The sequence below is a fragment of the Vicia villosa genome, linkage group LG1 (genome assembly GCF_029867415.1).
Source record: "Vicia villosa cultivar HV-30 ecotype Madison, WI linkage group LG1, Vvil1.0, whole genome shotgun sequence".
Classification (NCBI taxonomy): Eukaryota; Viridiplantae; Streptophyta; class Magnoliopsida; order Fabales; family Fabaceae; genus Vicia; species Vicia villosa.
In genome coordinates, this window is record NC_081180.1 from 33,051,091 (window position 1) to 33,123,179 (window position 72,089).

Here is a 72,089-nt window from a genome sequence, read left to right on the forward strand (position 1 = left end):
CCATTCCTCCTCAAAACTCGCAAATAAGGCCAAAGGAAAAGAAATGTGCGATGACTATTTAGTCAAATTTAAAACAAAGTCTACTAGTGATATGAGATTGTTCTTGATGCTCCAACGAATATACTTATGGCAAAAAATATGGGATTGTTTATTATCGCGATCATTTTTTTTAATTTTTAATATTTTTTCTCGTGTAACCAAAAAATAATTTAAAAAAAAAAGAAAATTTAGATACAATTTCTTAGGTGTGATTTTAACTATTTTTAAATGAAAATATGACAAATATACTTAAATATCTTTTATGGAGTGAAAATAAAAGAAAATTGTATATGTGTATGAGAAAATTATACACTTGTCATATTTTATTTAAAAAATAGTAAAAGTCACACCTAAGAAATTGTATCTAAATTTATCATAAAAAAAGATAAATGAGAACTAACTAAAGAAATATATCAATTTTTTTTTATATTTCTCTAAAATTAAAAAAAGAAAATCCATTTTCATGATATATAACATAATGTTCTACTTAATTTTCATTTAATCTCAATAAAATTAGAAAACTATTATTACTAATGTATTTATCAAAAAATCCATAATTCGATAAAAAAAACCTATATAATTCATTATATTACTATATAATAAATATATTATAAATATTAATATAAAAATACGAAATTAAACACGTAAAAATATAGACTTATTTATCTGAATTTATTAATTTATTTATAAAAAAATGTTCTCACTTCATTTTAAATAGACATGTTTATTAATTATGTAAACAATATTTTTATAATAAAATATATTTAATATAAAAAATATTAGTTATTTAATATACCATCTCAATATTAAAGTATAACCATATTTAAAATTATAAAAATAAAATTACAATGAAATATTTTCCTTATATTTGTTGAATTGCAAGTAAATAAGAAGTTTTCTACAGTTTGTGGGTAGAGAGAAACTCTGCAGAAAGTCATTATCTTTTTTCTTTCATATTTTTTATTGTCATTGTGTGGTAGTAATAATCTTGTTTATCAATATCGATAGAAATTCATCGTAGATATTGGTGGATTTCCAACAATATTCAAAATAGTATAACTTTAATTTACTTTTTTTTATTTGTTACAGCGCAACATATGTAATGTGACAACACTGTTTTATCATTTTTTTAGTTTTTTTTTTAAATTTTATAATCTATTATTAAAATACTTAATTACGAAATATTAAAAATTAAAAGAGATTAAAGATAGTGCATTGACAATCTAAAATAGTTTTACACTGTTATTCAATAAAAATTGATCAATCAGTCATGTAACGTAATCAGCTTAAAAATATAAGGGTGACTTAGCATGATACATGGTTATTATCGGTTGACAGTATAAAATTATTTTATCATGTTAGTATATTCTTTTTTCTTATTAAAAAAAATAACTTTACAATATATTTCATTTATAAATTATTAAAATTAAAGTAATTTTATTAATAATTGATAAAATTATTAAATTATTAATTTATATTTTAATGATTTAAAATAAATAACTTTAATAATAAATTGATAAATATTTTAAATAGCTTAATAATATTAATTTATATAAAATTTGAAAAACAAAAAGAAAAAATGGCGCATCAGTTAAAATGACAGTTTCATTATAGAAACAAAGGGTGTCAATTATATTATATTTTTTTTGGAAAAGATGGGGAAGCACCGTTCACCTAGCTTTCCCCTCTTCATTTGCTCATACCTTTTACGTGACAACATCCATGACTTTCGATTCAATTAGTAAGACCATCTTTAATGGTAGTTTCTTTTATTAAGTTATTCACCTGTACCATTAATTTAATAATTAAATATTAAAAAAATTTGCCATGTCATAATAGAGTTGCATTGCAATGCAACAACTAAAAGATTGTAGTACCCAATCAAATCAAGTTATGAGGTAAAGTTGTAGAACCCATATCAAATTTTTATTAAAGTTAAAATTAAATAAATTCTTTTAATATGATGTGGCTTAGTAGGTCCATAAAAAACTCAAATGTAAGTTGCACCATTAAAGATGCTCTAAATGTATGTTTATTTGGGGAGAAAAAGAGGAGAGAAGTTGAAAAGAAAAGATGGAGAGAAGTGTCTTGTTAATGTTTGATGAGCATAGAAATAGAAAAGAGATATTAAAATTCTTTCTCTCTTCATTCAAGAAGAAATGAGAATGGTTACTTATGAGTGTTTTTTTCAATATTGCATTCACATAAATGAGTAACTTTGTGTTTTTTAATATACAATTTTTATTTTAACATGTAATCACGGCTGAGTTTGTTTTAGAAATTTAATAACATTGATTTAACGATTTTACAAAACTAATATCATAATTTAATCGATTAATTTAATGATAAGTAATAAATTAATTTGACTAAAGTAAAATATTTTAACAATTAATTAAACATTAATTTAGTTTTTATGTACAAATAATTAATTTAATTTATGAATTAACATAATAAAAAAATTAAATTAATTTATATTTGAAATCAAACTATTATAATAATAAAATTGCATGCCAACCATTTTTTCATGTTTTATTATAAAAATATTTTTGTCTTTTTAAAAATTAAACACACGCCTTTCTTTTTTATTTTTTCTATTTCTCTTATCTATAATATAAGAAAGGAATATGTGCTGGTTAAGACACATTAACCCTGACTTAATTATGTGACAAATCTCACTTATGGGGGCAATTTGGGTCCAAAGTAATTATTTGTCAGAACATTATGGTTTTAGTTACATAATTGATAAATGTTACACCATTCATTCGCTGCAAACCATTTTTTCATATTATTATGATACTTTTTAGTTGCATTTGAACCAAAAACTGACAAAAAGGTGTCTCTGCAGAACAGTAGACGGTGCTGAGTGATGGTCTTCCAAATGACCATACTGTTTGCACCGTGTAAACTTCATTTGCTTTTCTCTTTCTTTGCCTTTCGTATCCTATTGTCTCTCCGGAACAAACCTACCATCAACAACATTTTTCTTTTCACTATTTCTTCCTTTTACTTTTTCAATCGTTTTTCTGGTTTTTGAGATCTTAATGGCTAGACCGTTTGAGTTGCTGAAGAATATCAATGATACGAAGGAGCTTTGGAAAGTGGTTGTTCGTATCTATCACAAATGGAGTGTTGTTAATAAGAACAAAGAACATTTTGAGCGATTTCATCTTCATCTCCAAAACCTTTTTTTTGACAAAACAGGTATAATGGGTTTGTCTCCTTCGTCTATTCACGAATTTCTTCTTCTTCTTTAGTTTTCATTTTGTTTCATGCTTCGGTTTTAACATTGACGCAGATTTGAAATTTTCACCTATTATTTGAGGGTTTTTAAGGTTTAAGGGTATTCCTTTTGTTGCAGCAAAATGTTTTAGGGTTTTCAATAATTTAGTATTTTTAAAATTTATATCTTATATATCATTTGGGGTTTTAAAGTAATTAGAACTTTGGGTTTTTGCAGAATTGATCTTCTATGGTGATATGTTGAAGATTCGATCCATGATAATTTCTCGGAGTTGGATGTGTTAAAATACCAATAGTTTCGTTGTGTTATTGTTTTCTTTCGTTCAGTTACAGGGAAAAAAAGTGAACTTTCAATGACTAAAGTTGCTAAAAGGGGTTTCACATGTGTTGTAGGTATAACGGCATCAGAAGTTGTTCTTCTCCTTTGAATATTCTATGAGCAAGGAAATCCAAATGGTGAGGATATTCTTCACTAATATCCTTTGTTTCTGTCAGCTTAGGTATCCTTACTCTTTGCCAACCTTTATAATATTAGCAGTTTCATTGGTAGTAGTTATTGGTAGCCTGTGGATTACTCATTAATTTGAGAAAATCTTAATGTTAAAAGCTCGTGTTAAAAGCTTTCTTACAATTTGTGCAGCTTAATTTGATTGGTCATTAATTGTTACAGCTCTAAAGGTAATTAATAGCTTCTATTCTATTCACTTGATTTATATTCAGGCACATCAACTGTTTATTTCTTTTCATTAAATTTGTAATTTTGTTACTTCCATGTCCATCCATTTGATTATTGTTTTATACTAATGCAGGGAATTCTAAGTAGCTATCGGTTTCAAACTACAAATGGTACTGAATTATATATTTAATTTTTAAATCCACTAGCTTGTCTGTGAATTTATAATCTGTCGATGTGAGATGACATGATTTGGCTTTGCAATTTCGCTTTCGTATATTTTGTAAGCTGTAATATATTACATTTAGTTTGATTCATTACTCTAATTGATGCGTTTACTGCTGCAGCAACGCCAAAGCAAATCAGAGTTAGGATTGAGATTTATGCGTTATCAAGTTAAGATTGGAGATTTGATATATGGTTCGTTATTATTATTGCAGAAATACCGGCTTCATACACGGAGAGATCCAGCTGCAAATGGTAACGAGTCATGGCGTAGTTCTTGGAGGTTTATGGATGTCTCAAGAGGCATATAATGGATCTTCCAAAGGTAGCAGTTCGGCATCCGGTTCTCCACAAAGTACTTTTAATTTCGGTTTTTCGAACTGATACGGATTCAGTTTTTTTACTGGTGCAGGTTCGGTTTGAATGTGGATTTGGACGTGTAAGCTCGGTTTGGACTATCTATGTTTTTTCGGTACAGATTCAATTACAGGCAGCGATGCAGGGCTGAAGTTGGCTTCGAATGGCTTAAGGTAATGTGTATGCCCTATTTTTACTCGACTTGGGTTTGAATAAATTGAACATAATGTGGGTATGGTTGAATTTGCATTGATTTGATTTTGCAGGTTGGAATTTTAGTGTATTTGGTATACACAAAATAATGGCAAATGTATATTTATGGTCTGAATTGAATTATGGCCCATTTTTGGTATGTATGTGCAGGTTTTATATGGTGAACTGGTTTTTTTCTCTTTTCGATATTTCGTGATATACTGGACCGGTATAGACATGGTGCAGCATGTTCTGGTTTTTCTTGCAGAACCGGTTTAGTGAAGGATTGTTGCGGGTTGTAATATGGTTGTATAATATGATTTATGATTTAAATATATGTGTGAAGTTAATTGCAGGTCTGCTAACTGCTGCCTATTATTCTATATGGGTGAGTTTATTATTTGCTATATAAAAATATTGTGCATCTTGATATTGCTGGACTAACTGTTTGTGAGGGATATGAAGATAATTTTCAGAGATTTAAAACCTTCAAATATCCTTCTAGATGAGCAGTGGAATGCAAAGCTGCTAGACTTTGGGACCATCTGATGGGTTAACTCATTTCTCAACAGCGGTATGATCATGTTTTTTTCATCTATGATTTCATATATTAATCCATTACTTGCATATGTGAATATGTGATAAGCAAAGACAAATTTGGTGTGCGAATAGGGACCTAAGTCTAATGGTAATTGGAATAATATATTCGTCAGGTTGTAGGAACAATGGGCTATGTCGCTGTTGAATATATTCTATGTTTCCTTACTGGAGGTACCCTCAAAGACGTCGCATCGTATCGGCTAAAACCTATGTTTCTTTATTGTTGTGTACTGTGGTTCGGGTTACTTGGTTGGTCTTGGAAGCTATGACATTACTGGTCCTGCTGCTGGTGTTAACTTGATGGGGTATGCTAAAATAGAACAAGTTGCATCTGATATCCACTTCAAGCTTCGCGCTCGTGCTTTCATTGTTGCAGTATGGTTAGTTGGTAACTGATTTTTTGATCTGAAATATTCGCGGTGTTGATTTTGTAATTTTGTTTGGTTGATGATGATTGAAGCAGGGAGTTATTTATGATAAATAAGTTATCTTACATAGTCTATTGATTGATGATTGAAGCAGGGAGTTATTTATGAACTACTGATATGCTAATCAGTTCTAATAAATTATATTAACATGATGTTGTTGCTTTATTTGGACCTGTCTGCTATAGTATCCTGAACAATTTTCCAGCATGATATCATGCGCTGTCTAAAAGTATAACATATTTACGGGAAACATTCAGCTTATCATCCTGTTTGATAATGAAATTTTGCACTCAATTTTTTCTTAAGTTCTTCTTTAAAGAGATAAATGGGATAAATATATATGGATAGGATACTTTGGATGAAATTTTGCAAAGTAGTCAGCATGCTATACTGTAAGGTATTTGAAATAATTGCCTTGATGGTATACTTATATATAACAAATAGGTTTTGAGAATTATTATTATATTAATTCACGTCCTATGTGAAACTGCTTCTATTACTACTCTTGCGCAGACAGGAATTTCTTGAAATAAACCACCACGGGGTCTTATACCATGATGTCTCACCAATTAATTTTATAATACATTAAGAGTCAACTAGCCGACCAATTATCCTTTATAGAATCATATCTTTTATGTTTCTTTTCATTTAAAAGTAAAATACTGCTCACAGGAAGAAGGTTGTTTTACATATGCCAACTATAAGTTTGTTTTACATATGCCATACATATCTTATTTGTTAAACAGAAATTTACACATTTCAAAATATATTCTGAAACACACTAAAAAATATAGCCCAAGAAGAATGAATTAGGCTTTAACATTTTTAGTGGTAAGAAGAGTGAATTAGGCTTTAAAATAAATACATATCACTAATAAGTAAATAAATAATATATTATGGAAAGTTAAAATATATGGAAACGCACAAGTTTAATATATGGAAAGTTAAAATATATATTATTGATGTAAAATAATTTTAGTAAAACAATTTTATTTTTGTTTTTAAAATATATAATATTATGTTTCTACTCATTTTCAACTAATTTTAATTTTGGATATTTATTTGTCTCATTTATTAAATCTTATAAATCATGTTATTATTACAACTCTATCAATCTTAAAAAAAACATTTTTTCAATTTTTTTCAATTTTTTTTTTTACAAATTTTGTGCTTAATAGTTTTTCTTAACAATAGAAATTTTAGAAAACTTATACAATTATTTGCAGTCTATTTTTTTCTTTCTTTTTTTCAATAATATTCTGATATTTTCTAATTTTTTTGATTTCTCATGACAAACTGGTGACATATCAGCGGTCCACACCAGAACCCTTGCGGACGCACGCGTTTTTATAAATATATACTATTTTTGAAATTGTTTCCAATTTACTATTTTTGTTTAAACAAATAAAACATTTATATTTCAATTTCATACGAAAACACTTTTCGATTTTTTTACTTTGGACTATATGTATATGATAAACACAGTCAAACCCACACCAGTACCCGTGCGGACGCACGGGTATCCTACTAGTTTTAATCAGTAGGTCAAACATTGTAGATTTTAATACTATTATTGGAGCTCATGAACATCGTGGTGCTTATCCCCTGCTTATCCCCTGCTAGATGGTTAACATCAGTCCGTTACGGATAAGTGAAACTAATCCAGTTTAACCCAATTTTAATCGATACTGTAGATAAAATTGTCAAATCATAATGCTCTTAAAGCTATTGAACAGAGAGAATACAGTACAAGAGTATTTTTTCTGCATTTTTTACTCATATTGTCTTATCATCAAACTATTTTCATAAAGCAATCTAATTAAAGATACAACTGTCTCAATCACTCATCTTCTTTTGCTCTCAACCTCTCATCATCTTCTTTACAATCATTGTCTTCTGGATTTTTCTGCTCTTAGTTCAAATTTAAATCGATTCTAACCCGATTGAAACCACCCAATCAAACCGTAATCCGATTTAACCGTAAATCAGAACGGACGGAAATGGTCTGAGTTTTTTCACCCCCAACAATTTAGGATCCGAAACCGGCCCCAACTAAACTGATTTACTTTTTTCCTTTTTGCTCTTTACTTACTTGTTAAGTATTAAAAGCCTATATAAAGGCCTGTAAGCTTGATATCACTTTTGCTCTTTACTTATACCACTGGTAGCAGCTCTTTTAAAGCGCCCCAGAACTCCTCCTTCCAATAAGCCAGCTATGGACTATCAAACTGCAGATTCAAGCATATCAGATCAAGTACAGTACTTGCATTCTATTTTGATGAGTATTGCTTCATTGTATTGTATATAACTGAGCCCTGTTTATATATTTTCTGTCAGGTCAATAATCTACCACTAAATTTGCTTTCTCTTGCATACTCTGATGACTTGCCCAACACTGCTGTCATGACTCTCAACCAAGGTTCACTTGTAAAAACTCTCGACTTCCATCCACTTAACCAAATTCTACTTCTTGGTAAGCCTATTTCTTTCTCATTTTGAAACTTAATAATTGCTTACATTCTTTATCTTTTGCCCAATTCATTGTATTTACTTGTTGATGGTTAGTTGGAACAAACATGGGGGATGTCATGGTGTGGGATATAGGTAGTGGCCAAAGAATTGCTCATAGAAATTTTAAGGTTTGGGAACTTGGAGTATGTTCAGTGGCTTTACAGGTATGGATCCCAAAATGCTTATTTCCCATTTGTATTTTTAGACACCTTGTCACATTGTGATATCAATTCCATGATTCTTATGTAGGCGTCTCTTTCCAACGAGTACACAGCGTCAGTTAATCGCGTGGTGTGGAGTCCTGATGGAACACTTTGCGGTATGTTCTACTAAGTTTATCTCATGATATTTCTGCGTTTTGCCTTATATACAATTTTTGTAAGGAATTCTAAAACTTGCTTTATTCTGATTGATACTTCAGGTGTTGCATATTCTAAACATATTGTCCACATATATTCCTATCATGGCGGGGATAATCTGATAAACCACTTAGAGGTTTGTTCTGTCTAAAGTTAATAGATGTTCTCCGAGATCATTATTTGTCTATTATTTAAATTATAACTTTCCGTTTATCTTCGTGATATATGGCTTCTTATTTATTCTTTGCAACTCAGATCGAGGCTCATGCTGGGAGTGTCAATGATCTGGCTTTTTCTTATCCAAATAGACGGCTTTGTGTTGTAACATGTGGAGAGGATAGGGTCATCAAGGTTGGTTTACCATATATCTATATTTAATGGATCTATACAAAAACAGTTATTAAAAGTATGAGTTTTTCAGGTATGGGATGCAGTCACTGGTGCAAAGCAATTTACTTTTGAGGGCCATGAAGCACCTGTATATTCTGTATGCCCTCATCACAAAGAAAATATTCAGGTAATAATTTTTTTGGAATTTATATTGGTTTGCATATCATGCCTGTGTTTTTTGTAAAATTTCCAACTATGATCTAATCTGGCTCTGCAGTATATTTTCTCAACTTCAACTGATGGAAAAATTAAGGCATGGCTGTATGATAATATGGGCTCCAGGGTTGACTATGACACACCGGGCCTTTCATCTACCACAATGTCATATAGCGCTGATGGAACAAGGTTCACACAAACTCTTTGTTTCCTTTTATCTCCCTTATTGGTATAATGTGTGAACTTGTGGTTTAAATATTTTTTTTACTATCCATATATGGTTCATAGATTGTTTTCATGCGGAACAAATAAAGAAGGGGAGTCATTTCTAGTTGAATGGAATGAAATTAACGGAACCGTCAAGCATACATACCATGGTCTTGGGAAAAGATCTGTAGGTGTTGTGCAATTTGATACCACTAAGAATAGGTTCTTAGCTGCTGGTGACGAGTTTATGGTCAAATTCTGGGACATGGATAATACTAGCTTGTTGACTAGTGTTGATGCAGACGGTGGATTATCGGTAACTATTGGTTTGTTTTCTGATGATGATGATGATGATAACTTTATTAGAAAGTAATATATATTTTTGAAACCTGCAGGCTTCTCCATGTATTAGGTTTAACAAGGATGGAACACTATTGGCCATCTCCACAAGTGACAATGGAGTTAAAATTTTAGCAAATGCGGAAGGTATTAGACTGCTCCGGACTGTGGAGAATCGTTCAGTTGATGCTTCCAGAGTTGAGTGATTAAATCAAGAGGAAAAATTACATTCTAGAATTGGTTGGAAGAAGATACATTTTTCTTAAACACTAAGATATGACATGTTGTTGTTATTCTTCATGATTAAGAAAGTATATTATATAGCATAACATCGAAGATTATTTACTTACTGGTTAAGTATTAAAAGCCTATATAAAGGCATGTAAGCTTGCTTTGAAAAATATTAGTTTCAGAAATAAAATTAGAGTTGAGAATTATTACTTCCTCTTGCTCTCTCTCTTCCTCATCGCACCTATACCTAATCTATTTCTTCTCCATCGGGTTAGTCGAGTATATTTACTCATTTAGGATTAATTCGGCTGGGGCGTTGCAGAATGGAGGGTCACTGTTGTTATTTTTTATTTAGGTTTTTCCATTTTGATTGGGTCTTATTTTATGTGTAGATGTTTATATCAATAGTGAACAAGAGGGGGTTTGGGATAGCTATATTTGTTATTGATTGAGTTCACCTCAAATGACAATTTTCATTCAAGTATTGGAATGGCAATGTTTGAGGCATTATATGGAATGAGGTTTAGAACTCCTTTATATTGGTATGAATCATGTAAAACTGTTGTGTGTGGACCTGAGATTGTGCAACAAACCTTTGATAAGATCAAGATGAGATAAGAGAAGATGAAAGCTTCACAGAGTTGCTAGAAAAGTTACCATGATAAAAAGAGGAAAGCACTTGAGTTCCAAAAGGGAGACCACGTGCTTTTGCGAGTTACTCTAGTAACTGGTGTTGGTCGAGCTTTGAAGTCTCGAAACCTCACGCCGCGTTTCATTGATCCATATCAAATTATGAAGAGTGTAGGAGTAGGAGAAATGTCCTACAAAGCCGCTTTGGTGCCATTTCTTTCAAATCTTCATGATGTCTTTCTTGTGTCTTAGTTGCGGATATATATTCCTGATCCATCTCATATGATTTAAGTGGACGATGTGCAAGTTAGAGAGAACTTTACCGTTGAGACATTTCCATAGAGGATCACAAAGTGAAGCACTTGAGAGGCAATGAGATTGCATTGGTGAAGGTGGTGTGGGGAGGACCTGTTAATGGAAGCTTGACATGGGAACTAGAGACTCAGACGAGGGAGTCGTATCTGACTCTGCTTTTTAGGGCAAAAATTCTCTAAGTCGGGGAAGTTATAACACCCAGTTTTTCGTAATAATTTTAATCGAGTCTATAAACATTCTATTTAGTTATTTTTTTATTTATTTATCTATATTTGTGATATTATTGAGGTAGATGGCGAGGTGTAGTGAAAGCATTGGCGAATTGGTAGAACTACCAGACGCAAATAGATTATTAGTTAATTTAATAAATTAAAATAAATATAAAAAATTGGTGGCTTTATAATAGAAATTATTTAGTAATTAAAAAAAAATAAAATATGAGTCAGTAGAGAAATAAAGAGCAAAGAGATAATATAGAATTATGGTATAAAAGAAATAGCCTAAATGGGAGAATTAGGTTTTATTATAAATAGAAAAGTGAAAAGAGTTGGGAGAAGTTTTTACAATACATACAAAATAAGAGGTTCAAGAGAAAGATTAAGAAGAACGAGTCTAAGGCTTAAGGAGAGAAGAACCAACTTTGATTAGGAAACTTACTGCTGCAAAATCTAAGGTAAGGAGAAAGATTTCTCTTTTAGGGGTGTTTAGCATGATGGGGGTAGAGAGATGTCATTCCTCTCTAATAGGTTATATTGTTTCATTGTTGTGATCATGATGTTTTAGGTGTTTTGATTATGAAATTGTGCTAAATGTCATTGTTGGTTATTGATTTTCGTTTCTGTCGATGGCTGAAATTTACATGATGATTGTTGGGACCAATGTTGATGTTAATCGGTAATGTGATATATTTTGGTAATTTGATGTTAACGATGAAATCATGATGAATTGATGGGATTAAAATGTGTAATCAATAATTAAATGATGAAAATGAAATAGACATATGATCATGTATATAAGATGTTTATGGTTGAATTGGGGTTTAGAGGCCAAAATCAGAGCTTTTATAGAGCTCTCGTAGTAGAAAACGTAATTTTGCCTTTTGAATTAGGGTGACGGTCGTCACCCGTCTGACGACCAGGTTGTCATGCCGTTAAAGGCGCTGACGCCCGTCAGCTACTTGATGGGGAGACCGTCATGGTCCACAGGCTTGGTTTCTCAAGCCAGTTATCAGGTGGGTGACGTATTGACTGTAAAGTGGGTGACGGGCGTCACCCTGGTGACAACTAGGGCGTCACGAGCCTAGAAAGGGCGTCATCGTGTCATTGGCTTGTTTTGAGTTCATGTTCGACTTTTCAAATCTGATTTCGCATGAAGGCGATGTTGAATTACTGATGTGAAATAATTGGCGAGAAAATATTAACTATTGGTGATGATGAATTAATTATTGCACGATTAAATGATTAATTATGATTGTTGCTAAATTTTGGTGATGTTGGATTGATTAATGTGCATATTAAATTGTTGTGGTGATATTGTTGTTGACATGCACAGTCTAAAGAGGGGCCAATTGTGCATGTGTATAATTGCATGTTGTTGTTGAAATTCATGCATCATGGTGTACAAACTTCGGTTTAGTTTGGTGTGCTACGGTCCATTGGTGTGGATCGGGAGCGAGTAGCTAATTTCATTGAGGGATTGGTGAAGCGTTACTATGAGGTGAATAGTAGCGATTTTGGTGTGCTCTTATTCTAAGATGGAACTAGAAGCAAATATGGGCATGTGTCGTCCATAAATGGTACCAAATGTATTACACTCAGTTATGGAGTACACTTGCATACATGTGTGCATATGTAATCGTTATAACATGATGTTGTTGATTAATTGAGAATACCCAACATGAGATGGTAATTTATCATGAATAGTGTGTGTATAAGATGATTATGTGATTATCCTACCCTTGTTTTGTTTAACACCGCTAACACATTTTAAGTGTATTCTCACGCCTTTTTATTGATTGTGTTGTTTGTGCTCATGTGAAGTACAGGCGAGCAAGTTAACGAGTAACTGCTTAAGGTACATGATGGTTTATATGCTTCCTTAGGTACTTATGTTCGGGTCTTAGAGGAGTTGCTCTGATATGTAACATTGGGGAACAAGTTGTCATTTGTTTCTCATTTCCTGTTTTAATGTTATTTTGAAGTTGTTAAGCCATTTGTGATATTTTTGCAATCGATGAAACTATGATATTAAACATAATTGTTTTCCGTTAGGTATTTTAAAAAGATATTTGGTTTTGTGTTTATTTTGATCGGTGGATCATGAGTAACATTCTAATTATTTGAATTTATTCGTTGTATTATCGTATTTATACCTAGATCAATAAAAATAGACATTTAGTCTCATTGATCTTATAATTTGTTAGTCTATTTAACATTAGTTGAATTACTTATTTACAACTGTTCAAATGAAGTGTGTTTTTAAGTAGGTTAGTAGATCAATCAAGTCTTCGAAAAAGCTAGGTTCAAGCCTAAAAATAAACATATGATATGCTACAGGTCAGACTTATACTTTAAATTTTTAAACAGGTCAGACTTAAGTTTAACAAAACCTAACTTAACCAAACATATTCTCGTCTCTAATAAAGATACATAAAACAAGTCACCAAGAAAAACACAACATTCAATTAAATTATTAAATTGACGAGTGTTCCTGTCCTTTTTTTCTTTATTTTTTTTTTGAAGATTGTATTTATATTTATTAAATTACTTAAATTAGTTATTTTAAATAATTAAATATTTAATAATTCATTTTCTTAGTCACAGTCAATTTTGGTAACAACAATTGAACTTGTATAATTTGTGTCTTCTCTCTTTCTTTAACTATTTATTTTTCACAATTTATTTCTTTTCACAGATTTCAAATTTATTTATTTATATGACATTTTTATATTATTTAATGGGTGTATGATTTAATTTATATAAAATTTTATAGTTATAATTTATCATCAATTACATTAGTGTATTTCTAAAACAAAATCAATTTATTGTTCGGTATGAATACAAAAATACATTCCGTATTATGTCAAGGGACTAGATTTTGAGAAAAAATTTAAGGTGAGACTCAATTTAGAACATATTTTGGTGTGAAAAGAGTGCATTCAAAATGCACTTCCGAAGTCTTAAATTTTCTTGGGGTACTTTTCAAGTGGCATAAGCAATTCCTTTTTTAAAATGCTATTGAACAGTATTAAAAAAGTTAACATACCATTAAGTATGATCTCAGATGATTTTTTTTTTTTTAAAAGGTTCATCTACTTTTCTTATCTACTATATCTTTCTCATATGTACAAAAGAGAATTCCCATTACTTGGCATAGTTTCAATGAGCAACCCCTATCTGGGAATCATAGCCCCAAAGGGAATTCTCATTACTTGGCATAGTTACAATGAGCAACCCCTATCTGGGAACCATTGCCCCAGTGTCCTTCACAAAGCAAGCAAGTTGCATTGGGAGTTGAAATAAAAGACATTTATGTAGGAGCAAAGTCAATTACCATAATAATTTCGAATTGTATCAGTGGTCTTCCATCCCAAAATTTAGACATATCAATAAATTCCAATGAGTTCTAGTTGAGGTTACAACTAATGCCTCCTCCGACCAAGCTTTCTGTTTCTCTTGCTGTTTCCAGGAGAAGGTTCCTCATGAACCACTGGTAAGACTGTTCCCTCCTTTATTCCATTTGAATCTGACATCTTCTCAATTGTTTTTTGTGCTTCTAGAAAAATAGTGATATCTCTTATCTGTTTGTATAGTAACTTAACACCGTCAGAGAACAATTATCCTGGAATGCTTCTATACAAATTATTAATGAAGGGAATTTTAATACCTGTTCCTCCAAATCAAGTATCCTCTCATTCTTCGACTTCATTGATGCAGCTTCTCTAAATGATCATATATAAACATGTAATGAGAACATGGTGCAGCAGTAATCAAAGAAAAAAAACAACTTCACTAACATCTTAATAAGTTATGTAAGCATCTGACTTTATTTCAAACAAATGGTAGCTTAAGTGGTAATATAATTACCGGTCTTCAGCTTCTTTAACCTTCTCTCGCCACGATTCTTGATTTTTAATGAGCTTCCGATTAACCTAAGGGAAGAATGAAGCGTATAAATGGTAGAGGTCGAGCAAACATTTTAAAATGTAGGAGAGAAGTTACCTCAGCAACAGCATTTCTTTCTTCAGTACACTTTTCTAGTTCATTTTGGATATCCAGCATTCCAGACGTTGCGGCTTTCTCCACTGCTTCAGATATGGAACTTTCTGCTTTACTTTTTGCTTCTATTAGTAAGGATTCATAATACTAAAACAAAAATGGTATAAAGATAATCAGATTTCACAAACATGACACCATATTACCACATAGTATCATAGCAACTATCCCAAAGTCTTTCATCATAAGTGAAAGCAACCTGATACTGACAACCAGGCTAGAAATTACATCACTTCCGATTAGGGGTAGAAATAGGCTGGACCGAGATAGGATTTATCAAGCTTAAGTCTAACCTGTCAAAAAAATCAAGACCTAGGTCTGGCTTGTAGTGTGTCAAAAGCTTATTTTAAAGCCCGAGTTTGTCTTTTTGAAAGTCCAGTTGGCCTGTTAGCTAGCTTACTAAAAAGTCTATTTCATTTAAACATATTTAAACTAGTCATTCGATTTATGTTTAAATAGACTAACGAGGTAAAATACCAATGATACCAAGAGTTTGTTTGGATTAACTTATTTGAGTTTACCTAGTGACATGAGTTTTGTGAGACTATTTTTTTTAAAGTTTGGTATCCGGCCTTGCGACCGACTAATCCAAGGGGACCAATCCCACCGTCCACTTGCTGGGGGGCCATTTAAAGCTTTGCTTGCTTTGTATATGAACTTGACTCAATACAGGAATTATTAGCACCTAGCGAGATTCAAACATGAGACCTAAAAAAAATAGTCTCACAAAACTCATGTCACTAGGTAAGCTCAAGTAAGTTAATCCAAACAAACTCTTGGTATCCGGCCTTGCGACCGACTAATCCAAGGGGACCAATCCCACCGTCCACTTGCTGAGGGGGCCATTTAAAGCTTTGCTTGCTTTGTATATGAACTTGGCTCAATACAGGAATTGTTAGCACCTAGCGGGATTCGAACATGAGACCTTGAGAGGAGCACGCTCTCAGGATCCAAGTCTTCATCATCGGGCCAACCCCTGGGGTTTAGTGTGACTATTTGTTTATGATAACTTACGAAAACAACTTATGTCATTGTTCATAAGTTGTTTTCAGCTTATTTTCATAGGATTTTTAAGATAGATAAGCTTATTTTGGTATTTAACTTGACATTTTATAGAATCTGACAATATAAACATCATATTTCGGTTCAAATATGTAACAAAAAATTAAAATAGATTTATAAGTTTAAATTACTAAAAAGAGTAAAAGAAACTGGTAATTTTCAGCATAGTTAACGACATGAATAATCTATAGGTGTATAATCCAAATTCAGAGTTTCATGTTTACAGAATTATTTTAACCCCTCAATGAAAAAGTTTCAAGGATGGTAGAGTTAACTTACTTGTCTTTGAGTTTCCAGTTGAGATGTAAGAAGTCGATTGTATTCATCCATAATCTGGTCATGTCCATCAATTAATCAGTGACAGAGCATGGGAAAGAATAAAGAAAACTTTTGGGAGCACAAGATACATTGAATACCATACAGTGAACAATTAAATGAGTGATATTAGGCCATGAAACGGTGTTGATAATCACACGGGATTACTTATTAGACATTTCATTTCATCCCATTTTATAGAATAAATATATGGATTGATCTCTATGTCTATATGACAGTACAGGTATTGAGTGCCTCGTGCATAAAGCCCGAGATTAGTTTCAAGTAAACAAAACCATACCACATAAAAGTTTGTGTTTCAGACTAATCTGTCCAACTAGTGTCGCCATAAATAAAATTAAGAGTTCAATATGTGAGAGAGATAACCTCTGCTTAAGTGAGCTTGTCACTGAGCAAGTAAAGATGTATCTACCAATGATTTAATATTGAAGTGCATTCTAATGTTAAACTGTTAAGGCTAGCTACACCATAACTTCCCCATTTTAGAGACGCTCATTTCGGAAAAAACTTTTTTCCATGAGAAACATACCACTTCAACTTTGCTGTTAAAGAAGGCCCCATTAACTTCTAAATCTTCATGACATTCACATGAGTCACAATCGCCTTCCTGGGACATACAGCGAAAATGCATCTCCTCTGACTTGCCATCAATTTTAGATTGGTCCTGATTTAGTCGATGGACATAATTGTCCCCCACATAATCCCAAATTTGTTGTGTTTTAGAGTCAAGAGAATAGCAATGCTGAGTATCTTGCCAATGCCGAATAGCATGCCCTTCTTTATATCTAGATTAAAAAAAGAACCATGGTATTAAAGTCTCCCCTGACAAAACAAAAACATATAACCTATTCAGAACAATAAATTGTGATTGTTTTATTTAACATATTAACTTCGGGCTCTGTACACAAGTTATTACCAGTAGGAATTGAAGAACTGACGCTAATAGGTTACCTTCCACATCCGACGAATCCACAAATCATACAAACCCAGACATCATCTAATGTTCCACAAATAAAACAGGCTTGCTTCTCGTCCTGTTGTTGACAGAATTGACAGACCTATAATATAAACATCACGAGTTCTTTACAATAGTATTCTCCATCAATACAATCATATTTCCACATGCATTACCAATAAAGCCATTGCATTAGCTAGCCAAGACGTACATGAATTTCAGTCAACGAATCATTAAAAAATATAACTAATAATAAAATACAGACTAATAAAATGCAGACGAAGAGTTTGCGCTACTATTCAAACAAAACCATTCTATGTGCAATCATTATTGCAGAGATGGCACCCTAATTTCTGTCCTTTCTTGTTCTTTAGAGAAAAAAAAATGATCAACGAATGCTTGCATCCCAACTTCAAATTAACAATTAGGGGGGAAATACACGAAGTGGATTTTAATATCTGGAATGTGCAATGATAAGTTGGCCATGTTTGAAGTTGTTATGTTGACCGTGAGGAGGATGCCAAAGGCTAGTGCTTGGGGGGAACTCGCAGCCAGGTATTTCAATTGGAACGGGTGACTCGAACACCTTTCCAGATGTTCAATCAATTTTGCCTCGTTTGGTTTGACAATATTTCACATCCAACAGGAAGTGAACTATGTCTAAATAAATTTTGTAGAAGATAGCCCCCTTACGTTTCTCGACAATGAAGTAAGACTAAGTTCATATGCTTTTCCTAGGTTGGAGAAAATTGGTAGGAACTATTGTTCCCGTATGTTACACCGTTTATTTTACTAGAGTTTGAGCTTAAGCAAGATCAAATTATTTTTCTATGAATAAAAATTCAGCTACCTTTTAAACCATTCATTTTGGGATTTAAAAAGTGTATTAACATGGCTATAAGATGTCCAAACAAAATTTCCAAGAGAGTGTCATAATTATTAAGTTATAGAATTCAATCCAAATATGTTCTTGAATTATTGTTAACAAAGAGCTTGTGACAAGCTGAGTTCAACTATGATGGATTTCAAGTTTGCAGTAACAGCATCAGGTGAGAAACTTTCAAACTCAAATATATCCAAAAGGAGGCAAATTAATCAATGCTCAAGATATTATCATGGTTAGCCAATATAATTCCTAAAAAATTTGTGCCAGATGAATGACCAGGCTTCTTATGAAGAATCATTATCACCTACCAAATACCCATGATCTAAGGATTTAAGGACAAGTTAATGTGTAAGGACAACAAAATTACCTATTACCAAACAAAACTTTAAAGAGTAATAAAATGTCAAACTAGGATTTCAATTATCATACACTGAAGAACCTACATACCTGGCAAGACAAATATGTCCATTTTGAGACACAAGGGCATCGAAATGAATGATCACAAAGTGTTGTGAGTATTCCACTGGTATCAGGGTCAAGTCTCTCTGGCATTCAAACAGAAAAATAAAAGACACGATCGCCATAAATATCAATCCATACAATCACAATCGCCTCAAACAAATAAAAAAAGAGTCAGCAAGATTCAAGCGAACAGAGGGTCACAACAAAGATGGAACTCACCTAGGCAAACTGGACAAGTTGGTATTTCTATACAACCGGCAGGAGGAATCCCAGCGACTTCTTCACATTCTGAGTACTCCACGGAAAGCAAAAACAAAATATGGCATATCTCTGCCTACATTTTGATCATCATTTGAAAAGTGGAAGAGAAAGAGAGAGAGATAAGTAACAATAAGCAAGACCAATAAATTTGAAAAACGACAAAGGTATCAACTATTGAAGAAATGCACATAAATACAAGGTTTTAAAAAACTGTTTGTTACGGCGACAAAACAGCATCAAAAGGTGTCGATACCAATACCGTTAAAAATGTAAATACAAACTTATAGCAACCCACTATTACTCACCTCACCCGGAGAAAACTTCTTCCCATTGAATTTGCTATGAAATCCATCTGCAGCAAGCTGGTCATCAAATCTAATCAACACACTATATCTATCTTCCATCCCATCGTTCCTGCCCGGTCAAAATGAACGATCAATGATAAGATATATATTAGGGTTTCATTGCTTAAAAATGCAGTGCAGAGTGCAGTGTGCGCCATTACCAAGGTTTTAGTAACAGAGAAATAGAACTTTGCAAAATGAAGTAACAAAAACGGAATTGAAACTACCTGATGAAGAGAAGATGATGAAGATGATCGAGAAGGTGAGGTCCACAGAACCGAATGAAGTCATCGAAGGAGAGGTAATTGGGGACGGCGACGATGAAGAGGAGGAGGGAAAGAGAAGTGGAGTTAGGTAGAGAGGATTCGGAAGCGGTTCGGAAGAGATGGAGAACGCCTCTGCGTTCGCTGAATTTAGGGTTTTGGGATTGGGGAGCTGAGAAGATGGTTTCGGGATCGAGAGTGGTCTCGGCGTCGACTGAGTGGACTCGGAGAAAGAACATCGTGACTCGCTTGATCGGAGAATAGAAATTTGTGTCCGATTTGTGAAAATGAAAATAATGGAAGGGCTTGATGTGTAAAAATTAAAACATAATGTCAGTTTGGGTTTGGCGGGTTCTTTCTAACGATTCAACATCTCTGTATAAGGGAAGACTTTATTTCTACGCACAATTTTGTCTCATTTTTCTCTCTAGTGCATTTGTTAATGTTAATTTAAAAAATACACCTAAATTTTAGTAGGTAAAGCTCACAAATGGACTTTTGAATCCCAAGAGCATCGGCCAAAAGTAGTGCTCGTGTCAAGAAGAATGAAATTGCATTCAAGGATGAAAGAGAATGGATTGTGTGACTTTACTATTTCACGACTTTGATGACTTTAGTTCATTAATTAATCTCTTGTATTTAAAATAAAATAGTTTAACCATTCATTTATTAAAGTAATTAAAGTTACTAAAGTTATAGAATAGCAAAGTTATTAAACCATTGTAATGCTCTTGAGATATTAAAGAAGTTTGAAATGGAGTATTGTGTAATGTTGTCATTATTCCAGCTGAACCAAAGTTACAATTGTCTAAGAATGAAGATGAGCAAGAGGTCAATCCAACTCGGTATTGGAGGCTGATTGAATCCTTGCGTTACTTGTGCAATACGCGATCTAATTTGGCAGTTAGTGTCAGTATTGTGAGTAGATTCAAGGAGAACTGAAGGTGTCTCACTTAGTAGCAACCAAGAGGATTCTTAGACACGTCAAAATTTCTATTGGATGCATAATTCTCTTTCCCGCAGCGGATACTTGCAAAAAATACAATTTACTCGGTTTTATCAATTTCAAGTGTTGCGGAGGTAAAGATGACCGAAAGTCTACAGCTGGATACATCTTTATGTTCGGTAGAATATCAGTCTCATGGTGTTCGAAGAAGGAACTGGTAGTTGCACTCTCGTCTTGTGAAGCCAAATATATATTCTTCTTTGTTGTGTGTGTCAAACCGTGTGGTTGATTAATCTATTGAAGAAGCTAGACAGCTATGAAGGTGATGTCACAAATGGAATTTTTTTTTTTGATAAATCACAAATAGACTTTTGAATCCCAAGAACATCGGCCAAAAGTAGTGCTCATGTCAAGAAGAATGAAATTGCATTCAAGGATGAGAGAGAATGGTTTGAGTGACTTTACCATTTCATGACTTTTATGATTTTAGTTCATTAATCAATCTCTTGTATTTAAAATTAAAATAGTTTTAACCATTCATTTATTAAAGTAATCAAAGTTACTAAAATTATAGAATAGCAAAGTCATTAAACCATGTAATGCTCTTGAGATATCGAAGAAGTTTGAAATTGAGCATTATTGTGTAATGTTGTCATTACTCCAGCTGAATCAAAGTTACAATTGTCTAAGAATGAAGATGAGCAAAAGGTCAATCCAACTCGGTATAGGAGGTTGATTGAATCCTTGTGTTACTTGTGCAATACGCGATCTAATTTGGCAATTAGTGTCAATATCGTGAAGATTCAAGGAGAATTGAAGGTGTCTCACTTTGCAGCAACCAAGAGGATTCTAAGATACGTCAAAGTTTCTATTGGATGCAGAATTGTCTTTCCTTAAACAGATACTTGCAAAAAAATGCAATTAACTCGGTTTTATCAATTTCAATTATTGCGGAGGTAAAGATGATTGAAAGTCTACAGCTGGATAAATCTTTATGTTCGGTGGAATATCAGTCTCATGGTGTTCGAAGAAGGAACTGGTAGTTGCACTCTCGTCTTGTGAGGCCAAATATATATTCTTCTTTGTTGTGTGTGTGTCAAACCGTGTGGCTGATTAATCTATTGAAGAAGCTGGACAGCTATGAAGGTGATGTTATAACGCTCATAGTTGATAATCTTTTCGTTATTGATCTTGCTAAGAACCCAATTGCACATGAGAGAAGCAAACATATTGAGGTGAGATTTCACTACTTGAGATAACTTGTTAGTGAAGGGAAGTTGAGATTGAGACATTGTAGAAGTGAAGACCAAGTGGCTGATTTGTTGACCCAGGGGGTCACAATTGAAGTGTTCAAAAGGTTGAAGATGAACATGGGCATGGAAGACTTTTAACACTTGAATTAAGGTGGCGTGTTAAGTAAAAAGTGATGTGTTGTAGTCGATTACCACAAAAGTTTAACTGGTTACAATTGTGTTGAAAAGTAACCAAAAAGCTGAAAAATTATAAATTCTCGAGGCTGTGACCGGTTACACATTTGCAATAACCGGTTACCACTGTCAAGAAATTTTTTTTGTTTTTAGTTGTAACGGGTTATAAGTAGTTATTTTCTATCTTTAGACTATGTTAATGCATAGAATTTTCACCCGTAACCTTTCTCTCTTATTCTCCTTTATCTTTATCTCTCACTCTCTGTCTACATTCAAACTATATGTTTCCACCAAAAGAGTGATTCTAACTTTTAACAAATCATATATTTCACCATTAAAAGATGTGAGTTTCTTTAATGAATCGCTCGAAGTCATTCTACTTTTTGAGATGATTAGTCTTAAAACAAGATTATGATCGGATGACACTTGTTGATCAAGTGATTTCAAACAAAAGAGTGAGATAAATTATAATATAAATTTAAAAAAAATCTTGATTAAATCAAAATATTTAAAAAAAAGTTAAGAAGAGATTAGATGAAGAAGAAAATAGTATAGAAGAATATAGACAAAAGTATAAATTGAATGGATAAAGAAAGAACACGCCCAAAACTACAATGCCTACATCCAACTCTCAAGTGTGCAATTTTGAAATTTTCACTATGAACTTGAATTTTTATCCGATTCAACCCATAATCTATTACGCCAAGTTTTATATCAGGTTCAGCATGTAATATGTATATAATAAGAGCTCAAGATAACAATAATAATAATAATAATAATAATAATAATAATAATAATAATAATAATAATAATAATAATAATAATAATAATAATAATAATAATAATAATAATAATAACAACTAATCTAAAGTTAAATCAAATTTAAAACTCAAGATATTTAGATAATAAGATAAATAAAATTCTAGTTTAATGTGAATTTTAAATTTTAAATTTAACCTTGATAAATTTATACCGTTATGCACAGATAATATTTATCTAATAAAAAATAATTTAAAATAATTTTGATAAAATAAATCGCTAAAGGATAACTATAAAAATAAAAAGATCAATATAAATATATAACTAGCATATTATCAAAAAGATACCAATAAATAATTGACAAATAAAAAATAGAAAAAAAATCAACATTCTTAAACATAATACGTATTTGAAATCATGAGAAAATTATATCCTCAGATAATAAAAGACATGTTTTACTAATATGTTATTTGTTAAATAAAAAATTAAACAAATTGTCATTTTAGACCATACAAATATAACTTCTATTAATAACCTATGGGCAAAATTGACAAACGAATAACACACTCAAACAAAGACTATTTAAACTAATTTACTAAAGACACAAACAAACAAATTTATCATATTTTTAATTAGTAAATATTCAAAAAAAAATGTTAAATAATAATTACAGATAACTCTCAAATTATAAAAGGAAAACATACAACTAAAATTTTCATTTTCAAATAAAAGGAAAACCTCTAATAGTAAACAATCCAATTTACAATATTTGAATTTTTAGTTGACTAATATTCAAAAATATAAAGTAAAATAAAAAAATCTCCCAAAATAAAATAAAATAAAATAATTCATAATTGTTTTTACAAAAGATAATACATGTATTCTGTACATATTAATGGACGCATTCCATTTCCATACCAAATATCGTTACGCGTTTTGGTAATCACTTTCCTTGTTTTCGTCTTGACTTTCCACGTAATTAATTAATTTTTTATGGAAAAAGCATTAATTAAATATATTATTTAAACACGTTATAACACACGCATGCACGCACTCTCACGCAGTAACGTAACACTTGTTCAGTTCTTCTTCACACTCACATTCAGATCTTCACACTTTCATTGATTTCATCATTTCTCTTCCATCAAAAAACACTCTCAAATCTCAATATTCGATTCATAAAACACTCTTAAAAAATTCTTCAAAATTCAAAATGCCATCATCAACCTCAAGAACAATCCGCAAAGCAATCGGTGCAATGAAGGATCAAACGAGTATCAGCATAGCGAAAGTAGCTGGAAACATAGCTCCTCACATTGAGGTTCTAGTCGTGAAAGCAACGAGCCATGACGAAATTCCTGCGGATGATAAGTACGTAAGAGAAATTTTCAATTTCACTTCTTATTCTAAAAGCTACGTGAATGCTTGTTTGATTTCGATCACGAAAAGGTTATCGAAAACGCGCGATTGGATTGTCGCGGTTAAATCGCTTGTGCTTGTTCATAGGTTTTTGACTGATCGGCATCCTACGTTTGAGGATGAGATTGTTCGTGTTCATGCATCACGTGAGGGGATGAGGATTTTTAATATGAGTGATTTTAGAGATGAGGCGCATTCGAATTCGTTGGATCATGCTAGTTTTGTTAGGGTTTATGCGTTGTATCTTGATGAGAAGGTTGGATTTTTGGCTTATAAGAGGGGGTTGAGAGGTGGTGGTGTTGATGAATCTGGTGATTGTGAATTTGGTTCTGTGAAGAGGAATGGGGATACTACTGTTACGCCGGCCGAGAGGGTTTTGGATAGGTTGAAGCATTTGCTTCGGATTCTTAATTGTGTATTGGATTGTAAACCGAGTGGGGCTGCGAAGAATAATAGGTTGTTGTCGATTGCGCTTCATCATATTGTGAGGGATAGTTTTAAGGTGTATGTGGAAATTTGGGATGTGTTGGGGGTGTTGATGGATAGGTTTATGGAAATGGAGTATGAGCAATGTGTGAAAGCTTTTGAGTTTTATGTTAGAGCTTCCAAGAAGATGGATGAGTTAGCAGGTTTTTATGCTTGGTGTAAGGATTTGGGAATTGCGAGATCCTCTGAGTATCCTGAAGTGCAGAGAATCCCTGAGAGTCTTTTGGGGACACTTAATGGTTTCTTGAAGGAAATGGGTGATAGAACAAAGAGTCCAAAGGTTAAGGTAATAGGTTTGGTTAAAGAACAAGAGTTAGGTTTTAATGAGTTGAAGGCTCTTCCAGCATCCGAGATAAAGAATTCAACACCTCAATCGCAATCGCCTCCTTTGGCTCCCGAGATAAAGAATTCAACACCTCAATCGCAATCGCCTCCTTTGGCTCCTGAGACAAAGAATTCAACACCTCAATCGCAATCGCCTCCTTTGGCTCTCGAGACAAAGAAATCAATACCTCAATCGCAATCGCCTCCTTTGGCTCCCGAGCCTAAAGAAGCACCTCGCATTTTACAAGAAACGGGTGACTTATTGAATCTAAGAGATGATGATAATGTTTTGGCCAATGAGCAAGGTAATAAACTTGAAATGGCATTGTTCTCTGGAGCTTCGATAGTTAAGACAGATGGTTTGTGGGAGGAATTTAGTCCATCTGAAGTGAATACGGTATGGCAGAAACCGGGGGATGAAATAGGGAAAGCGGATTGGGAATTGACATTGGTGGAAACTACCAGTAATCTATTGAAACCGAAGGCTGATCTGGGAGGTGGTTTTGATTCACTTCTACTGAATGGAATGTATGATCAAGGTGCTGTGAGACAGCATGTGAACTCAACTGATATGAGTGGTGGAAGTTATAGTAGTGTGGCATTGCCAGGAGCTGGTAGGAATGCAACACCGATTCTTGCTTTGCCTGCTCCAGATGGAACAATGCAAGCTGTAGGAACACAGGATCCATTTGCAGCATCACTATCTGTGCCGCCGCCTTCGTACGTGCAAATAGCAGAAATGGAGAGGAAACAGCATCTGCTTGTTCAGGAACAGCACCTATGGCAACAATATGGAAGAGATGGAATGCAAGGTCAAGTTGGTTTAACAAGTGTTGGAGGTCATGCTCCTGGTTCACAACCTATGAGTTATGAAATGCCCTCACAAGATATGATGAGTTATGGAATGCCACAAGTTGGTGGGATTGGACAACCTGGAGGCTATTACAATGCACCTTTTTAACACTGTTTGGAATATCAAGTGTCTTTGGGTGTGGTTGTCAAAAAAATGTTGAGGCAAACTGTCCAAGCCAGGATGAGTTTGGTTTAAGATATTTGGTTTCTTTTAAATAAGGCTTGGTTCGTGTATCGAGTATATAAGAAACAGGTTTTGACTTGAGCTTTGCCTCTTTTATACATTTATCTTACTGAGTTTTGATTATTCAAATTCAATGTAACTTCTGCATATCAAGGGTCTATGCAAAAAATAAAAGCAAAAAGCTTTGAGAGTTTCATACTCCACAAATTTACATATGTGATGTCGTTATCTCTTTAGTTCATTCCATATAATTGTTGAGGCAATTCTTTTTACTTCAAATATCAAGTATGATACATTTTTTGAAAAGTAGGAGAAGATTAAGATCTTTTGGCATACATTCTCTCCTAACTCTCATTTGGTTTCACTTTAAAGCATATATATATTTGAGATTTTCAGTCGTTCATCAAGATCAAAGGAGACTTCAACACTTAAAAAGTGCTACGGGAGATAATGATATCCACATCATACATCATAGGCTTAAGAATATGCTCAGGCTAGGAAAATTTTGAAGTTCTTTTCCGTGTTTTATGAACTTCTTAAATTTACAAAGTAGAAAATTTATGTCTTCGTCACTTTATGATTCTTTGACCTCTTTAACTTTTAGTGTGAGTGTTTCCTTTTTCTCATAATATTTGCTTTTAGTAAGACGGTTCGTAGAAAACGATTCTTTAGATTTAGAAACTGTAGTTAAGTGATTTACTATATGAATGAAATATTTTTCAATATTTTGAATATTTTTTTCAGTTTCCATTATAAACAATGCATATTCATGGATTATTATGTTCATCCTATTTTTAATTTGGTTGTAATTTTATGGGTAACTTAAAAGGTATCTCACATTTCTTTTGCAATGTTTCAGTGTGATAAAAAAAAATCATTAATACTTAAAATTATAGTGATGATAGTTTTAACTTTTAAATTGTACAGTGTTATTTCTTTATCCTCTTTAGTCTATAAATTTTTAGGTTTGTTTTCTGTTAAATCATTAATTTGATGTGTTTGAAGAAAATAACTATTTTTAAGAGTGTCCCAAATATTAGAGTCAATGTCGTCATTAAAAAAATTAGTTTTCTCTTTTCAATAAACATGCATATCACCGTTGAAAAATGTGAGTTTGTTTAATGAATCATTTGAAATCATCCTACATTTTAAGACGATTAATTTTTAAACAAAAGTTATGATCTAATGACTCTTGTTGATCAAATGACTACAAACACAAGAGTGAAGTAAATTGTGATACAAAAGTTTTCAAAACTTTTATTTTCTTTTAAGTAGATGAGTCTTTGGTTTCCAACATGTGCATCACTTTCTCTATTTATTTTTATTTATTTATTATTACAGGTTGTTATCATATCCTATGTATTTTTCTAAATTTTATAGGGGTGTTTATTTCAAGTGTAAAAGTTATATATTTTTTTTAGAATAAATGGCAAAAACTTTTAAGAAGGAATTAGATGAAGAAGATAGGATAAAATATAGAGTTAAGGAATAAAGAAAGGACACACTAGATTTATTCTGATTGTGCCAAACAGCAAGACCTACGTCCAGCCCCCAAGGATACAATCTTTAAATTTTAACTATCAACTTGAATTTTTATCTTTGGTTCATCAACAACCTCTTACGCCAAGCTTTTATATTAGGTTCAACTTGCAACCTTTATAATATCAGTTTAAGAGAAAATTTATCTCTTTGTATTATAGTTACATATCAGAAATTACATCAGTGGATAACACAATTATCTATTTAAGAAGTCACTCTCTCAATACTAAAATTATCTGAAATATGTATGAAAATTTACGAGCAAGGTGAGAGTATGGGAGAAATATTTTTTAGAAAATTTATGTGTTTTGAAATGAGCACAATGCCTCCTTTTATAGTAAAAAAATATAGCGATTTTTAAAAATTTGGAAAAGCTCTATCTTATCCATAATCGATTATGCTATGACAATAATCAATTATATACAAGCAAAAAATAAAAGTTTTTGCTAGATTAAATTTCTCTTAATAATTGATAACAAACCCTTCCTAATTGACATGGCTTTGTTTGAAAAAGCTTTTGGCTAGTTGGAAGGTGTTTTTAAGAAGAAATTGAAAAGAGACAAAGACTTGAGAAATATTTAGTGAGTTGTGTATGATTTTAATATTTAGAGAGTAACACATTTATTTTATATAATTGATCTTAGAAAGATATTAAACTTAGTTTCCAATAAGATGGTGTGCATTCAACAGTCAAGTTCGATTCTTGATATTCTTCATTTGGATTTGATCTTTGTTTGATCCAACTATTAGAAATTTTTTATTTTTAATTTAAGATAGTTTTTCTTCATTATTTGACAATATTTATGACAGTTTATATTTTATGATAGCATAGTTTATTCGTTTTTGGCATCATTAAAACATGTTAATTACATAAAATTTGTGGCGTCTGCAGTGAGAACGTGAATTTCAGTTTTTTTTTTTTACTTTTTAGTATGTTGAGGGGGTTTAAAACCCCCCTATTTCAAACTTTTAATAAACAGTAACTTTTAATAAAAAGTGTAATTTTAACAGGGATTTGTTTTATGGGGTTAAAATCCCCGCTATTTTAAAGTTTTTTTTACTGTTTGCCACTGATCATTAAATATTTAGCATGCTTATTTTTTCTGGGGATTCAAAACCCCTCTGAATAATTTGAAACGGAAAAACATGCTTGCTTACGTGAGACTTATTAGTTATTACGTCGTAGCCTGAGCCCATAGAACTATAGTAAAGTCATTTATCATTCATCTAAATTCTCTGTGTTATAAATTGTTGTAACAAGAGTGGCTAATTTTATTAGGTTAGACCCCTTGAAATGAAAATTTCCTAAACTTATTTCATCAAATTGTAATTTTCAGAGCGTTGTTCTATGCAATTGTAATATTTTTTATTATTCAATAAAAATTATGTGTAACATTTTTATTCATTGACGAATGAGTTTATTCATCCCAAATCAGACAAGCGTACTAACTATAATTTGTACTATTGTATCCCATTTTATTGAGATTTTGTCTTGCCACCTTCTAAATTATCCCTGGCACCCTCCAAAATAGTTGAAAAGACCAAAATATCCAACAAAAATTATTTATCAAATTTTTTGAAATCTGCGCCAATAGCTGGAAATTTCAAATCTTTGAGCGATATCGGAAATTTGTGCAGCGTATCGGAAATTTCGCGAAAACAAGTAAGTTTCCGGTATTTTTTACAATTTTCGGTATTTTATACCGGAGATTTTAAAACTTACGGTATTTTGTACCGGAAATTTCAAAATTTCCGGTATCTTTATAAAATTTTGAAATTTACGGTATTTTCTCCAGTACCGTAAATTTTGAAATTTCCGGTATTTCTTTTTTTTTTAAATGCTATATTTCTTATATTTTTAATTTTTTTCAGTGAGGACTAGAGGCAGTGATGGTACTTTTGCGGGTCGGGGCATCGATAGAGCCGATGCTCGTGCTCGGGCTGATGCTGATGAGGCTGGTACGTCAGTCTTACGTGATGGAAGCGTAGCACCCTAAACCCTAATCGGAAAGGAGGGCTGAGCAGGCGGGTAGGGGGTTCCTTACACCTCGGCGTCGGGGTGGTAGAGCTTCCACTACTGTGCATCAGGATGAGGTTGCAGAGGTTGTTGTTCAGGAGTCGGTGGCTATTGCTGGGGAGGGAGTTGCTGATGAGGGGGTACCTAGAGTTGAGGAGCATGTACCTGTTGTTGATGAGGAGGTGGCTAGAGTTGAGGAGCGGGTGACTTTGGCTGATGAGGGGGTTGCTGAGGAGCGGGTGGTGCATGATACGGACACCACTACAGGTGCATCTACAGAGCCATCAGTTCACACTAATAAGGCTTTTTCAGAGGATCTTTTGGCAGGTCCGTTTTGACAGGATATGCTGACCATGTCGCCTTTAGGATATGGCAGGGCGAGGTATGCAACATTGCTTAATTTTTATTATGCAATTTGATTTATTCTATTGTGTTTTAATTGTATTTTTTTTGTTACAGAAGCGCCCAGTGTTGAAGGTCACTTCTCACGGGTCGAAGTTGAAGAACTTCCCCAAGAGACTGATGCCTGAGGAGGTGGCGAGGATCGTTCGAGAGTTCCATTTATTGGACTTTGCTGGATGCTCCCTGATGATGTTGGACTCCCCTCTATTATCAGCTTTTTTAGAGAGATGGCCCTCGGAGACATCATCCTTCCATCTTCCATTCGGGGAGATGACAATGACTCTGGATGATGTGCATTCCCTGTTTCACCTTCTGATAGCTGGTACATTTTTTACACCAATTCATAGGGACCAGTCGAAGGCGGTGCACATGGTGATGGATGCGCTAGAGGTTGATGAGCTGGCTATGCTCAAGGAGTTTGGTGACACTCAGGACTTTCACCTTAGGATGTCTTAGTTGAGGAAGGTTTATCAGCAGCTTGTCGATGCAGAGAGGTACTAGGTTGCCGCTAGGGCGTACATGTTACATCTAGTGGCATGTACTCTCTTTGCGGACAAGACTGCATACTATATAGATGTCTGCTATCTTACTCTCTTCAGCGACCTTGAGATCCCGTGTTGGGCTTGCGAAGTGGCTGCTTTGACGATGCAATACACGGCGCTTGATGCCGCATCTCATCCTGACACCAAACAGCTTGCTGGTTATCTAAGCTTGTTACAGGTATATTATAATTTTTTACATGGTTTTTTGTGTTTAAATATATTTTACATGGGCTTGTTAAAACATTTGGTTCCTCTAAAATAAGGCTTGGTTCATGTATCGAGTATACAAGAAACAGGTTTTGACTTGAGCTTTGCCTCTTTTATACATTTATCTTACTCAGTTTTGATTATTCAAATTCAATGTAACTTCTGCATATCAAGGGTCTATGCAAAAAATAAAAGCAAAAGCATTGGGAGTTTCGTACTCCATAAATTTTACATATATGTTGTTGTTATCTCTTTAGTTCATTCCATATAATTGTTGAGGCAATTCTTTTTACTTCAAATATCAAGTATGATACATTTTTTGAAAAGTAAGAGAAGATTAAGATCCTTTGGTATACATTCTCTCCTTACTCTAGTTTAGTTTCACTTTAAAGCATATATTTATTTGAGATTTTCAGTCGTTCATCAAGATCGAAGGAGACTGCAACACTTAAAAAGTGCTGCCGGAGATAATGATATCCACATCATACATCATAGGCTTAAGAATATGCTCGGGCTAGGAAAATTTTGAAGTTCTTTGTCGTGTTTTATAAACTTTTTAACTTTACCAAGTAGAAAATTTATGTTATCGACACTTTCTGATTCTTTGACCTCTTTAACTTTTAGTGTGAGTGTTTCCTGTTTCTTATAACCTTTGTTTTTGGCAAGACGGTTTTGTTCCATTTCATATTCTGCAATTTATGAAACAAAGCAGAAAAATTCGTAGAAGATGACTCTTTAGATTTAGAAAATGTAGTTAAGTGATCTCCTATTTGAATGAAATTTTTTTTAATATTTTGAATATTTTTTTTCAGTTTCCATTATAAACAATGCATATTCATGGATTATTATGTTCATCCTAACTCTTTTTAATTCGAAATCGGTTGTATTTTTATGGGTAACTTAAAAGGTATCTCACATTTCTTTTGCAATATTAGAGTGTGATACACAAACAAATTCATTAATACATAAAGTATTTTTTTTCTTTATTCTCTTTGCTCTATAAATTTTTAGGTTTGTTTTCTGCCACATTATTAACTTGATGTGTGGGAACAAAAGAATTATTTGTAAGAGTGTCTCAAATATTAGAGTCAATCTCTTCAATAAAAAATATTAGTTTTCTCTTTCGAGTAAACATACATATCACCGTTGAAAAATGTGAGTTTGTTTAATGAATTGTTTAAATTCATCCTACGTTTTAAGACGATTAATTTTTAAACAAAACTTATGATTTAATGCAACTTGTTGATCAAATTACTTCCAACACAAGAGTGAAAGTAAATTGTGATACAAAAAGTTTTCAAAACTTAATTAAGTAACACGATTTTTCCAAAGACTTTTAAGAAGAGATTAGATGGAGAAGAAGATAGTAGAAAAGACGATACACGAAAATATAGAGTTAAGGAATAAAGAAATGACACACTAGATTTATTCTGATTGTGCCAAACCAGAAGATCTACGTCCAGTCCCCAAGGATATAATCTTTAAATTTCAACTATCAACACAACCTCTTACGCCAAGCTTTTATATTAGGTTCAGCTTGCAACCTTTGTAAAATTAGTTCAAGAGAAAATTGCTCTCTTTGTATTATAGTTACATATTATAAATTACATCAGCGAATAACACGATTATCTATTTAAGAAGTCATTCTCTCAATACTAAAATTATATGAAATATGTATGAAAATTTTTCGAGCAAGGTGAGAGTAGGGGAGAAATACTTTTCATAAAACTTGTGTGTTTTAAAATGAGCACAAGAACTCCTTTTATAGTAAAAAAAGATAGGAAAATGAAATTTTGGAAAAGCTCTATCAAATCCATAACCGATTATGCTACGACAATAACCAATTATGCACAAGCAAAATATGAAAGTTTTGCTAGATATGAACCATAATATATTATTAGATATCCATAATCGATTACATTACTACTATAATCTTCGGTAGATCAAATTTCTCTTCATAATCGATAAGAAACACTTCCTAATTGATGTGACTTTGTTTGAAAAAGCTTTTGGCTAGTTTGAAGGTGTTTTAAAGAAGAAATTGAAAAAAGATAAAGACTTGAGAAATATTGAGTTAGTGTGTATGATTTTAAGATTTAGAGTGTAACACACTTATTTTATATAATTGACCTTAGAAAGATATAATACTTGAGTTTTGAATGATGTTGTGCCACTACTATAAGTAACGTTTTTTAAGACAAATTTTACAATTCGAACAATAGAAAAACAAGAGTATAGGTCCTCAGAGCGCTAAATAACGCTTCGACACCTAGTTACTACATTATATATTTTTTCAATTGTTTAATCATAATTTCTTACTTGGTGTTTTTCCTAATTCCATTTTTATCTTTGTTAATTTTTTTATTGGTATTTACCTCGGCTTTATGTACCACCTCGGCTTTATGTTCCAACTGAGAGGTAATATATTTTGCATTAACAATTTTGAAATACTATTTTCAAAATCTTATTTTAATTCTTTATTTGATATATTCAAACACCTTGGTTTTCTTTAAAAACCTATGTGATATATCTTTTAAATGAATTCTCAAGACGCTATTGTGTTTTTTATATTTTATATTTTAAAATAATAATGTCACGTCAATTTTTTTATGAAATTGACGTTTATTTTGCATGAAATACTTCATAGAACTAGCTGGTTTCTAGCTTTTCAGTTACCTATCAACGCTCTAACGTCATTTTGGTATTCTCTTCACAAAAACCCTTGGCGATTTTCATCGTCACTCTCGCCAAAACTCTTCCTACAGATATTCATCAAAACTCTCTATTCAAACTAAAAATCATGTGTGGTACGTTTGTTCTTCTTTATAACATTTGAGGTTTATATCACAGAAAAGATTTATAGCACTTGTATGTCTGTTCTTTGTTATCACGTTTGAGGTTTCTGAGATATATCTCTGAAATTCAAAATTACAGACACAAATTTTACACAATAGGAATGTTTGACTTACAACATCTTTACTAGTATGATTATAGACGCGTCCGAAGATGCATTCAAAAACATAAAGGGTGTTTTTAAATTTTTAAGGATGTGAGACACACTATTAAGGGTGGAAAGAGTATTCCCTTTATATTTTATATCTTATCATTAGAGATTATTTATGCGACTAAAAAATATTTTTTATTTAAAAAAATATTAATCTTGAAAAAGAAAATTAAATCGAAAATGGTCTTATTACCATTGATTTTCACCAATCTGTAATCTGTTTGACCGGCTATCGACAATTCTAAGATTAATATTTAGCAGAAAAAGAACCAAACATCTCATCAGTTCCTAATTCAATCAATTAGCTGGTTACATAATCCAAGGGGCAGGAAATTACTATGTTTCTCAAATATAAAAATAAACTATACAAGTTCGTAAGCTTATACAACACCGATTTAACACGCGCAAACATAGATTGATGCAACCATAACAATTGCGGAGTCCCATCATACAAATACAAATTCAATGATTTGTTGCCTACAAAATTTTATATACGATCTACAGTGGGACAATTACCTATGCGATTGCAATGTCCTCATCAGAAAGTTCATGTAACCATATCCCCTGCAATCAAGAGGACTGTTTGACAGAACATTCTGGCTTCTTTCCAATGCTATTTATACTCTTGCGACAACAATGAAGTATCTGATCCTTTGACATTAAAGAATGCAGCCAGTCTTCAAGAATAATCACCCTACAACTTTCTTTTCAACTAGAATTATCAATTATCTGAATATGAATGAATATTTGAATATATTTCAACAAGCCCTGTACTTATTCAGAAGATGGATGTGAATCCATGCATAGATGCACCAATTTTCTTTGGTATTGACCAAAATATTCATCAACTGCAATCACATCTTCATTCACGGGATCTAAAGCCTGCAAGTTTAGTATCTTTTCATTAACCGATGAACTTGATTCATCATCATCCGTAATACTTAAGTCAGAAACAATCTCTGCACGGATTTCACGACATGCAAGGATAAACATTGCAGCTGTATCAGGTAGCTGAGCCTCACGAAGAGCTGCCAATGCCTCTTGTAGTGCACCAGCGGCAACATACAAAATCAGAGCCCTGCATTGGATCATTTGAGTTAAAATGGAGTAAATAGTGCTAGAGTTGTTTTTTTATAAAAAAACTAGTAGTACCTCCAGATATTATGTTCACTGTGAAGGACATGTCCAGCCCATCTTTGCAACACTCTGCAAGCATACAAAATGTAGGAAGATCTCTTGGTCAAGATTGTATACAATTTAAATAACCTTTTCATTCATACAAATGCAGAGACAATAGTCCTTCTAGAAAGTAACTTCAAAATTATGTAGAATACAAAATGGTTCAAGAAAATTGGTTACTTGCATTATGTCGTAAACCAAAAGGAAAAACTCGGATTCTTCATAAAAGTAGACAACAGTATAGTATGTTAGAGATAGATGATATCTGAAATACTAGCTAGTAGGATTTATTTTTGTACATTCAGACAGAGACCAAATGTCATTTTTAAAATGGCAGATGGGGTTATGACATGAAATGAAATGTTACGTTCATTCCCAATCATAGATTTAAAAAATTCTAGTTAATATGAACAAAATATCTGTTATCGAGAAAGAGTGAACCTTGCATAATCTGCTCCCTTTAAGTGAGTGGCAGCTAAGGTAGCGGCATCATTCCAGCATCCAGCATCTTGTAGCTGCGTAAGATATGACAGTACACTTCTCAGAAAATCAATCATATTATATTGACGACATTTTTGTCACTTTTTTAAAATTTGGAAAATAAATGAAGTGTTCAGAATGTTTTCAAAAAACATCCGGAAAGTTTCTTAATTGAACGTGCCCTAAAAAAGCATTTCTAAGCTACAAATAAGGAAGGTCATTTTACGCCCAGCATGTTGACATACATCAATCTGAAGTACAAGGAATCACTTGTACCTAGTCAAAGAGACTTATTCTAATTGTCCCCTGGAATACCTTAGTTGTTGGGCTCTAGTACTCTAAATTGGAAGTTTCAATAGTTAAATGTTGGTAGGGTAAAATTTGTGACAAAAAATGGATGGCCTCCAGTTGTGTGGCCCAATTTCTGATGAAACGTAATAAAAAACTTCCAATTGTTTTTTAATCATTAATATGTGTAATCACTCCTAGTAGCTTTTGCCACTAAGATCAAATTAAGGCTGGAATCTGCAGATCTCAGTTGTCTATTTCGGAATGCTCCGGTTGAAGATTTTTAAACACTGCCTTTGGAATTGATTCTCGAGAGACTATCAGTCCAAAAATAGTAGAGAATATAGAGCAAGCAAGACTTCTAAGTTTGAATATTAACTATTTAACAAACAAAAAACCCTTTATTAATTGACAACAAATTCAAAGTGATGCAGTAGTCAGAAAAGGGACTGCTTAAAAAAATAGAAATTTCACTTCCATAACATGAAACATTTTTTCCTTCTTATTTAATGTTTAGTAAATATGCTTAATTGTGGACCTAGTTCTCACCTAAATGGAGAAAACAAAATGTCCTTGACATAATTTAAACCTCAAAATTACCAAGAAACCAGTCAAGGGAACTTTAAAGTTGTTTACGTCTGGTTGGATATGTTCATAAATGCAGCCTAACCTGAGAACACGCTTCCTGATATCTTCCAACTGCACACAGAAGATGAGTGCCAGAGAGTGACCTGTCAGCTCTCACCATGTTGGCTGCAACAACCTAATAAATACATCTCATTAATACATGAAATATATTTTTGTACACTAACTATAATTTGTATTTTGATGACCAACACACACATGTGCTTCCAAGTTAAACTCACCTTCACTGCAAGCTCATGAAGAGATCTAGAAACAGCAGAAGAGAGAGCTACTGCGCGAAGCGCATTGACATAGAAGTAAGAACTCTCTGGAGGTGTAGAAAGCAATAAACTGACAGCAGCTTCTAGATTTCCAACTGATACAAGTCTGATAGCAGCAAATTCAAAAGGAATTGCAAGTGAGTATAAAACTAGAAAAGTAATAATTCCTCCCAAAGTATTAAAAGAAAAAAAATTCATAATAGTTTCTGCCACAGAAGTGTGAGACCTAATACAATTACTAGCACATTATAATTTCAAATAGTACAACACTTAAAAGATTGATGGTTTTGTATTATTACTACTGAGGTTCACAAAGGGTTTGAGCTGCATATTTTCTGAGCTAAAGAAGTCAAGCAAAGCCATATAATATCAACAAAATGATAGAAGAAATGATACATTTACTTACTCATGTACACGTTTCTGAATAGCCTCTTCACCTTCTAATTTTTCATGCCAAGAAATTCGCTCACTGGCACTCTTCCACAACTCTTCTTGGTCAAAAGCCATCAACCTTTGTTGACCTTGACTCTGCTAACCCAAAAGAAAAAATTCACTGAGAAGAATTTGAAACTCTACATTAACAGCAATTCTTTAGACAACAATTGGAATGTGCGACATGAAAAATAAATCTTACTGATGCATCACTCCCTATTTCTTCTGTTGGTTTTCCCTTTGATGATATCCTAGACAGTAAAGATGTTTCATCAACCACAGAAACAGATCCTGTCGTGGGCCCTTTTGATGGTGGCTTTGTTGATAGCTTATTAATCAAATGTTTAAGCGCTTGAGGTAGCTGTAGCCAAAACAGAGCTTCTGATGATTCACCAAATACTGTAGCTGCAAAAGCAAACCTTGCAGCACAACCTTTATCGACAATACTAGCATACAACTTGGCTCTCTCATCGTCAAGCATGCAACCTTAAAAATGGAAATATTGGTAGTGTTGTTAGCACCACAAGTATAAATCTCAAGTGGAAAAATTCTTATAATCAAAACCCTGCATAAGAAAACAAAAAACCTTCTTTTCGATATGGTTCCAATACTTTTAAAAGCATCTCTGGCACCACAGAGTCTCCAAGAAGTGGTATGCTGATCATGTATGTCCGAAGATCCCCCGTCGGTGAAGGAGCTCCTGGAATTAAGTGAGGCCTTTTTTTTATGGTTGTACTACAAGTATTAAACCAAGAAGGTTTAACACCCAATTGCAAAATCATTTGCAGTGCCTGCAGATATTTAATGAAACTTTAAAAATAAATAAAGAGCTGAATAAAAAAATTATTAGCAATTACTCCCTTCATCTAATTATAAGTGTCAAGTTAAGAATATTTCTGCGTCTACAACACTTACAATGGCATAGAGGGAATAGTAAAATTTGTAAAAGTGTTTCAAAAAAGGGAAAACAAAAGTGGATTGTGCTCAAGATACACTAAAGAGTGAAACCTAAACCTGACTTGTATTTCATCACAATGGAAAAAGAAAAAATCAATGTTTTCCCAGTAAAAAGTTTGTTTTAAGATTAAACAGAAACAGATAACAAATTCAAATAACTCAGGCTCTACAAAATCATTCTATTTCATTTATTTTAAATATTCATGTTACTTATATTGGTTACCAGTCAAAATCTATGGTTAATGATTGCAGACATTCACTGTGACAGTTGATAGTATATACTTTCCAGTTGTATCAAATTGAGGCCATGGCACAACAGGTTTTTGACAAACCTCGATACAGAGGTTGTGGCATTATATGGAAGACCATGACAGCAGGGTTGGTTGGTTGAACACCATGAAAAGGGTGCCATGACCCAACCTAAAACCAATGTGACCCGTAAAAAAAAAAAAAAAAGACATACACTGGCAACAAGCAGTAGCCTCATGAAAGCCTCAAACTTCTATCTCCTTTAAACTAACCTCTCTCCTTCTTTTTATTTTCTTAAAGAAATCACTTTTCTGTTATTTCTTTATTTGTTATTCTCTTCTCTTTTTTCTGTTATCTTGAATCTTTTTTTATAGTTCACTTTTTATTTGAGCATTTTGTTCTCATGGTTCTGTTTTTGTTCAACTAGTCCACTTTTTTATTTGAGTATATCAAACTCCTAACCTTGCATTTCTCCACTTCTGTTAATTTTTTTCTTTTTTAATTATACTCTGCGGATTTTTTTATATATTTGTGTCTGTTTTTATAATGAGCGCCATGCTTATGCCATAGATTGCAGCACCATCCACCATATTTTTATGGCAGAACTTTGGCTTTCCACCATGAATTGACATCCGCCAGTGATAGTTGGTAGTAGACAAAGAGAAAATATAATATCACGCTAATTTAGTTAAATCAGTAAATCTAATGTTGGCACATTACCAACGCATGTGGTGAAGGGAGAAGTATGGGACAACATATAGGCATTGCCCGGAATCTCTCCTTTGTTTTTCTGATCTGGGGTGCAGAACCAAATCGTTTGTCATTTCTGCATGAAAAGAAAAGTATGTCATTCATAAAGTCAGTCCATTATAGAAATTCCCAAAATTTGAACAACTTATATAGAACAAGACTTGGATTTTGATTCACATTAAATATCATAAAACTCATAACTCTAAAATGTTAGAAACAATAACGAATTAAATATCCATCGATGTTGCACTTTGTTGAGTTGAAAAACTAACTCCACTTCAAAAGGAATATTTAAAAAACGTGCATAATTATTCAAAGTCCTTCCTACCTACCTCTCCCTTCCTCTTTGGTATGTAAGTTATGTATGCATCAAGTGAGACTTTGAGAGGATCTTTCTTAAGTGAGAGTGAGAGGAGCAAATCTTAATCATTTATATATGGTGAAAATTTGCTCCTCTCACTTGATACATCCTCTTGATACGCGCACTTAAAAAATTCTCTATAAATTAATAATGTTGGGACCATGGAATTTTATTAATTTAGGAGGCTATTCATTAATTGATAAACTTATAATATATTAATTCAGTGCCTTCTAGATTCAATAAATACAAATTTAATTACATACAAAATCATTGTGTATAAAAACACTCAGTCGAGTGAATTTCTTCTAAAAAATTTATTGTAAATGAATATTTATGAAAACAAATAAACGATATTCGAGGTATGATGGTAAAAGAAACTATTATATAAACAATATGGAAACAAATTCTTAAAATCATACTCAACAAAGTCAATCATGACAAATCAAATACATAAAGCATTATGGGAGTAGAAGAGAGGTCACCCACCCGCATAGCACATGCATTCAAAAATATTAACGGCAGTAAATTGATGAAAAATATCATCTAAAAGTTGGCGAAGGTACAAGATCAGACATTCTAGTGAAAAATAGACCAAATCCTTATGAAAGGTGTTTTTAATATGGACAAAACTGGTTTTTTACAGTCTACAAGCTAAACATTCTCTTGCAACAAAGCAACTTGAAGGAACAAAATATGACAGAGAAAAGCTTACAATCATTAACTAGGATGGCTAAGAAATACTCCTTTAATGGTATTGGAAAGAATGTAAAATCATATTGCTTCAAAAAGGTAACCCATTAACAGTTCAAATTGTCAAAACCCGTGCTTATTGACAAATACGTTTGTTCACTTGACCCAAAAAAAGCATGATACAAGAATTTTGTTGGTCGTAGATAATTGTGCCTCCTATCCAAAAAATATTGAAGGGCTACAAAATGTTGAGAACACCTACAGAGGCATTGGTAAGGGATGGAAAGGATGGAGGATAGTCCTATAGCTAGAGGTAAAGCATGACCAAAGAAAACTAAAGGTCAAACTATCGAGATTTAGAAGTAATATCTTCAGATTCAGACCTAACGTAATACATCTGATCCCACATAGTAGAAAAAGGCTTAGTTGTTGTCAAAAGGATCTAAAGGAAGCAGCAACTGAATGAAATGACGTTATTTATGCTAAGGCTATTTTTTGTATGAACATTTTAATATCAAAATGAATGTTTTCATAATTGCCAAAACCATTTCCCACTATCTAGACCAATCACATCTTAATAATAACACAAGGAAGGGAGGAGCTGATCACTCTTAACTTCTTAGAGTAACTTACACATTAATATCAACAAGGCGGAAACTACCATCTGCTCCAGCAATGCAGAGTACCAGTGGATCATTCTTATCAGTTCGCAAGGGCAACCAATCAAGTTCCAACACAAGAGTTCCAGGAAATTGAGGTTGCAAAAGTGAATTCGCCAAGGGGTCAGGGGAGTCCTGCAAAAAAATGTTCGGAATTATGATCAAATAAAAAAAAAAAAGCGAAAAAACTTGCAAAAGTAGTTGCTTGCATAATACTATTCAGTTTCATAGAGTTCAATCCCCAGTAAAAACCAAATTAATCAAAGCTCTGAACATGCTTATCTTAAGACGTTCCAATATGTACAAAAAAACATGAAATTAAACAACTAAACAGCCCTACAATGCAGAAAAAGTAAAACCCTATCTTACCAAATCAAAAACAGAAAAGGTATTATCATAAAACAGAACAGCAACGCGCCCCCGGCTATGATCCCCTGGTACAAAAGGTGAGAATTTGATTCGACGAATTCCCTCTCTATGAGTATTGAAAGAGGAAGAATGTCCAGTTGTCACATCCCACCATCTTATGTTCCCCATTCTGTCTCCCATGACCTGAAAAACTGATTTAGTCAAAACCACCATCCGATTTAGAACAAATTTGGTTTATCTCTGAGAGATATTGAACCAGTTCTAAAGTAATAATGTATACCACATGGGGCAAGCGGTAGGCCATTGCAGTTACTAATCCATCTGATGATACAAAGGAAGAAGAAGGCCACTTTGGTCTGCGGACAATGGTATCTTTATCAGATAAAAGAAAACAAACAAAGAACTGCATGAATGTATTGTATATTAAGGTAATATGTACATCTTAAGTAAAACATTGATCATAGTGATTATCATACCATAATAAAATCAAGGGTAAATATGTTTTTGATTTGTTCCATATAAAATTGGCAAAATTTTGATTTTAGTCCCTCTATTCTTTTATTTAGCCTCTAGAGTTGACAAAAATTGTATGATTTAGCCCCTGACAGACTAATAGAGAATACAATTTTATTAGGGACTAAAATCAAATATTATGATAACCAAAAATGTGTGTTTAAAATAACTTATTTGGCCTAAAATGCTCTTATTGTAGTAGTTAAATAGAAACAATTGCTTAATTAATGTATTGGTGGTTGTTATACCAATGAATAATGGGATTGTTGAGAGAAAAAAACTCATGTTTTCTTAATATTATAAAACGACAAAATCATTTGAGACAATGGGCAGGGTCTGGGGAGGGTACTATAGTACCCGTCCCCATACCCGCAGTTTAAAAAAATCCCATGCCCATACCCGTACCCTGTGGGTACCTCAATGCCCATACCCGTACCCTGTGGGTACCTCAATGCCCATACCCGTACCCGTTTACCAGCATTTATAGTAAAATTAAATCGTTTAATTACAAAATATCATATAATTTAAGTCTTTTTAACAATATTAAAAAAATTATGTATGTTATTGTTGAGTTAAGAAACAAATAAACTCTTTTATTAAAATGTGTAATGATTTAATAGCGATATATTTTTAAAAAAATTTAGAATCATGCATTTTTATAAAATAATATAAATGACATTATAGAAATATGTAGTGCGGGTATGGGACGGGTTGGGTAGTAAGGTACCCGTGCCCGCACCCATACCCGCATATTTTAATGGGTAATTACCCGTGCCCGTTCCCATACCCATTTTATGGGTATTTACTAAATACCTATTTACCCTACCCGATATGGGGTTTTTTGTGGGTACCCACTGGGGATGGGTCAAATTGCCATCCCTAAGACAAATCAATATTCTAAAAGAAACAGATATAATAAGATGGAGGGAGTAAATCAGAGATTAACCTTAATAACTGTAGAAGCAATGATGATAAGGATTCAATAACGATTAATACAAATTTAAATGTCAATAATATTGAGTCAATGTACCATGAAAAACAACACCATTGCAGTAATGCACGTTTTTCTCAATGGAAAAGAGTTAACACCTGAAATCTCGAATTCTCCGACCATGTACTTCAAAAACTCCAAGGGCTCCATTCACCAGAGCAAATGCAAAACTTTCAGAAGTATCATCTTGTGATCCCTCTGCGCTTGAACCGTCTTCTAATAAAATAAAATTAGTAATTAGAAATTAGCTTATTTATAATCTTAATAAAATGGTAAGGAACCAATAGTTCTAGACTAGCAACTATCCTAATAATATTTAAGCACTTCAAACAAATAACCCACTTGAATCTGGTGAGGAAATCTTTGATGGGTTAGATGCTTCATCTGAAGCTGCAGATATTTGTTCCTTAGGAGGACGTGGAACTGTTGGAAGAGTCCATTCCAATACCGTAAATGGAAGAGCTAATGATCTAAGCTACACAGAGATAGCAAGCATTATAAACATTCAGATAAAATAACAGTGTCAACCAAAATATATAACACCTATACTACAGATATCTGAATCAACCTTTCTAATAATAAAAAAGAAAGAACTTTATAAATGTCAGACGTCAAAATTTTTAAAAAATAAAAATAAAAGTTAAAGTCCAGGCACCAATCAGGAATAAATAGTAGCTTGTATGAACCATGTCTAACTTGCAATCAAGATAGCATTAGAGAAACACTAGATATGGGTCCAAGTAATGGATCCCATAATCAAGGAGATGGGAACACTCGACTACAATGCCGACTTAGAGGGTAATATTTTAGAGTATCTTAGATAATATTATTTAAGCCAGTTATGGCACTACATTATTACATACCAGAAAATATTATTTAAAAGTGAAAAACTTCAATAGCTGAGAGTTTCAAGTGCATCTACCATGATAGGATTCTTAGTCATTGCCCAAACCTCCACAGGTGCATCACGAAACAAAATTAGAAGATACCTGAAATATTATGGATATCAAACTACAGAAAGTCATGATGTAATCACAGTAATCTATTAAATACAGGTGAAAGAAAAGGAAAAAGCCCTGATAAACAGGATTGGATACTTAAGATATGGTGAATTCTGCCATAGAACCACCCCCTTCAGAAAAGAAAAACTGTTGTTTCCTTTGCTATCAACAATTAAGTTTTAGAAAATTAGGAGGAGAGCATATCTTCACAACAAAAATTACTTAACAATCAGAGTGGTGGATGTAAAAAAGAGAAAAGATAGGTTAGGTTTTGAGTTCCAACACACCCATCATCTGCAACTCAGATGACCAAATTCTACAAGACACCCCAGAAACATATCAACTTTCTTAAGATCCCTCAGGTAGCATACACAGTACATAAATATAACTTTGAGACTCACCTTCCAGATGAAGATGTTCTCAATGCTCTTATTGGAGCACGTTCTGGCTTTTGCAAAACTCGGAACATCTTGTTAAGGCCACTTCGAAGGCAGGTCACAACTAGCTTGTTAATATATCCTCCTGATTTTTCATTAACCTGGGTCCAAAAGCATATAATGAAGTAGGAACAAGAAGCATAAATGCTTTCCAGAAGTATGAACTATATTGAGGTAGGCAATAACTGATATGCACAAATCATAAATTACACAGCAGCGAGCCCAACAGAAAGAAACAAACTGTGCATGGACTAGCAAAATAAAATAAAATAATAATCCATAAACAAAATTATCAAATTAAATTATATACCTGAGTATAAGAAAATGAAACCAGTCTGGAATTTCCTAGCCATCGTAGTCCCCTAACAACACCATTATGTACAGATAAACTTGATGTAACAGCATTGGCAGAAACATCAACAACATCTACTGTACCACTCTGAGTTCCCAATGCAACCAGGGGAACAGCTGCTGCAGGATAATTTCCTCCACCTTCAAATGACATAAGCTCATTAACCAACACAGAAAACAAGTATGCAATATTACAATTTCCACCACTAATAGTGTAGTATTATATTTGAACAAATATGTGAGTTGACAGGAAATGAACTAACGGGCCAGGGTAGCAGTCAGAGAAGGGGTCGGTATTGCCAGCATAGTCACTGTTGAAGAGAGAAGCTGAAGCTGCCCGACTAAGCTAATCTGAATCAAAAGGGAAAAGCCAAGAATGTAAACATCAAAGTTTTGAAACCAACATATGAAATGTTAATATGCTACCTAGTACTTAGATGCAGTTTTCCCACGAATATAAACCAGAACCCAGATTAGCGCAAAGAATACGAGTCAAATAATAATAATAACTCTGGCTCCAAGTTCAGAATGTATTATCCTATTATCTATCTGTATGAAAAAGAAAACCATAGGAATATTCACTATAGTGCAGGACAAAAGATAACAAGAGCGTGAAGGTTGTTTTGTTACAGTTTGAAAAATATTAAACTTTTGCATCTCTCTTCATATTGTTTATCATCTGGGAAGGCGGGGCGGATAGGCAAGGAATGACTACTCAGGACATGTTGTACAGATAGATAAATAAACAAATAAATAAATAAATAGCAATGCAGGATGCATTACAATCCTTGCATGCAGGAGTGCAGATAAGTTTTATATATGTGTACGCAGAGGGGCAAAGATTTATACTTAAACATGTCCCAATGAAAATTCACAAGTTGACTGCTCATTAATAAGTCAACAAACTGAAGGTGCTGCACCATAGTTTACTGATTTAATTGTAATTGTGTTAGGAACTAAGAATTGGAAACAGTAATACCAGAAGACAGATCAATTGAAGAGAAGTATTTGAGTATTATTGATATAAGTTGAAGGGGGCGAAATTACAGAGGAATGGGTTTCCAACTGCCACAAGGTCCAGCCCCTGCAGAGAGCACTTGCTCTCCATTCTAACAAACTATTGGAATATTCCCAGATAGCTCTCACGAGAGACCCCCTACTCTGTCTATTGCAAATGCACTGATAACAGAAAAGATACCCCTCTTAATCCTTGCTTCCTTTTAATCCTTGCTTCCTTTTGTGTGTGTATACTTTCCACACCTTTGGGCCTGGAGCGGTTTGGTATATTATCATAGTATTAGGCCCAGTATCATCATGGGGCCTAACAAATTGCCTATATCATGTGTTTCGAGTTTCGACATGTTTAATATGAAATCCTGCAATTTATGTGTGCTGTTGTCCTCCCATCAGTCCAAACCTGGTGCAAAACCGAAGAGGCTAGGTAGCACTATAACATATGGCATAATTTCCAGTTGGTAGAAATCTGGAGTTAACAGAAATATATGGATATCCTTGGAATGGGATTCATAACTGAAATAAAAATTTACTTTTATTCATAGAGATTTTTCGTAGGCATAATAAACCTGATTTATCCATGCACTATCCTAATATCCTATAAGTCACCTTGAAATAACCTAAAATACGCTCAAAAAAATTGAACATTTATCACTAAACTACGTTTTCCCTGCATTAGTTTCATCTTTCAGACCACTTCTTAAAATCTAGATTGGGGTCACCTTCCAGCATCTAAAAATATGGATTGCCACATATTCTCATTCCTTTAAAGGATGCATTGAAGACAGGAACTTTTTATCATAAACCATAACCCGTCCAATTCTGCTCTATGCCTTGCCATGGCAAGGACTGGGTATTGTTCTCAGCTTCTCACAGATAACTTTTTTTTTGGTCAAGGAAAGTTTAGGTGAGTTGGGGTCCGGGGGCTCACCAAGGTCAGGGCAGGCCTCAATGCTTAGAGAGTGTTTATAGAAGTACTTACAGATCACCCACCAAAGAGGTCCTCACATCCGCAGCGGGAGTTGAACCCACGACCTCTCGGTGTGTGAGCCAACTCCGTACCAACTGAGTCAATCTACCTTGGGAGCATCTCACAGATAACTTAGAACATAGAAAACTCCAAAAACTACCAGGAAATAAGGTTAATGAGAAACAGTAAAGGAAAAGTGCAAGCAGGAATCAGATTAAGACATCCTTGTCAGGGTAAGGATGTTCCTCAACCCCTCTCTCTGGCCAATATGAAGGTTCCCTTGAACAAGCCATCATCCGAGCAACAAAAGGAAGCCATGATGAGTTTACTATTACATACCAGTGTTAAAGACAAGGAAGCACCCTGGAAAGTGCATGCATTTTGCTTTATTTTAATACAATTTTTCAATCATAATCGAGTTCGACATGGCTTGTATTTAGTCATGGGCAGGCAGACACAAATCCAATCCGAAAAGAAAATATGACAGATATTCAGTGGTTACTGAATCTATCTCTTTTCCTTATTCTCTAATGTGCATCTAGTTATAACAAATTTGATTACAATTATTTCTCATTTTTCATATAGCAATCCCTTTTAAAGGCATATTTTTTCTTAACTGATACTTGCAAAATTTAATGATATCCCTGCCATAACTTCTCCAACTGATATAGATTCTAAACAATACTATAGCAGTACTATCATTAAATTGTGTTCTAAGTTAGCCATATAAACTCCCTGCAAATTAACAAATATAAAAATCGCATTAAACTATCAAGAATACCCCTAATATACTGGCCGACCCCCTTTTGTCTTGAATCAAAATCACATTTAATCTATTGTTTTGAAGCTTCCTAGCATTTATATCAACCATGCTAAAATCAAAGAGATCGAAAATTAAGATTTACTAGTTGTCATATCCAGTATGTTTAATTAGTATTAATTGTAATTGATTTCTATTTCTATTAAAGAAACATGGTCTTTGATAGAACATTATGATGTAATTTGATCCATGTAGCTGACCCCACTAAGTGGAATAAAGCTTGATTGGGGTTGTTGATTTCTTTTTCTATTATAAATACAAACAAGTTTGTGTTGAGGTTAGAGACACAACATTTTATCCATTCATAGTCAATGTGGGACTTAACCACTCACACTTGAACCCAATAATCTTTCTCACAAGTTTGAGTCTCTCGCATCCTATAACAGGATCCAACACCATGAACAACTTTCGAAAAACCACATAGATTAAAGATAAAGCTTGAAAAGAGTTTATAGTGTGTGACACCACAACCTTGCAAGTCGGTTTTGTAAGGTTGTGCAAAACTCAACCACAATTTTAAGATGGCATCGAAGTCTAACGAAGATCAGATAGGTCACCTATCAGGTTTGCGCTATCGAGTCGATCATCATTCATATCCACGCACCAAGCTCAATAGTGTTGGGTGTGAGGGGGGGTGTTAAAAGTCTCACGTCGAGTGAGATATGGTCTAAACATATGTATATGTTTATAAGTGGGATCAAATGTCAATCCTCACCTTACAAGTCGGTTTGATAAGGGTGAGTTAGACCCGATATAAAAATCTAAGAAACCCCAAAAGAACCAAAAAGGAAACAAAATATGGGTAACTTCAAAAACTGGTTTTTAACTATAATGGCTGCCTTTCCCAATTATTGAATATTAGAAGCAGAAGTAATAAAAATTAGGCAAGTGAAAACATCCTGAAACTGCATTTGATAGGAAATGGGGAACTTCAAAATTTAGTTCAAACTATCTGTTCTTCTTTACAAATTGGTGAATATAAGAAGCAGTAGGATTGAAATATTAATCGAATACTAAGATCATATTAATCAAGTACTAACTTGCTATTAGTAAGTTATATAATTAGGGCTTTTACAGATGCTCCCTAATTATTGAGAGATATTCTTGTGATTATAAATACACTCTTTCTGTAATCATATGACACACAACATTCCCATGGTTGTCAAGATCTCGATCTAGATCTTAAAATCTTACGATCTCACTTACCCCCAACGATCCGGATCTTAAGTAGAATCGCGTGTTGTAGCCAAATTGTGAAAAAGTCCCGTAAAATCATAGATTTGGGCAATCTTTGCCAGCTTCGGCCATGATTGACCGTTTTCTGACCACCACCATGAAAAGGTTAGAAGGATGACAAAATGCGAAGGCACAACAATTACAGTTCGGCGGGGATGAATTTGTGCTACTTGACTTGGGGTTTGGTTTAACTACTTGACTTATGATAATCCAAGGAATTCACCATATATGTCCCTAATGTCTAAACATTAACAAATGTTTAATAAAACCTCAATCATAAATGTCTAAAGAATATGAAAAAGAGTCATTTTCTCACGAATACACTTGCCTACTAACATATATCATGTAAAAATACTTTAAATATATAGTATAATTTTTTCATTTTAGTAGGATCTTACGATTTTTGTTGCGATCTTATGTTTTACAAACTTGTTACCCCCTCTTGATCTTACAAAAATAATTGAGTAGGATCCTTCGATCTTAACTACGATTTGATATTTTACGATCTAGCTATTCTCTCCCGATCTTAGGTAAGATCTCGATCTTGACAACGTTACATTCCAATATAATATTTTATTTATACATGGTATTTTATTTCTTTTATATAATGGGGAAAAAAAAAAAGCCTGCAATAGCACTGTCTATCTGCTTGCAAGGGCTTAAAATAACACAAAAACATTTAGGAAAAAATTGAGGTGCTTGATTTTTTTTATTATTAAAAAATATAATTGGCCATTAAATTTCTATTCTCTATTTTGTGTTTTCCATATGAGCCATTGATGTAGGGTTATAAGCCCCCAAATTTTTTAACTATTATTTAAGATAACTGTAGACAAATTATGAAATACATTTAAGTTCTCCTTCATTTTAAAATTTTCTAATATACCATTCATTCCATCAATTTGTTATTCCGTCACAATATTTCTCTTATTAATTGATATAGAGAAGACAATAAAAGAATAGGAACAAAAAAATTCTTCTAAACTGGCAATTAGAAGCTAACGGAGGGGGTATAAATCAAAGGAAGTTTGTAAGTACAGGCTTACCTTCATTGAAATTTCTTCATGGTTGAAGGTTGAGCTTGGCGGGCGGCTTCTATTTTCATTGAGATGCTCTAGTGGCCTGCCTACATTTAGTTCCCGTCCACCAGCAAAAAATGCCATAGAGTCATCATTGACCATACCCAACTTTTTATCATCCTTTTGAGTGTCTGCATTCCCTTCAACAGTCAATAGCCAGTCCCATAATTTTCCATCGTCGGATATGGAGATCAAATGTATCTTAGAAATAATCTGGGACCCGTCACAAAAGTCAAAAGGATTGTCAAAATCCTCGTGAAGGTAAGGAGAACTAGGCATGTCAGAATAATTCTTGCCAATGTTCTGGAGAGTGGTATCTGATTGGCATAAAACGACGGAAAGTACCGAAGGAGAAGGGACAGAGGTACCAACAGATGGCATTAACTCTTCCATCGAATACATGATGTGTACCTGTTCCCCACTGTGATCACATGCAGGTATGTATAACTTAGTTACAGAAACACAATTGCAAGTGAATCAGCTAGACAATGATTTCAGGGAATAGAGAGGCTAGAGAGGGAAAAGAGTGTGAGAGCAGAAATGCATGTGGTCTCTACTGAGATTGATGCAGAGATATTTTGGCATTATATACTTTATGTACTCTCATGGCCTAACATTGCTTTGAAAGGTCAAATGACGATTAAAATTAAAAATAATTAACAAAATATAAAACAGAGCAATGCAAACCCAATATGGTTCCTGAAATAGCTCAAAAAAGCAAAATTGGAAAATAAACATTTAATCACAGTTATAAACAATCAAATGCTGCTGCTCTGTATCAGGACTAGAATTGCATGCGTAAATGACTAATAATACCCTTAGAAAACTTATGCAGAGCAAATGACAAGTATAAAACAATTGGAATATAGAATAATTTTTCTCATTTATCCCCTATAATTGCATATACCTTTTCCTCCCCCTAAAAATTTGCTCATTTGTCCAGCTCGCTTAAAGTTTCAGTTCATGGGAGCAGGAGAAGATAATTTATTTCACTTCACGTAAGGACAATCTCACACCAATTTCAAATTCCAGCATTATCACACAAGCTTCTCAAACACGCAGAATTCAAGTGTGTTTGCAACAACCAGAATTTGACAAATAAAAATAGCAATCACAGACACAATATATAAAAGAAAGATTCTAGTTCCAATCAAGGGATAATGCAAGTATATATGAATTATTAAAGCATCATTATGTTACTCTCTCGCACTAGTCACAGCCCCGAAAATATGTGAAAATACCAATCACTGTAGTGTATTTGATAATGTGTATGCACTTGAGTATACTAATATTGATAAGAAAAGCATCCGAATACAAAAAATTCTAAGACAAGAAAACGCTTACGGTTTCCTCCTCCAGGTGCTGAGCTTGCCATCAACATGAGCACAGTATATCCATTCATTACTCGGATCAGGTAACACGTCTAGAAACTTGCCAATGCCACGAGGTAAAGTGGAAGCAAAGATCACACACTCGTACTGCAGATCAAACACAATCAACTCCCTCGGAAACGTAATGTACAAAATGTGCCGCCAATGCTGAGAGAATATAAACCTTGCAACGTAAAGAGGAAAAGCCGCAGAAGCAGGTGGAGCAGTAGCAGAGGAAGAGCCACTGCCAGAATCTCTCTCAAGCTTAAGCAATTCGCTAGAATCAGTACGAATCTGAAGCTCCTTAATAACCACACCTTCCTCAGAATCACCAAGATGAAGCAACGACAACAGAAAACCCTTGAGACCAATCGCGCAAATGCGGCGCGAATCAAAAGGATCACGACGAATACAAGAGAAATACTCCGGCGACGCATCGTACTTCCAAACGCATCGTCCAGTGGTAGCGTTGAACAGAGAAAGTGTAGAAGGTCCAGTAATCGCAGCGAGGATGAAGAGGTCAGGCCGTGCCTGAATCCAACAAAGATCCTGAATACCTTGCTTAGAGTCAGTCTCAAACCAAAGAATCGCGGCCTTTAAACGGAAATCAAGAAGCGCAATGCGACCTTGCCGATCGCCGGCGGCGAGGAGGAGATGCGAGGAAGACGGTTCAGAAGAAAGAAGATGACGATTGAGCGGGAGAGGGATCCAACGGATGGAAGTTACAAAAGGTGCGGCGGCGGAAGGCGGAGGAGGTATAGGAAACGATGAAACTAACTGCATAGAACGCGTGTCGACGATGGAGATTGAACTGCCGGACGGGAATGCGAGGAGGCCGTGGGAACTCAGATCTGAGGATCCAAAGTTGTTGCGAGTTGATGGACCTGGGAGCATTGATTCCCATGACTCGTGTGATGATGAAGAGGATGAAGATGATAATGCTCTAGGAGAAGAACTTCCTAACAACATCTTTGATTATTCGAATTCAGAGTGATTTGATTCGGTTCAATCGGGTTTCAATCTTGCGTTGCCGTTTACCAGTTTCTTCTACTCTATAGTTTTCAGACAAGCACGAACAGAGCGCGGAACGTTCCTTTTCATTTTTTTTTTTTTTTGGTATACTGATTTTCGTTTCTTTACCGCAAATGGAAATCAAACTCTTTGCTTAGGTCTATAATTTATTATTAAAAAATTCTAACAAATCCATTATTAAGATTTTTTTTTAATAAAGCTAACTAAAGAAAAGAAAAAAAAAATAAACTTTGAGATTGAAGTTCCTATGTTGTGTGAGGAACAGGCTATGATTCAGAGAAGAAAAGTTGTAAATTTGAATATCCTTATTAGAAAATACAAAGTTTCACCATGATATTAATACATTGATTATCTTTCTTGAGGATATGGTTGATTTTGAGGTGATTGTTATTCTGCAATTTATCTTTAATATCTTGAATTAAAATAGCATATTTATGGTACTTATTGATGGGTTTTTCGATGAGATGGACACCAAAAAAACAAGTGTTGCAAATTGAGTTGGTGATGTCTTTATTTATAGAAATTGAGACGTTTGTGTGGACGGCTCAACTTCTGCTTAAGAATCTCTAAACGTCTCACTAAGTATCTAGAGAATCCCATATGTGAAGCATCAAAGGGGTTGTAGATGATTCCTTCATAGCCTGCTCTTGTAGGGCTTATGAGGCAACTAACATCACCATTAATGAGAGTGAAATAAAAATTGAGGTTGCTCCATTTGATGTGCTTCTCGTTAGTGTGCTCGTGTTTATGATTATTGAATTAGGTGTGTGTTGTAAAATTTAATAATATAAAGCACGCGAAGATCTTTTGATGTGTGGGAAAAAAACAAATTTGATGGTGTTTCCAATATTACCTATAACCATCATTCTCTGCTTAGGTAGTCTCACAACTATGGTTCTTCATCAGTAAATGCATTTCATCATTCACAACATTCAACCAATTTTGAATCATTTTTCTTTTGAATGTTTTCTTGCATGTCTTTGGTTCAAATTCTTTCACTTATTCAGCTGCATTTAAAGCATGACAAATAAGGTCAACAATTGTAACTTAGACATTGTATAATTTCTCTCCTTACTTTATCACAAGCAAAATGATAATTAGGAACCATTGTGGGTTTCTCCCTACTAGAACTAAAAGAAAAAAAATCTTAATTTCCTCCTCATCTCTAGTCTCTCTAGCATGAACCTTCACCTAAAATTAGGTTTTCTCCACCTTAGTTTCTTATTTTCACCTCTAGTTATTTACACTTCATCTCTGAGTAGGTCTCGTCAAAATTAACGACGTTGCTAGATGAATTTTGACCGTCCGTGTTTTACCTTCCACTGCTTATAATTAGGGATGGCAACGGGTCGGGTCGAATGCGGGTTTTGCATTCACGCCCACACCCGTTGAGTTCGGGTTTTTTCACCCAAACCCGCAATAAAATACATAAAATACATTTTTCTACAATTGTCTTACAACTTTCCACAAATATATATATATATATATATATAAGCGGGTGTGATTTCGGGTTTCGGGTGCGGGTTTTACACTACCCAAACCCGCACCCAAAATATCGGGTGGCACCCGAACCCGAATCCAAACTCAGTCAACTCGGGTTTTCCTATAAAACTTATTAAACTGCTCTGAAACAAATTGCAGACCATTGTCAGTTCTTCTTTTACTTCCATGCCTTGATTTCAAATTTTATACCTTAGTTTTTCATGATAATATTTACTAGTTAGTGATACATGATTGATAATAGTGGAACCATCTAAATCATATAGCCTACATGTTTTATACTATATAGCCACTGTCAATGCACTACTTAAATTTTCAATACTCCATATTCAACTTTAGTACAATAGACTAAATCATTAAATAGTGTTTATGGACTAAATTTTGCTTAAGCTCGACAACATACATCACATTGTGTATAAATTATTTTAAGTCTAGTTGTGCCAATACCATGATTTTTGCAAGTCTTACTATCATCGAAATAAACAACTTCACCTTCTTTTCAGTTTTAAAGTATCAAAGTATTTTTTTTCTTTGCACACATGTGATAAGAGTATCATGAGCTCGTGATTTAACTCTTCCTTCTCTCCAAACTTGTCACCACTGTAACACCCTGAATTATAATTTTGTCAATTATATAATTACTTGTGAATGTTGTGTGATTTATTCAGTTTATTAGATTAATTGGTGGAAATGAGAATCCTAGAGTTAGGGACATAGTAAGGTAATTATAGGTGAATTAGAGTAGAACAATATATGGATTATATTATTATTTAATAAATTATTCAAATAATAAGAATAAAATAGGGTGTAGAGATTCTGAGGGCAAAAGCGGTATTAACAGGTGAGTATGTAAGGGCTTGTTAGGAAAAGCCTAAACTGGAATAATATTTTAATAAGAATAGGGGGAAGACTAATTAGTTTACAGCATGCATGAAATTGGAGAAAAATGTAAGAGAAATGATAGGGCGAGAGAAGGCAAAAGAAAGTGTTCATCGATTCGACCTTTAGAGATCAATTGCTAGGAGTAACAAGGTAATGGTGGGTAATTGTAGCTGATTATGACTAGTATGAGGGTAGGGTAGACGTAGGTTTGGTTGATTATATTGATTGACGATTATTGCGTATGAATGATTATTGATAATGATGTTTGAGATGCCATGATTTAAATCCTATATATATGTATGTATATATATATATATATATATATATATATATATATATATATATATATATATATATATATATATATATATATATATATATATGTGTGTGTGTGTGTGTGTGTGTGTGTGTGTGTGTGTGTGTGTGTGTGTGTGTGTGTGTGTGTGTGATATTAATTGTTGCTAAAATAATGATTTATGATGTATAATTGATGAGTTTAATGCTTGAAAATTGACCCTAGAACAATGGTCAAAGAGCATAACATAGCTAGGTTAATAGATAATTGAGCATGCCATGACGTTGTTAAGATCTCATATAGACCTTTATGACCCTGGCCTGTAAATGGACCTTTATGGGCTTCTAAAATATCTTTTATACCATGACCAATACCCCAGTTAGTTCTATACATATGACCCGCAATGAGAAAAAGAATTGGAATAGCTAAATGATGATGTGCAATATCAGTCAGCCATAGACCACCAGTTAGTGGGTCTAATCCTCCACGAAAAGTAAGAAAGTCCGCGTATTTTGACCAATTCAAGGTAAAAAATGGGGTTGCTCCCTCAGCAAAACTTGGATAAAGTTGAGCCAAAAGATCCCGATTCAAGAAAAATTCATGAGGAAGTGGGATCTCTTTGGGATCTACTCCAGCATTTAGAAATTGCTTAATTGGTAAAGATACATGTACTTGATGCCCAGCCCAAGAAAGAGACCCAAGTCCTAGTAGACCTGCCAAATGGTGATTCAACATGGATTCTACATCTTGAAACCAAGCCAATTTTGGAGCAGCTTTGTGATAATGAAACCAACCAGCAAAAAGCATTAAGGCTGCAAAGACCAACGCACCAATTGCAGTACAATAGAGTTGTAATTCACTAGTTATTCCAGATGCTCGCCAAATCTGAAAAAAACCAGAGGTTATTTGTATTCCGCGGAAACCTCCGCCTACATCACCGTTCAATATTTCTTGGCCTACTATAGGCCAAACCACCTGGGCACTAGGTCGAATGTGAGTAGGATCATTTAGCCATGCTTCATAATTGGAAAAACGAGCACCATGGAAATACATGCCACTCAGCCAAAGAAAGATAATGGAGAGTTGGCTGAAATGAGCACTAAAGATTTTTCGGGAAATTTCCTCTAAATCACTAGTATGGCTATCAAAATCATGAGCATCGGCATGTAGGTTCCAGATCCAAGTAGTAGTATCAGGTCCCTTAGCTATTGTTCTTGAGAAATGACCGGGTTATGATATGGTATTGTAGCGAATCATTAACCTTCACGTATTTCATCCTTGATAGCTCCTTGAACCTTACTGCGAGTGCACTTGCCTATTAGATATTTTGCATCATGTCAAAATTAGGAAAACTTTAGCATTTTTGTATATTGGACGATATCTCTAAGTTATTATGTGCACCTTTGCATTAATAAATTTAGAATGCATTTAGAACATGTTTGGAAAAGGTATCATGCATTAAAAACCAGTTTTAATGCATTAAAAAATCAGTTACTACATAAAACTGAGGTCTACGTGTTTACACATACGTGGTATGAGTCGACACATGTGGGTCAATAATAAATCTTGTAGCCATTGTTTCCACGTGTCAACACACACAGCCTCTCAGGTCGACACATACTGTAAAAATCACTTTTATGTGATGGCACATACGATGGACAGATCGACACATGTACTGCATTTATAAATCCTATTGCTTTTTTTTCTTTGTGTCGACACATGAATTATACGACTCGACACATGCTATAAATTTTTTGAAAAATTGCAATCTATTTCAATTTCTAAGGTTTCTTTTTGCCTCCATCTTGCACACTTCTAAATACGTCATACATGCATCATTTTCAACTTGATGAAACTGTAAACACATACAGAGATTGCTCTTCATCTTCAACATTCCATCTATACATGCACACAAACAAACTACACGTAATCATTTTTTGTTTGGGTATCGTCTAGACTAGGTTGATAACGTTAAATTAAGGTTGGTGTACAGGTGTATTGGGTTGAGAATCTCTGGGGGTTTCATCGAAAAAGTGTGAGGGTTTATCCTCCAATGATTTGGGGGGTTTTTACAAGATTTTTGCAATTTAGATTTGATCGAGTGAAAGCTTTGATGTATGAGATGAAAAACAATGACAACCAAAATAAATAACCTCAAGAAAAATTAATCGATCTACCAACCAATGTAAGCAAATCAACACGAGCAAAGGTAAAATAAAATAAGAGTACACAAAGAACTTGTTGACACAGTTCAATCAAACGGGTCAATTATAGGGGAGATAGAAACTCTCCGATGTATTTTGCATCGAGATTTATTATAAGATATAACAATATACTAGTCTTTCGGGTTCCCTCCACTACCATCAACAAAATACAACCCCGCTCAACTTCGTGTGTTTTCTTAAGGTATCCCCTTAATCATAAAGGTCGTAAATATTTTGAGTTGTCGCACAAAAAAATAATCATCTCGCGAGATGTCATCTTTGATGAGACTGAATTTCCCTTTGCCCGCTTGTTCTTCACACCCCCCATACATACGACTATTTTATTGATGCTTTACACCCATCCCTTATACATTAGCGGACTCGTACATCTTTAGAGTCTCTGCCTGATGACCTTCTCAAACATTCAATTATACCTAACCATCACCAAATATCACCAGTCTCCCTAGTTACTCCTCTCTCCTCCTCGTTGAATCACTTAAATACCTTTCCCTCACCTACACCACCGGCCCAATCTGCATCTTCTACCCGGACCGGGGCCACTCGCAGTATGAGGGGGCATTTAGAAACCTAAGAAAATCTTTAATTTTTCTGTTACCATTGATGATCAGAAACTTGCTATTTCTGACCGTATTTGGAAATCTGCAATGCAGTTTGAATTTAATGCTCTTATTAGAAATAGTACACGGGATTTAGTTCCTTGTCCTTGTAACATAATTCGTTGTATGTGGGTTTTCCGGCATAAAAAGAAATCCAACTGCTGCTTTGAGCGTTAAAAAGCTCGGCTTGTAGGTGATGGAAGGTTTCAAATTATGGGATTAGATTATGATGAGACTTTCAGCCATGTAGTGAAACCTGCGACCATTTGTATTATTCTCACATTTGCTCTATCCAAGTCCTGGACCATTCATCAGTTGGATATTTAGAATGTCTTTCTACACGGTGATCTTCATGAAATTGTTTATATGTACCAGCCATCTGGTTTCCGTGATACTCATCACCTAAATTATGTGTGCCACTTGCGGAAATCTCTCTACGATCTGAAGCAAGCACCTTTGGTCTGGTACCGATGTTCCGTTGAATATGTCTCCATCATTGGATTTCAGCACAACGCCTATGATCACTCTCTCTTCATCAACCGGTGTGGTTCTAACATCGCTTTCATCTTACTTTATGTAGATGACATCATCCTCATCAGTTTCTCTCATGACCGATGCAAATTTATCATGGCGCTTCTTGCCTCTGAGTTTGCTATGAAGGATCTGAGACCGCTGAGCTATTTTCTTGGTATTGCAGTAACCATACATGTAGAGGACTGTTTCTTAGTTAAAGTATATATGTCAGTGACATTATTGCTTGAGCAGGCCTAGCCTCATGCAAATCTCCCGTTAATCCAATTGACACAAAGCAAAAGCTTAGTACCTTTACCGACATTCCATATAATGATCTTACAATATTATCATAGTCTTGTCAGTGCTTTGAAGTATCTCACATTTACCTATCTTGACATCTCCTGTGTTGTCTAGAAGGTGATTCTTCACATGCATGCTCTCTGCATTGAGCATAGGCATGTACTGAAACGCATCAAGTATTACGTTTAAGAAGCCTTACAATATGGTTTGAATCTCTATCAATCTCCCATCGAGAAACTTGTTTCCTACACAAATATTGACTGGGGTGGATGTCCCGACACTTGTAGATCTACTTCGAGTTATTGTGTTTTTCTTGGTGACAACCTAATTTCATGGTCTTCCAAGAGACAACACACACTTTCTCGTTCTATTGCAGAGGCTGAGTATCAGGGCGTTACTAATGTGGTTTCAGAATCATATTGGCTACATCAATTTCTATTGGAGCTTCATTTTTCTATTTCTTCTGCTACTATTGTGTACTATGACAATGTCAATGCATCTACCTATAAGACAATCATATACAACATCAGCGTACAAAACACATTGATATGGATATTCACTTTGTTCGAGAGAAGATCGCTCGTGGTCAAACCTGCATTCTTCATGTTCTTTCTCAACACCATATTGGTGATATTTTCACCAAAGGCCTCCATAAAGTTCTCTTTGATGGTTTCCAAACCAGTCTAAGCGTATGTCAACCTTCCGTCTCAAGTGCGGGGGTGTGATAGAATATATATTTATTTGTTAAAGAATATTTGTATATAAGTCTCACAACGACTATAACATGTAATGAACTGCAAATCTCTCTATGTATAATTCAATCTCTGTAGTGCTATTGTCACACGGTTGATCTCAATATCTTACAGTCTCCTCTGATTCCGGGACTAGGTTTGAGGGTGTGAGTAGACAACGCTTGAGAAGTGCTGCAATAGGCTAAAAGTTGTAACACTTTGAAAACTCGTTGTTGAAATGATGTGTTTCATCAAAGGTCGCTCACAACCTTGTGAAACGCCATTATTTAGCGTAAAAATTAATAATTCTGAATTCAAAAAAGTACATTACGTCAAATTTGAAGTAGGATGAATTATTCAAAATATTTATTTGGGTTGACTTTAAAACATTTGAGAGTGGTTGAAATACTATTAAAAAGGTAATTTGTTCACAATTCAAACTTGAATTCGTTCAACTTACTGACATATAATATAAATAACTATTTTGACATATTATTCTTAGGTGACATCTAGAGTGAACCATCAACTAAGTGGTTCACGTTGAACCAAAGATAAAAATCGTTAGACTAAGTTGTTGTATGAGATCCTATCTTATACCACTTACATATGAATTTTTTCTCCCATCTTCTTCAGTTTCAAGCTTGAATTGACAATATGTATTCCCTCAATATTAGAAAGTTTTTGCATAACATCATAATAATTTTCAATTTCCTCTAAAAATTCTGATCAACGAAATGTCTTATAATCATCAAAGCAGTATACAAACTTTCTAAGTAATAATTTTCTATAATAATAATTAATTTATCAACGATGGAAGCATAAAAATTACATAAGAAGAGATATTACTCACAAGATTTGGTTTCTCATTGAGTTTCACATCACAAATCAAATGATGGTACTGAGAAATCAATTTTAAGTTTCACGATACAAATCAAACGATGGTACTGAGAAATCAAATAATCAAAATGATTTGATATTTAATTTTGCATTGTTGATTTTTTTTAATAAAGTCTTGTTGATTATTAATGGAGTTAATTTAAAAAAATATTTACTTTTAACTTTCTACCACAAGATTGTGATGCTTTGAACTTTTGCAGTGAGAGAATGGGCAGTTCTGAGGGTGAAAATGAAGAAGATAGAAGAAGAAAAATTCCTATGTAAGTGGTCTATGGTAAGATCTCATATAACAACTTAATCTAACTATTCTTATTTGTGGTCCACCGTTAACCACTTAATTGATGGTTCACTCTAGATGCCACCTTATTCTTTTCTACTACTTTTATTGATATTTTTTTTATTTTTTCAAATTTTACTGTAAACATGTTATCAACAGATAAAATCATTAATTTAAATTTTGAATAATTTTTTTTTTTAAATTAAATAAATATTACTATCTTTGTCGCTAAATATAAAACTCTTTTGAATGGATAACAATTGTCTAGTTAAATTTGTTGGCAATTTATTTAGTTTTACAAATTTGCTCTTTAAGTGAGAGAAATATTTAAATTTTACATAAAAATTTGTAACATGATTAGAAATATCTTGGTAAAATATAATTAATTTACTTTAAAATTGGAATACTGTCTTTTGGAATACAAAATCAAAAAAAAAAATCTTATTTTCAAAATATAGTTTAATAATGAATCTACTATACATAGATTTTACAATTATAGTATATATATATATATATATATATATATATATATATATATATATATATATATATATATATATATATATATATATATATATATATATATTAAATTATTAATTTATAAGTATTAATAATTTATTTATATTAATATATTATAAAAAATACAAAAAATATTATTATAAAGGATTAAAATTGAATCAACAATTCACACTTATTTATCTTAATTAACAGATTCAATTTCGATTTTAATCCTTGATGAAAATCTGAAATTTCGATTTTTACTATAGACATATTACAAAAATAAAAAGAAATAAATGTAAAAACAAGGACAAAATGTCACTTTGATTTATAGCGTGTACGTTGGAATCTCCCATTTATTTATTTATGTGACTTTGTTTTTTCTAGACTTTTTAAAACCAGATTTATATGTTGTATTTCTTTTTCTTTCTCATCACTTTATTTATATAAGAAAAAATCATTATACGATACTTTATTTTTATTTATTTGTTTTATAATAAACACAACTATATTAAAATAAAACTTAGTACAAAAATGGAGGTTAAGCCTCGTGAAAAATTTCAGCAATAATCAATTTTCAGCAGTCATCATATTTTTAAATAAAATATATTAATAATCAATTTTTTAAAAAAAATTACGTAAATAATTAAGTTTCAAAAATTGTTTAAGTGGAAACGTCATCTCATATGGCGCATACACCTAAAATTGTACCTAAGTGTCATATGAGATGGTGCATGCATGCATTGTTTGTGAGGAAGTGTCATCTCATATGACGTATGAGTGTATATGTGTTTTCTATAAATAATATTACTTCACCATTCTTCACACATCTTCTCACTTTCTCTCTCATTTTTTCATCATAACATCTAACATAATTTTTTTAGTTTTATTTAGAAATTGTTTTATTATTATTAAATAATAAAATAAAAATAAGAATGCACGTAGGCGCCATACAAGACGGATTCCAAAATCTCACATGAACCTAGGCGCTATCTCATTTGGCGCCTCCATTCAAATTTTAAGTGCATGCGCCATCTCATTTGACGTGTCCACTTAAACCATTTCTAAAACTAGCTATTTGCGTAATTTTTTTGAAAACCTGATTATTGATGTATTTTAATTTTAAAACATGATTATTTGCTAAAAAAAATCTAAGCCTTACCCATCAAAAAGAAAAATAGTATCAAATAGTTTTAAAAGTATTCTCTCGTGAATATTGTAAAGTTGTCTCACCATAAAAGTTTGTTATATTACTGTCATAATTTACAAGTTATATGTTCAACTGTTTCTGTTTTGCAAAGAAATCAAAATTGATCGGAGAACGAAGACTGTAGATCACAATTATGGACTTGAGCTTCTAATATAACGAGAAATTGGTTGATCTGCAAGATTAACACTTCAACGCTCAAGTCATTATAAAAGTCAAATGAGTGAATGAAGATTGAATTTGAATTGTAACTAGAAAATGGTGTGCTTCCTTTGTATATAATAAAGTAGTTATAATAACCCACTAAGCTTCAAGTGTAGGATGCGGAGAGCTGTCGAATGGATCCTAGACCCGAATCTTACATGTTTTGCCCCATGAAAATACTTCTGTTTTGCGGGTGATTTGATGAATTGTTTACCTCCTCTAGGCCGCAACTGTAGGGTCTTATGACCGACCCAAAACAATTGCTCTTCAAACCATTGCCTCTGTTTTATAGTGCAAGGACTTTGTGGCATTTGTCCCTTCCCGACGGTTGTAGCCCGACTTTGGAGGAAAAGGAAAAAGTGACATTGATATCATTTAGAACTCGCACTTTAAATGTGTTTCATGCTTCAGATGTCTCTTCATAAACCATAACACAATGACCTTTGAAAACTAAAGTACTTGAGTGTCTTCCTAAAATGACCCGGGCCGTTGATAATGCTTATGATATTTCTTTTCCTCATCTGTATTTCCACACATACTATTTTATTTTACTAGAAGAAAGTGGTGTCTGTCATGAGTCAAAAATCAAAAGACAATGCTTCTACCTCTTAGGTTGATTTTACCATTTCAACAATTGCTTCTATTTTCGCTCATGAAGGTAGTCCTGAGAGAACCTTCATAGACGTGGGTCCTTCTTCATATTGTGGTGCATTGATCCTTGGGGAAGATAAAAGAATTTGTAGCAAGTATGGGGAGTGCGTTATACCTTTTTATGTGTGCACTTTCTCACTCCTAGGTCTCCGCTTGCCATTCAACAGTTATAAAATAGAGATTTTGAATCATCTAATGATTGCTCCCTCACAGGTGAACCCTGTGATTTGGGCTTACATCAAAGTCTTCCAGTATTAGTATGACCATTTGGGAGAAAATCCTCTCTATCCTTTTTCTTCCATCTTTTCAAGGTACAATGTAGCTCAACGAGCCACGCGCATGGTTAAGGCTTAATCACATTGGTGCAAGTTACTCATTATTTTGAAGTGTTTTTTATGGCATAAAGCATTTCGAAGATCGATTCTTTATGGTTACCTCTCCCAACGAAAAAATTCATGCGATGAATGCACCATAGGAACCGAAAGCGGAGAAAAGGTGTACCTGCTTATTTCATAATTTTTGGAAACACATCCATTTTTGACTGAAAATGATCATATGTCTATAAGTAAAGTGACACTACTACGAAATATACCTTTGATAACACCAAATTACTACGACTGTTTAAACAACCTTAGTAATAACTAATTTTCACGCACCTGGAATTTTTATTATTTTATTAAAAGACATTTCATCATGGTCCATACAAACAACTGTTGTGATATATGATAGGTTACATGCTTCGATTCACAACACAAACTATTTTTTATTTTTTTGTTACAAAAGGGGTTATCCTTATACTCTTATAATTATATTAAAATTATAATACTTATTACTATGGTTATTACCATTAACTGTTACGAATGGTTTTTACATTTTATCACGCATATGAATAAGTGCCACGTCAGATGCCACTAGTTCAAAAGTAGACGTCGTTAGTAAAAATTGGATGGAAAGGATAAACGTGGACCTTTTTGAACAATTAAAGAATCAATTTGGAACTTTTTAAACTTAAGGGACCAAAATGGACCCCGAGATAAACTTAAGGGATCAACAAGGGTACTTAGCCAATTTTTAATCATATTTAGTTATATCAAAAGTATAAGTTTTTGTGATAAACTTTTCATTTCCACTTGTTTTGACAAGATTATTTCCATTAGAAGGTCTTCCGACTTTACAAACATATAGAGGTTTTGGCTGCAGTTCTGCCAAGTTAATGTTATTTTCTTCGACATATTCAAAAACTACGTCGAGTTATTGGTTATTATAATCAATTTCTACATAAGTAACTTTCTCTTTTCTAAGGCGTCCATTTATTCTAGCCTTTTCTAATTTAGCCTAATATTCCTTTGAGTGTTCGACTTATCTCACCTTATATGCTAATTGGGTGATGTCCCTTAGATATTGAGTATTTAACTTCTTCCTGATGGAATAGTTTAAGCCACCTGTAACCATTTCGACTAACTCATGTTCAAGCACTTGAGTGAAAAACCTTGATTTTGTTAATATGTATGGAGTTTGATGGGAGAATGGTGAACTAAGTAAAATCATGTTTTGTCAAAGAATTAGAGAAATATGTCATCTTAGATTCTCATTATTAGCCGTATCACCAACTTCTGCCTGGTATCGAGCAATAAGCTTGTTAGTAGACTTGCTAGTATCACCTACAAACCTGATAAACTTAGGGATTTTCCAACCACTGGAGAGTTCAATTTGCAATACTATTCAGATAACGCATAAACAAAATTTGGCATGTGGAGACCATCATTCAGAACATTCTGAGTTAGGGGTTTGTTCAACCATATTGGTTATGTTATTTTACCCCCTAAATTTGTTTTGTTGGACTCTCCTAACTACGTTATCTGCATCTTCATTCTTATTCATCAATACCACATCTTCGACTACCATGAGTTTGGGTTGTTCTACTAGTTGGGATGCAATTTATTGTTGCACCAGGTTATTAGGAGAACCAAAAAAGTCAATAATTCGACTCATTTGATGTGTTAATTGTTGGTAATTATGATCAATATTTTGGATCAAAGGATTGATCATTGTACCGATTTGTTGAGTCAACATACTAACCATATAATGGTTACTATCATCCATTTGTTTCCTTACATCTATGAGAGAGTTGTTAGTTAAAAGTGGGATAACTTGAGGGATGTATCCCAATTCTCCCTGGGATTGGCCTATTCGACTAAGGTTGTTTTATAGCAGATCCTGATGCCAAGTATGGATGGAAAGGAGATGCAACAACTATTGCATTATATGTTTATTTCGACGTGTTAGTTTGTAGGCTTTCCATCATCGTGGTTGGCATGCCATATGGATACTTCCTACCAACAAAGGTAAGTGTAAAGCTTGGAAGGAACTGAGGCATATTACCTCCTACAACGGTTTGTGTAACCACATAGGACCTTGATGGTGGTATCATCATTTCTAGTGTCATAGTTGACGCTAATGGCAGACTCACAGTAGGAGCAATTACTGCAACGATTATTGAAGTGCATGTACCACCAACAATTTCGATCAATTGTTCTTATACATTTAGGGCATTGTCCGTGGGAGGATGAACTCCATAAGGGGATAAATTTCATGATCGTCTAATCATACTAACGAATTTACCACTCTTCAGGCGCACAACGCTCAACATATGACAACATTTAGATGTGAAGAATGTGAACCAATATAAAAGCATATATACTCTCTGCAAAAGTTTAAATTTCGCACAAAAAAGTCCCATCGAGCGTGACAATTTGTTTACTAGTATTTTTAGTAAACAAATCACAAGTTCTAGTAGGATTAAACTCGAAAAAATCCTAAGGACATTTTATGCAAGATGTTTGAGAAAATGCGTTCGTGCTAAAATGTTTAATGTTTGAATTTAGAGAAACGAGATAAGAATGTAAATAAGTAAATGCATAATTGCTTAAGAAATGTAAAACAAATGAAGGCAAATTGGTAAAGAAACTAAATAAAATACTGTAATTAAATGAGAGACACAAGTTTATACATTTCTCATAAATTTCAGATCACTGTAACATAGATACGTGAATTCTAAAGAGAACAAAAATGAAATAGTGAACCCCTTTCATTGAAACAAAATCTATTTATATAATATGTACATCAATAACCATCACAAACGGATAACTCCCCAACATTCGACACGTACACTATTACGCGGGTCTTTGTCCACTGCTTTGCTTCTACGCATCTTCAGCTCTTAAATTGCCTCAAAAACTGCTAATGCTTTTGAAAACAACTTTAGGTCCTCCAAATGCCTTTGTCGAGATTCCCATATGTCGAATATTGTGATTTTAATGTCGAATATTGTGATTTTAATGTCGACAACATGATTTAGCTACTTGTGCTTAGCTTGTGTTTTTGTCTCACATCCTCACTCCTGTCGAACATGCTGAGTCGAAAATCTCATGATAACAAGATCCTATAACAAATAAAAAAATAGAGCATAAAATCCCATTTCAGCTTTTAGAAAATGAAATCATTTGTTGTTGATGTTCATTAACATTTGATTCTTTTACACCAATCACAAAAAAACATCTCATTTTTTATTTGATTCAAACATTCTTTTACATCAATCGCATGTCAGCAAAAATCAACAAGACATATAATTAACATTTAGCATAACTATCTTTAGCTGAAAACAAATTAGATGAATTTCAATATAGTTGAACGTGCGTCAATTAAATCTTTCTCAAATCTACTATGAGTAATCATAGTCACCAAGACCTTAGACCCATTTAAAAAAATAACATAACTACGCAATTTAACATCATGACCATGTCATGTGCCAATAATACCACTAATTTAAAAGTACAAAAATTATACCACCACGACCTAAAGAATGTTACACACTATCAACGTGGTTGACAAAATATACAAAGAAAGGAAAGACACAAACCTAACGTGACGAGTCACCTATTCAAGAATAGATGGAGCACTCATGCATCATCCACGTAAATAACTAAATGATGCATCATTTTTGTAGGTCGCAATTCTATGTGGAGTAAACGATTTTCTTCAATAAAATACCACAACTTATAAATTATTAGACACATTAAATCAGTCAATTCATTTTACATAATTTACTTTTTACTTTACTTTATTTTTATTTTTATACATTTTTTTAATATCTCAAACATTCTGATATGCTGTATTTAATACTCTTTTGAGTAATTTAATAGCACACAATTAAAGAACAAAATTCATTCTTTAAAACAATAACTTAGAAATAAAATAATCCTCGTAAGAGATATCGATCATTCATGAGCTAAGTTCCACATCTCAACATCAATTATACATTTTTAAAAGTTTAATAAAGAAAAAAACTAAATAGATGAAACAAAAGAATCAAGAGATAAAATATATTAGGAACAAAATTAACAAAACTTGTGCATAATTGTTGATTAAAAAAATTTAAAAATATATATAATAAGTGACCAACTATCTTTTTAGTCACCATAAATGACTAAATCTTGTCTTCATCTTTATAAAAAAAATTCACTTTTTAATTATTAGAAGATATCATACAAGTAGTTTTAAGTTAACATACATTCACTACGCCAAATTTGGCTTTTAGCAGCACCCCTACGAAAGCGCTTTTAGGAAAAGCGCTGGCATAGGCTTCGCTAAAGACAAAATTAAAAAACACGCTAAAAAAGCGCTCTAATAGTGGGGGGGTATGAAAGCGCTTTTAAGAAGCGCTCTGGTAGGGGGGGGTTATGAGAGCGCTTTTCAAAAGCGCTCTGGTAGGGGGGGGTACGAAACTATGCGTACTCTTTTTGCAGAGGACTTTTGAGATACCAGATGAACGTAAAAGCTACATACTTAGTTTGGCCGGCAAGAGATATAGAGGGTGGAAAAGTTTTTTGACAAACACCTATCTTAAGGATAAAGATGGAAAATTTCTTGAAGTTGCACCGGGACGGCCAACAAAGTATGCGACCTTCATTGATGAAGCAGATTGGGCTGAGTTTGTAAAGCAAAGAGATGAAGCTTTTCAGAAAAAGAGTGCCACGAATAGGGAGAGAGCATCCAAACCCGCGTATCCATACAAAAAAGGGCGTTTGGGATATGCACGCTTAGAGGATAAAATTGTAAGTAAATAGAAATTCGATTTAATTAATTGTCTACATGTGCATGTTTTAATTGACGATTTTATCGTTTGTGTCAATGCATAGTTGGAGGAGACTAAAAGTGAGGAAGCTTCACTTCCTGTACATGTGTTGTGGAAGGAAGCTCGTGTGGGCAAGAATCACGCTGTCGATCCCGATGTTCAGAGAGTTTATACTGAATGTGTAAGTATAATACTGTGTCTTTAATTAAATCAAATGTTTTTTAATATATAAATGACTTTTTATCTCCACTAATAATTATTTAAATGTAAATGAATTACAGGAGACCTTGTCGCAATCGGCATCCACCGGTGAGGAGAGCGTACTTAGTAGAGTACTAGATGCTCCCGAGTATCCCGGTCGGGTGAGGGGTAAGGGTCATGGTGTGACTCCAACCTCTTTTTATAAGAGTTCTAGGAGAAGATCAAATCTTACCAATGAAGAAGTGTTGCAAAAGTTGCAGGAATTGCAAGCACAGGTCTCTGAATTGCAAAGAGATAAAGATATGTATATGAGAGAAAAGTGCAACACTTCATCGGTGAGAGAAACTAGTGATAAGGCTAGTATCAACTATCAAAAGAAATTTCCCGAGGTAATTATAAGTTTTTTTCCTTACAAACTGTTCTATTTTATTAATGATAATGACTTTATATTTACTTTTGGTTTAGGGCATTTCATCTTGCCAACTATACTTATCGGAACCGAATTATCGACTAGTTGGCAAGGGAAAAGTGCACAACACTTCGGGAGATTTACTTCACCACAGACCGCTCCCGGATGGACACCTGAAAGTATCGGTGGATGTTGTATTAGATCGTGATGCGATGCTACCGGTACCTGACATGGTCTCAGAGACGACATTGCTGCGAGATGCAATAGGATCGTTTGTTGCATGGCCCTCGGAGCTCATTACCATTAGTGATGAGGTAAATTGAAAACGATTATGAATCATTTAGTTTTCGAATGTCAATTCTAAACCGTTTATTAATTATGTTTTACATTTTATTTTTAGACTGCTCCTATAAAACCCGCAATTAAGGGTAAAGGGATTTTACAGGAGGAGGAGTCTGTTGCATCGCTAAAAGAGGTACATTTAAAGTGTTAATATATAATCTGAATCAAAATATGCATGATTTTATATTTTACCTAACTTATATGATTTTTAGGCATCCGCTCGGGAGTCACAACAAGTGACGCAGCAGGTTCGTAGCGTACCACCCAGTGGTCCTCCGAAGCAAGCGGCAAGAAAAGGCGGTGCTTTTGTGCCTCGATACCGGGCGACACTCGCAACAATGGTTGATATGTCCGATATGAAGGATGGTGCTTTACGGGAAATCGATATGGATGAAAGTGTCTTCGGTATTGAGTTCAAGTCACATATTACAATTGACGACTTGCAAGAGATTTTTGACCAGGATCAACTAGGCGTCAGTAATATGCAATCATACATCCGGTAATATTCACTCATCCGATATATTATTTAATTAGTCCCACAATATAATTTATTTACACTTTTCAATAAAAAGAATCTAATGTTTATTATGTTTTTATTTAAGGTTGTTGTATGACAGAGTGTTGCGCGGGACTGCATTGTCTAACAGATTCCGGTTCGTGTCTTCCGCCCATTGCAGCGGAATGGAAATTGTTTCGGATCCGGAATCTGTTAGACAGCGCTTAGTCGATAGATTCATGTCCACCGGCAATACAGAATGTCTGCATCTTTGGGCGTATAATACCCGACCAGTAGGGTTAGTTTCTCATTCTTTATTCATCTAATCTCTGTTTCTTTAGTGTATAGCAATATTTTCATATAACCTATTGTTTTAATTTATAGAGCACACTGGTTGCTGCTTGCTATCAACCCGATAAGGGAAGTCGTGTATTATCTGAATTCGGTAAAGGGTGAATGGACCAATTATCCGGCCATGAAGGAAATCGTTGATTTGTAAGTGGGATCGTTCTAAATATATATTCGTGTATATTTATATATTTACTTATTTGTGGGATTGATCTAAACATATGCTTTTATATATTTGTTAATTAGATCAATACAAGTATTCCGTAGTCAACGGGACGCACAGGTATCCCGGACTAAATCAAACAACATCACCTGGATCGAAGTGCAAGTACATTACTTTTCACAAATTTGCTTATAATATTTATGCTACTTGGTAAAACAAGACAACTTATATAGAATCTTATTTGTTTTTCTATGTAGTGTCCGATACAGCGTAACAGTTCAGACTGCGGATACTTTGTATTGAGGTTTATGAAAGAAATCATTCAGGCGAATCAATTAGAGATTCCTCCCACGGTATAAAGTTATAACTTAAGATAATTTCATATAATTTATTACATTTACCTAAATATATTATTCATATTATGTTTTTGTTTTATAGTACCTTGACGAATTCCGTGCTGCTGGGTACTCGAAGCTAAAGTTAGAAGAAATCAAAGAGGAATTGTGTCAATTTTATATTAAGCAATTTTTCATGCAGATTTGAACTATAATATTGTTGATTTTGTAATGATGTATATATATAATTTTGTAATGATGTATATATATAATTTTGGATATTATAATGGTATATATTAGTATATATATTGTCTTACTGATGGCTGAAATAATATAGTCGAAAATATATTACAGGTCGAAAATATATTACAGGTCGAAAATATTACAGGTCGAAAACATTACAGGTCGACTGGGAGGATTAAATTATAGGCTGCACATAAAAATACCTCATTTAGCAACTACAGCGCTTCTAAAAAGCGCTCTTAAAGGTCCACATACTAGAGCGCTTCTTAGTAAAAGCGCTGGCAAAGACCAGTAAAAAAGCAAAAAAAACTAAAAAATTACGCAGCATACAAAAGCGCTTTGGGAAAAGCGCTCTGGTAGGCCCCCCTATGAGAGCGCTTTGTCTGGAAAAAGCGCTCTCATAGGGGGGCCTACCAGAGCGCTTTTCCAAAAGCGCTTTTGTATGCTGCGTAATTTTTTAATTTTTTTTGCTTTTTTACTGGTCTTTGCCAGCGCTTTTACTAAGAAGCGCTCTTAAAGGGGGGTCTACCAGAGCGCTTTTTCCAGGAAAGCGCTCTTATAGGGGGTCCTACCAGAGCGCTTTTTCCAGGAAAGCGCTCTTAAAGGGGGGGTCTACCAGAGCGCTTTTAAAAGCGCTTTCGTAGCCTACGCCAGCGCTGGCTTTGGCAGCGCTTTAAAGCGCTGTTAAAGGCCAAAAAAAGCGCTGTGAAAGCCCTTCCGTGTTGTAGTGATTTTAAAATTTTTTTCCAGACATGTTCAGAACAATAGAAGCTATTTTTACATTCTTTTAACTTGAAATTGATTAGATATTAAAATTTCTAAATAGTGAACACTTGAAATAAAAGTAGCAAAAATTTTAATTTAAAATTATATTTTTGAACACGATAATGTTATACTTAAACAAAAACCAAAAACTTGAGATAATGTTTTAAACATTGATGTAAAAAATAATTTAAATAATTTATATTTTAATAAAAAAAGAAATTAGGCAAAGATGGGGTGAGAATCTTGCCTTACTCTTGACTCTCATCATGTTAATAATCGAGTGATGGGAAGTTGCTTTCCACACCACATTTGTCTTTTAGCCTCGGTACTATTATGCTTACACCCCCGCCATAAATGCATATGAATGTGAAGATGAATGAATTGAATGGCAACAAAAGTTAGTACAACCCTTTACTAACCACAACAGACATCACTCTGATATGACACGCACGATGCATCTATTGCATCTGCTCTCATCCTGACCAAGTAATTCATCCAACATAAATTAACAAGAGACAAATTCAAATCTCATGTTTTTGCTTCTATGTAGACTTATGTTGAGGCAAACTTGTGTGGATGCTAATTAATTAAATCATTATTTGTCATATGTTTGGTTTTATTTGTAAATGAACCTCAATTAATGACTGGAGCAAGTGTCGTTGAACTTGAAGACGACAGTATTTTTTTTTTAAGTAGTGGTTAGAATTTCATCTTTTAAAATTAAATAAATGAGATGTTACATTTTTGAATCCACGTCTTTGTATTTAATGTGTTTAAACAATTCTCAATTAAACTACTTTAATATTATAAAAACGACAATTTTTAGTAGAGAAAATTATATATTTATATATATTTTGGTGATTAAAATGATATTTGGTAAAAAATAATAATATTTTTTTAG

The 72,089-nt window shown here is 33.6% G+C and overlaps 5 protein-coding genes and 1 long non-coding RNA gene across 14 annotated transcripts; 3 read left to right on the forward strand and 3 right to left on the reverse strand.

Moving 5' to 3' along the window:
• Nucleotides 1-2,851: 2,851 nt before the first annotated feature.
• LOC131633416 (uncharacterized) lies at nt 2,852-5,893 on the forward strand. 7 transcript variants are annotated; one of them, XR_009293326.1, is made up of 8 exons: nt 2,852-3,240; nt 3,673-3,735; nt 3,920-3,957; nt 4,089-4,125; nt 4,393-4,502; nt 4,590-4,707; nt 4,898-5,300; nt 5,440-5,893. It is a non-coding gene; the product is annotated as an uncharacterized LOC131633416 (long non-coding RNA). The 7 variants fall into 7 exon arrangements; XR_009293324.1 differs by having other exon boundaries at nt 2,852-3,249; nt 3,673-3,779; nt 4,590-5,300; XR_009293323.1 differs by having other exon boundaries at nt 2,852-3,249; nt 4,590-5,300.
• A 1,646-nt stretch (nt 5,894-7,539) lies between these two features.
• On the forward strand, nt 7,540-10,156 carry LOC131633407 (topless-related protein 4-like). The gene is made up of 10 exons (XM_058904121.1): nt 7,540-8,008; nt 8,092-8,227; nt 8,320-8,429; nt 8,515-8,584; nt 8,687-8,760; nt 8,880-8,975; nt 9,046-9,141; nt 9,232-9,359; nt 9,459-9,693; nt 9,773-10,156. The coding sequence occupies exons 1-10, from the start codon at nt 7,970-7,972 to the stop codon at nt 9,920-9,922; spliced, it is 1,134 nt and encodes a 377-aa protein (XP_058760104.1). The 5' UTR covers nt 7,540-7,969; the 3' UTR covers nt 9,923-10,156.
• Nucleotides 10,157-14,138: 3,982 nt separating this feature from the next.
• LOC131633438 (BRAP2 RING ZnF UBP domain-containing protein 1) lies at nt 14,139-20,178 on the reverse strand. Its single transcript, XM_058904157.1, has 11 exons — nt 19,700-20,178; nt 19,434-19,542; nt 19,087-19,201; nt 18,853-18,950; nt 17,516-17,622; nt 17,094-17,349; nt 16,508-16,561; nt 15,113-15,256; nt 14,978-15,042; nt 14,778-14,832; nt 14,139-14,691 (listed from the first exon to the last, which is right to left on the reverse strand). The coding sequence occupies exons 1-11, from the start codon at nt 19,972-19,974 to the stop codon at nt 14,533-14,535; spliced, it is 1,437 nt and encodes a 478-aa protein (XP_058760140.1). The 5' UTR covers nt 19,975-20,178; the 3' UTR covers nt 14,139-14,532.
• A 3,756-nt stretch (nt 20,179-23,934) lies between these two features.
• On the forward strand, nt 23,935-26,566 carry LOC131603983 (probable clathrin assembly protein At4g32285). The gene has a single exon (XM_058876470.1). The coding sequence runs from the start codon at nt 24,081-24,083 to the stop codon at nt 26,055-26,057; it is 1,977 nt and encodes a 658-aa protein (XP_058732453.1). The 5' UTR covers nt 23,935-24,080; the 3' UTR covers nt 26,058-26,566.
• Nucleotides 26,567-34,012: 7,446 nt separating this feature from the next.
• On the reverse strand, nt 34,013-52,096 carry LOC131633448 (uncharacterized). 3 transcript variants are annotated; one of them, XM_058904179.1, is made up of 20 exons: nt 50,919-52,096; nt 49,542-49,995; nt 44,719-44,806; nt 44,415-44,596; nt 44,069-44,205; nt 43,589-43,655; nt 43,009-43,141; nt 42,765-42,879; nt 41,443-41,518; nt 41,163-41,345; nt 40,768-40,928; nt 39,054-39,159; nt 37,714-37,918; nt 37,330-37,613; nt 37,102-37,223; nt 36,657-36,801; nt 36,461-36,553; nt 35,464-35,537; nt 34,996-35,049; nt 34,013-34,921 (listed from the first exon to the last, which is right to left on the reverse strand). In XM_058904179.1, the coding sequence occupies exons 1-20, from the start codon at nt 51,911-51,913 to the stop codon at nt 34,618-34,620; spliced, it is 3,978 nt and encodes a 1,325-aa protein (XP_058760162.1). In that variant the 5' UTR covers nt 51,914-52,096; the 3' UTR covers nt 34,013-34,617. The 3 variants fall into 3 exon arrangements, with proteins under 3 accessions (XP_058760162.1, XP_058760157.1, XP_058760150.1); XM_058904174.1 differs by having other exon boundaries at nt 37,102-37,226; XM_058904167.1 differs by having other exon boundaries at nt 37,102-37,226; nt 42,765-42,882.
• A 2,758-nt stretch (nt 52,097-54,854) lies between these two features.
• LOC131608849 (photosystem I P700 chlorophyll a apoprotein A1-like) lies at nt 54,855-55,883 on the reverse strand (the record flags this gene model as incomplete). The annotated part of the gene is made up of 1 exon (XM_058880461.1): nt 54,855-55,883. A coding segment is annotated over one exon (1,029 nt), but the record flags the coding sequence as incomplete, so codon positions are not given.
• Between the last annotated feature and the right edge of the window lie 16,206 nt (nt 55,884-72,089).

What these genes read in the sequence shown, in the direction of transcription:
- LOC131633407 (XM_058904121.1), top strand. Translation starts at nt 7,970, where the DNA reads ATGGACTATCAAACTGCAGATTCAAGCATATCAGATCAA. An exon ending in TAACCAAATTCTACTTCTTG is followed by an intron (nt 8,228 to 8,319) that starts GTAAGCCTATTT and finishes GTTGATGGTTAG; the next exon opens with TTGGAACAAACATGGGGGAT. An exon ending in TATGTTCAGTGGCTTTACAG is followed by an intron (nt 8,430 to 8,514) that starts GTATGGATCCCA and finishes ATTCTTATGTAG; the next exon opens with GCGTCTCTTTCCAACGAGTA.
- LOC131633438 (XM_058904157.1), bottom strand. Translation starts at nt 19,974, where the DNA reads ATGTTCTTTCTCCGAGTCCACTCAGTCGACGCCGAGACCACTCTCGAT. An exon ending in CATCATCTTCTCTTCATCAG is followed by an intron (nt 19,543 to 19,699) that starts GTAGTTTCAATT and finishes TTGACCGGGCAG; the next exon opens with GAACGATGGGATGGAAGATA. An exon ending in GGACATATTTGTCTTGCCAG is followed by an intron (nt 17,623 to 18,852) that starts GTATGTAGGTTC and finishes TTTATATTATAG; the next exon opens with GTCTGTCAATTCTGTCAACA.
- LOC131603983 (XM_058876470.1), top strand. Translation starts at nt 24,081, where the DNA reads ATGCCATCATCAACCTCAAGAACAATCCGCAAAGCAATCGGTGCAATG.
- LOC131633448 (XM_058904167.1), bottom strand. Translation starts at nt 51,913, where the DNA reads ATGTTGTTAGGAAGTTCTTCTCCTAGAGCATTATCATCTTCATCCTCT. An exon ending in ATGAAGAAATTTCAATGAAG is followed by an intron (nt 44,807 to 49,541) that starts GTAAGCCTGTAC and finishes CTTTTGATTCAG; the next exon opens with ATTAGCTTAGTCGGGCAGCT. An exon ending in AGTGAACATAATATCTGGAG is followed by an intron (nt 34,922 to 34,995) that starts GTACTACTAGTT and finishes GATCCAATGCAG; the next exon opens with GGCTCTGATTTTGTATGTTG.